Source organism: Mustelus asterias, unplaced genomic scaffold (assembly GCF_964213995.1).
Source record: "Mustelus asterias unplaced genomic scaffold, sMusAst1.hap1.1 HAP1_SCAFFOLD_1675, whole genome shotgun sequence".
Taxonomy (NCBI): domain Eukaryota; kingdom Metazoa; phylum Chordata; class Chondrichthyes; order Carcharhiniformes; family Triakidae; genus Mustelus; species Mustelus asterias.
Genome location: NW_027591620.1, coordinates 18891 through 80450, shown reverse-complemented (window position 1 = coordinate 80450; position 61560 = coordinate 18891). Strand labels below are relative to the sequence as shown.

Sequence of the window (61560 nt, the reverse complement as noted above, 5' to 3'; positions counted from 1 at the left end):
TGAGGAAATCGGAGCATCTGGAGGAAACCCACGGGGAAAACGTGCAGACTCCACACAGTCACCCGAGTCTGGAATTGAACCCGGGGTCCCTGGCACCGTGAGGCAGCCGTGTTAATCATCTGAAAACAAAACTGCACAAACACACTGAAACCAAAACACGTTTCAAGCCTATCTGATTATTGTAAATGTTTTCCACAGTCTGTCTCTGTGTCTGACAAACGCAGGTTTTACAACAGTGCTATCAAAGCTTGTTTTGCTTGCTTGTGTACTTTTCAGGAATGCAGTGAATTTCCAGCTATGGGATCCCTCCGTTCTCCTGGCAAAGCCTCCCACTTTGCGCCCTCAAAACCTGACGCAAAACAAAAAGCCACCTGTGTCCTTGTACTGAGTTCTATTCACCCCCCCCCCCCCCCACCCCACCGTGTCTGCCGATCTACATTCACACCCTTTCTGACTACACAGCGATTTTTAAAATGTTATCCCTGATTTCAGATTCCTTCGTGTCCTCCCCTTCTCCCTATCTCTGTGACCTCCTGCACGACTCTCTCATCCCTACGCTCCACCAATCTGGCCTCTTGCGGAACCCCAATGTTTTCAGATGCTGGAGTACCAAGAATTTTCAATTAACCTCTACGTCACCCCGCCCCCACCACCCCCACCATCCATCCTTTAAGATTTCCCTCCTTAAAAACCACACATTGAAATTCCATCCCCTATGGAATAAAGGCCAAAGTCATTGTTGAGACAGCACCTGGAGTACGGTGTACAATTTTGGCCTTCGTGCTCAGGAGGGCCGGGGGGGGTTGGAATGATAAACTTGCATTGGAAACAGTTCAGAGAAGGTTCACTGGGCCGATTCCTGGGATAAAGGGGTTGTCTTGTGAGGAAAAGGCTGGGTCTTTATCCACTGGAGTTTACAAGAACGAGAGGTGAGATCTGATTGCAACATGTAAGATTGGGTAAACTGGGGTTGTTCTCACTGGAAAGACGGAGGATGAGGGGTGACCTAATAGAGGTGTATAAAATTATGAAAGGCATAGATAGGGTGAACGGTGGGAAGCTTTTTCCCAGGTCGGTGGTGACGTTCACGAGGGGTCATAGGTTCAAGGTGAGGGGGGGGAGGTTTAACACGGATATCAGAAGGACATATTTTACACAGAGGGTGGTGGGGGCCTGGAATGCGCTGCCGGGCAAGGTGGTGAAGGCGGACACACTGGGAACGTTTAGGACTTATCTAGACAGCCATATGAACGGAGTGGGAATGGAGGGATACAAAAGAATGGTCTAGTTTGGACCAGGGAACGGCGTGGGCTTGGAGGGCCGAAGGGCCTGTTCCTGTGCTGTATTGTCCTTTGTTGTTCTTTGATTCTGAGAGGTGGGAGCTTACCTTTAAAGTAAAGTTGAAGTTTATTTATCAGTCACAAGTAAGGCTTACATTCACATTGCAATGACGTTACTGTGAAGTTACCTGGGGGGATACTTCCTGCCGAAGGACCAGGGGCACAGTTTCAAACTGTTTAAAACCGAAATGAGGAGGGTGGTTAGTTAGAGAGGCAGTGCAGACTGTGGCTCATTGAATATATCCAAGGCTGAGTTAGAGAGCTTTTTGATAGATGGGGGGAGGGGGGGTGTGGAGTGTTACCGGGGGGAAGGGGACAGGATAGTAGATCTCAGACCACTTCAGATCAGCCAAGATCTTACTGAATGGAAAAGTCGGCTCGATGGGCTGAATGGCCCATTCCTGTTACTGTTTTGACACAAGTTTCTGGTCACCTGGCAGGTGACTCACTGCTCATTGCTCCTGTGAAGTACCTTGGCATGCTGAGCTACTTTTAAACACACTACATAAATGCAATTGTTGTTGACACTGCCCAGATATACATCAGAAACAAACTATGTTGGAATTTCCTTCTTTATCCTCATGTGGAGTTTGCACGTTCTCCCCGTGTCTGCGTGGGTTTCCTCTGAGTGTTCCATTTTCTTCCCACAGTCCAAAGATGTGGTTAGATGGATTGGCCATTCTAACTTGCTCCTTAGTGCCCAAAGATGTGCAGGTTAGGTGGATTGGCCATGATAAATTGCCCCTTAGTGTCCAAAGATGTGTTGGTTAGGTGGATTAGCCATGCTAAATTGCCCCTTAGTGTCCAAAGATGTGCAGGTTAGATGGATTGGCCATGCTAAATTGCCCCTTAGTGTCCAAAGATGTGCAGGTTAGATGGATTGGCCGTGCTAAATTGCCCCTTAGTGTCCAAAGATGTGCAGGTTAGATGGATTGGCCATGCTAAATTGCTCCTTAGTGTCCAAAGATGTGCAGGTTAGATGGATTGGCCATGATAAATTGCCCCTTAGTGTCCAAAGATATGCAAGTTAGATGGATTGGCCATGATAAATTGCCCCTTAGTGTCCAAAGATGTGTTGGTTAGGTGGATTAGCCATGCTAAATTGCCCCTTAGTGTCCAAAGATGTGCAGGTTAGATGGATTGGCCATGCTAAATTGCCCCTTAGTGTCCAAAGATGTGCAGGTTAGATGGATTGGCCGTGCTAAATTGCCCCTTAGTGTCCAAAGATGTGCAGGTTAGATGGATTGGCCATGCTAAATTGCTCCTTAGTGTCCAAAGATGTGCAGGTTAGATGGATTGGCCATGATAAATTGCCCCTTAGTGTCCAAAGATGTGCAGGTTAGATGGATTGGCCGTGCTAAATTGCCCCTTAGTGTCCAAAGATGTGCAGGTTAGATGGATTGGCCATGGTAAATTGCCCCTTAGTGACCCAAATGTGTAGGTTAGTGGGACTAGCGACGTGAATACGTGGGGTAATGGGGATAGGGTCTGGGTGTTCTGTTGGAGAGAATCAGTGCACTCAATGGGCCAAATGGCCTGCTTCTACACCTTACAGATTATATTCTATAATCCCCTTTGATCTTCCTATGATGTTTGATGCGGTTGTTCGCTGCTGTGGGACATCCCACGACCATTCCTATCGCGAGTTTGGTGATTGAATCCTCAGAGGCTCGAACTTGTTCAACACCAACATTGAGAAGCTGGAAACCTCGTGTTCCCCCCCCTCCCCCCCCAACACAATACCTGCAGCTTCCTTCTCCCTCCCTCGCCCCTCAAATCAAACTGTGCACAACCTTTTAGCCCCGTACTCAGTCGGAGAGAAACAAGGACAATGGAAAGCTGAAAAACAAAGACATTTAGCAATGAACTGAATAAATCCGAAAGAGAACGGATTCGAAAAGGTACGAAGAATAAAGACGGAGGCGTTGGAGGCAATTTCCGGGAATTCGGAGTTTCCAGGCCTGTTCCCAAAGGCCAGTCTCCTTGTTGCTATTCATTCATTTTCACTGGGATTCAATTCCCAAGCACTCCGTATTGGGAAGGTTTAATTCTGAAGACATCTCCAAGCTCGTTCAGTGACGTTTGAACATCTCTGACGCAGTTGAATCTTGTGCTGGCTGTTTGATTTGTGCAATATTTCCTGGTTGATGTAGTTTTTAGTTGGTTTATATCGTTGTAAATTGTTCTGATTAAAGCACCAGAGGAGAAATAAAAATCTTCCAATACCAGCCCTGGTCTAGCTCTAATGTTTTTGTTCTTGGGAATTTTGAGATCCCAAGGACAGGGATTCACCGAATCCTGTACTGATTCTGGGAATTGCAGCCTGAGGTTTAGCCAGTTACTGGTAACTAGATTCTGTTTCCATTTCCGGGAGGTTTGGTTTCACAATCAGATTCCATGATTCTGTCTTTTTATTTATTTTCTAAAGGCTTGAACCTTCTCAAGGCCTTGTTCATTATTCAGAACCACTCGAAGAACATAATGTGCTGTTAGAAACTCCATGCGGTTAAAAGGAACAGGCTTGCAGAGATATAAATCTCACATTTCATTGCGTGTCTACTGTGCTTTTTGTACCTTGTTGTTGAAGTTGTTTTGCTGCTGTACCCACACCAACAACTCAGTGTCTCTCTGCAGACACCATGTCCTGAGTTTGGGAAGTTTGGACACTGGGAATAGTGCCAGGTTTGCATTCTGCTCAGAGGGCACATAGAGCAATACAGCACAGAAACAGGCCCTTCGGCCCAACAGGTCCATGTTGACCATGGTGCCCTCCCAGCTAGTCCCAATTGTCCGCGTTTGGCCCATATCCCTCTAATCCTTTCCCATCCATGTACTTATCCAAATACTGTTTAAATGTTGCTACTGAACCTGCCTCGACCACTTTCTCTCGCAGCTCATTCCACACACGCACCACCCTCTGCACAAAGAAGTTGCCCCTCAGGTCCCTTTTAAATCTTTCCCCTCTCACCTTAAACCTACACCCTCTAGTTTTCAATTCCCCTTCCCTGGGGAAAAGATTGCGTGTTGATCTTATAGAACGAACATCTCATCTAAGAAACAGCACCTGTGACAGTGCTACACTGGGGTGTCAGTGGGGATTGCGTGCTCAGGTTGTAGCTTCAGGGTAGAAGCTGCTGACTGAGGGGTGAGGATCCGTCAGCTGAAACCAAACTCAGTGCGAAAGCTCAAGCCACCTGTTGATGCAAATTTTCTCCAACCGTTCTGCTGAGGCAGACACTTGGGTGCTTTGATCTGTGACAGAGCAGCTGCCGGCCACACACCCAGAGTCACACTCGGAGAAGGTTTGCTTCTTCCACTCTGGATTGCTTCACTCTCATTCCCCACACAATCCCCCTCAGCCCAAATTAATAAAATATAGCTGCTTGTAAGGCAAGAACAGAATAGCGTGCTGGCTGCTTATTCTGAGGCCTGGGATCATTCCTCATCAGCTTCGTGCTATCATCTGCAAAAATGCAGGTCTGTGAGACACGGCCTCTTGTCTTGTCCGTGAGTCTGGGTCTCTTGTCTCGCCTGTGAATGTCAGCCTTTCGTCCCGTCTGTGAGTCTCTGTCTCTCGTCTCTTCTGTGGTCTCCGTCTCTCCTTGTCGCGCCTGTGAGTCTCGGTCTCTCCTTGGGTGGCGCGGTGGCACAGTGGTTAGCACCGCTGCCTCACAGCTCCAGGGACCCAGGTTCAAATCCGACCTTGGGTGACTGCCTGTGTGGAGTTTGCACATTCTCCCCGTGTCAGCGTGGGTTTCCTCCGGGTGCTCTGGTTTCCTCCCACAGTCCAAAGATGTGCGGGTTAGGTTGATTGGCCGTGCTAAATTGCCCCTTAGTATCAGGGGGAATTAGCAGGGTAAATATGTGGGGTTATGGGGATAGGGCCTGGGTGGGATTGTGGTCAGTGCAGACTCGATGGGCTGAATGGCCTCCTTCTGTACTGTCGGGATTCTATGATATTCTATGATATTGTCTCCATCCTGTTTTGCCATCCCACTTTGCAGCATCCTGACACTCAGTACCTTCCCCATGTGGTATGACCACGACTGGGACATTCCTCACAGCTCATTCTAAATCTAGAATTAGAGATCTAGCCAGCACTCCTGCAAAGCAGATAGTATTAACTTGCTGCTGAAAGATGGTGTTAGTTTTTAATGAGGTGATGGTTGAGTGGGTATTCAAATCCCGATTGTGACATTAGTGCAATGCTGAACGTGGAGGCTGGGTCTTGTTGGTCTGGCTCTAATACCCCCTTTGGCCTTGCTCCCTTCCTGAATAATGGGGAACATCCAGCTCAGATGAATTGGCTGATTATTCTCCTGTGAAGCACCTTGAAACATTTCACTACATTGAAGGTGCTATCAAAATGTGAGTTGTTGTTGTAATCATAGCATCCTTGTAGTGCCGAAGAGGCCATTGAGTCTGCACTGACTCTGACAGAGTATCTTATCCAGGCCCTCTCCCCTGCCCTATTCCCATAACCCCACACATTTAGCACAGCCCATTCACCCAACCTATACATATTTGGACACTAAGGGGCAATTTAATATGGCGAATCCACCTACCCTGCACACTCAACAATACCCATCTCAATAGAGTGATAGAGATATACAGCACGGAAACAGGCCCTTTGGCCCAACCTGTCCATGCCGACCAGGTTCTCTAAACTGAACTAGTCCCATTTGCCTGTTTGGCCCCATATCCCTCTAAACCTGTCCCATCCATGTACCTGTCCAAATGTCTTTTTAAATGTAATTATACCCACCTCTACCACCTCCTCTGGCAGCTCATTCCATACCCGCACCACCCTCTGTGTGAAAAAGTTGCCCTTCGGGTCCCTTTTAAACATTTCCCCTCTCACTTTAAATATACATACCTCAGTATGGAAATGTCCCATCACTCTCATGGTGTTATCTAGTTAATCAGTTCAACAGACTCAATGGATAATAAAATCCTTCTTTCTGTATGTGAGTTGTGTCTAACTTTTTCCTTAGTTTGGCATTCTTATCTTAAGTTTTGCACTAAAAACATGAAGTATGTCTGGACATTGTGTGTGTGTGAGGGGCTGCGAAACACAAAACTGCCCACTGCAACTTCTTCTCAACACATTGAACTATTTTTTGTAAGTACCCATTACTGTGGCCAGGCTGGCTGGGTCTGACACCTACTCTAAGCTGGGCTGTCCAGATTTGAGCCCTGCTCTCTGTTGGATCAACTGTTGTAACAGAAGTTGAATTGTAATGCTGTGTTTGAATACAGGCCGGATGCAGAAGATAATGTTGACTTCTCCTGAGATGGTCTAACTTGAGGTAAAAGTTTATTTATTAGCGTCACAAGTAGGCTTACATTAACACCGCCATGAAGTTACTGTGAAAATCCCCTCGTCGCCACACTCCGGCGCCTGTTCGGGTACACTGAGGGAGAATTTAGCATAGCCAACGCACCCTAACCAGCACGTCCTTCGGACTGTGGGAGGAAACTGGACCACCTGGAGGAAACCCACACAGACACGGGGAGAACATGCAGATTCCGCACAGGCAGTGACCCAAGCCAGGAATCGAACCCGGATCCCTGGCGCCATGAGGCAGGGACCCGGGTTCGATTCCTGGGTTAATGCAGGGATGTAAGGTGTATAACATTAGTTTGACACTGGTTAGGGAATCTCAAACCAGCTGTATGTTTGGGAGGAAACTGTTAGACAGTCGAAAATGTTGTTCTTCTGAATGGGAACTAATAGTTAAGGGGGATTCCCCCTGTTCATTGTCACTGGTTTCTATGTATTTTGTTGTTGTCACTGATGGCACTTTGCCACAGAGGGTCTATATTATCTTCTAGCTGGTCATGAGAACGGTGTTGGTCTGATTATAATGGGAGGATTCACTCTTTCTGGCACTACCCAGCCCACACTGAGCTGTGACGTCTGGCATTGTGAGATCTGGTGTAGTCCGTGTTGTCTCCTGGATTTACCTTAGAACATATGAACTAGGAGCAGGAGTAGGCCATTCGGCCCCTTGAGTCTGCTCCGCCATTCATTATCATCATGGCTGATCTGACTATGGTTTCACCTCCACATTCCACCTCCCCCAAAAACATTTAGATCCCTTGTTAGTCAAGAATCTATCTACCTGGGCCATAAAGATATTCACCGACCCGCCTCCCTGGGGAAGAGAGTTCCAAAGATTCACAACCTCTGAGAGAAAAAATTCTCCTCATCTCCATCTTAAATGGGAAATCCCCTATTTTAAACTGTGTCCCTGTCTCTCCCAAAAGGGGAAACATCCTCTCAGCATCCACCCTGGCAAGCTCCCTCGGATCTTATATGTTTCAATAAGATCTGCCAGAAGGCTGTGGAGGCCAGGTCATTGAGTGTCTTTAAGACAGAGATAGATAGGTTCTTGATTAATAAGGGGGTCAGGGGTTATGGGGAAAAGGCAGGAGAATGGGGATGAGAAAAATATCAGCCATGATTGAATGGCGGAGCAGACTCGATGGGCCGAGTGGCCTCATTCTGCTCCTACGTCTTATGGTCGCCTGTCGATCTCCCAAACTCCAACGGAGACAGGTCCAGCCTGACCAACCTTTCCTCTGAAGATAAACCCTCAGCGAGTGAACCTTCTCTGAGCTGTTGCTAACACACTTATATCCTCTCTCAAACAGGGAGAGCAAAACCGCACACAATGTCCCAGATGTGGTCTCACCAATGCCGCTGCAGTAAAACATCCCAACTTTTATGTTCCATTCCCCCGCAATAAACACTCCATTTCCCTTCCTAATCACTCGCTGTACTCATTCTTTATGATTCATCGACTAGGACGCCCAGATCCCTCTGTACTGCACCATTCTGCAGTCTCTCCATTACAATAATATTTTGTTTATTCTTCACAGCGCCCCCTCCCGGGCTGCAGGGGGCGCTGTGGCAGCGCTCACCCTCCTCCCGGGCTGCAGGGGGCGCTGTGGCAGCGCTCACCCTCCTCCCGGGCTGCAAGGGGCGCTGTGGCGCCGCGGGATCCCCCTCCCGGGCTGCAGGGGGCGCTGTGGCGGCGCGGGATCCCCCTCCCGGGCTGCAGGGGGCGTTCTAGGGGCGCGGGCTCTCCGGGGCTGCAGGGGGCTCTCTCGGGGCGCGGGCCCCTCCTCCCGGGCTGCAGGGGGCGCTCTCGGGGCGCGGGCTCCTCCTCCCGGGCTGCAGGGGGCGCTCTCGGGGCGCGGGCCCCTCCTCCCGGGCTGCAGGGGGCGCTCTAGCGGCGCTGGGCCGGAGTTTGGCTGTGTCGCCGCTCTCTCCCTGTGTCGGGGATAATGGGTGTGAGGGGCCGCTCACTCAGTCTGAGGCTGGAGGGAGAAGCGGGGAAAGGATGGGTTAAAGTCACCCGGTAAAGAGCAGCGGCCCGGAGAGGAGCGGTAAGAAAGGCTGTGTGTGACAGGGCTGTGTGCGCGCGCGCAGGGGGGTCTGAGGGGGACAGGCGGCCCCTCTGAGAATCTGTCTGTGTGAAGCCCCCCTCTGTGTTTAACCCTGTGTATGGAGCCCCCCCCCCTCTCTGTGTGTGGAGCCCCCCCTCTCTGTGTGTGAAGCCCCCCTCTGTGTTTAACCCTGTGTATGGAGCCCCCCCCCCTCTCTGTGTGTGGAGCCCCCCCCCCCTCTCTGTGTGTGGAGCCCCCCCCCCTCTCTGTGTGTGGAGCCCCCCCCTCTCTGTGTGAAGCCCCCCCCCTCTCTGTGTGAAGCCCCCCCCCCTCTCTGTGTGAAGCCCCCCCCCCTCTCTGTGTGAAGCCCCCCCCCTCTCTGTGTGAAGCCCCCCCCTCTCTGTGTGAAGCCCCCCCCCTCTCTGTGTGAAGCCCCCCCCCCCCTTTCTGTGTGAAGCCCCCCCCCCCTCTCTGTGTGTGGAGCCCCCCCTCTCTGTGTGAAGCCCCCCCCCTCTCTGTGTGTGGAGCCCCCCCTCTCTGTGTGTGAAGCCCCCCCCCTCTCTGTGTGTGAAGCCCCCCCCCTCTCTGTGTGTGAAGCCCCCCCCCCTCTCTGTGTGTGAAGCCCCCCCCCCTCTCTGTGTGTGAAGCCCCCCCCCCTCTCTGTGTGTGAAGCCCCCCCTCTCTGTGTGTGAAGCCCCCCCTCTCTGTGTGTGAAGCCCCCCCTCTCTGTGTGTGAAGCCCCCCCTCTCTGTGTGTGGAGCCCCCCCTCTCTGTGTGTGGAGCGCCCCCTCTCTGTGTGTGGAGCCCCCCCTCTCTGTGTGTGGAGCCCCCCCTCTCTGTGTGTGGAGCCCCCCCTCTCTGTGTGTGGAGCCCCCCCTCTCTGTGTGTGGAGCCCCCCCTCTCTGTGTGTGGAGCCCCCCCTCTCTGTGTGTGGAGCCCCCCCTCTCTGTGTGTGGAGCCCCCCCTCTCTGTGTGTGGAGCCCCCCTCTCTGTGTGTGGAGCCCCCCCTCTCTGTGTGTGGAGCCCCCCCTCTCTGTGTGTGGAGCCCCCCCTCTCTGTGTGTGGAGCCCCCCCTCTCTGTGTGTGAAGCCCCCCCTCTCTGTGTGTGGAGCCCCCCCTCTCTGTGTGTGGAGCCCCCCCTCTCTGTGTGTGGAGCCCCCCCTCTCTGTGTGTGGAGCCCCCCCTCTCTGTGTGTGAAGCCCCCCCTCTCTGTGTGTGAAGCCCCCCCTCTCTGTGTGTGAAGCCCCCCCTCTCTGTGTGTGAAGCCCCCCCTCTCTGTGTGTGAAGCCCCCCCCCTCTGTGTGTGAAGCCCCCCCCCTCTGTGTGTGAAGCCCCCCCCCTCTGTGTGTGAAGCCCCCCCCTCTGTGTGTGAAGCCCCCCCCCTCTGTGTGTGAAGCCCCCCCTCTCTGTGTGTGAAGCCCCCCCTCTCTGTGTGTGAAGCCCCCCCTCTCTGTGTGTGAAGCCCCCCCTCTCTGTGTGTGAAGCCCCCCCTCTCTGTGTGTGAAGCCCCCCCTCTCTGTGTGTGAAGCCCCCCCTCTCTGTGTGTGAAGCCCCCCCTCTCTGTGTGTGGAGCCCCCCCTCTCTGTGTGTGGAGCCCCCCCTCTCTGTGTGTGGAGCGCCCCCTCTCTGTGTGTGGAGCCCCCCCTCTCTGTGTGTGGAGCCCCCCCTCTCTGTGTGTGGAGCCCCCCCCTCTCTGTGTGTGGAGCCCCCCCTCTCTGTGTGTGGAGCCCCCCCTCTCTGTGTGTGGAGCCCCCCCTCTCTGTGTGTGGAGCCCCCCCTCTCTGTGTGTGGAGCCCCCCCTCTCTGTGTGTGGAGCCCCCCCTCTCTGTGTGTGGAGCCCCCCCTCTCTGTGTGTGGAGCCCCCCCCTCTCTGTGTGTGGAGCCCCCCCTCTCTGTGTGTGGAGCCCCCCCTCTCTGTGTGTGGAGCCCCCCCTCTCTGTGTGTGGAGCCCCCCCTCTCTGTGTGTGGAGCCCCCCCTCTCTGTGTGTGGAGCCCCCCCTCTCTGTGTGTGGAGCCCCCCCTCTCTGTGTGTGGAGCCCCCCCTCTCTGTGTGTGGAGCCCCCCTCTCTGTGTGTGGAGCCCCCCCTCTCTGTGTGAGGATGTCAATCGCAGCTCCGGCCTGGAGTGGGGACAAGTTTGGTGTCAGGCTCAAACCTTCAGAGTGTCCTGACCCTAACCCTGACCCTTTGACCCCTAGCCCCTACCCCTAACTGTATACTAATACATGTGACAATAAGTCAAATCAACCTTGACCCCCTAACCCAGACCCTAACTGACCCCGATTACCCCTAATCCCAATCCTAACTCCAACCCTAAGTGACCCTGGAGCAGCGCAGTGGCACAGTGGTTAGCATTGCTGCCTCTCAGCGCCTGGGACCCGGGTTCAATTCCAGCCTCGGGCGACTGCCGGCTGTGCCTCGGGCGACTGCCGCTGTGGAGTCTGCACGTTCTCCCTCCGTCTACTTGGGTTTCCTCCCACAGTCCGCAGACATGTAGGTTAGGTGAATTGGCCGTGGTAGATTGCCCCTTCAGTATCCCAAGATGTGTAGGTTAGGGGGGTTAACCATGGTAAATGTGTGGGGTTACAGGGATTGGATGAGTCTGGGTAAGATTCTCTTGCGGAGAGTCAGTGCAGGCTCAATGGGCTGAATGGCCTTCGATCCTATGGTTTTAACCCTAATCCTAGCTTCCTGTTGTGAACAGGACGTGGGACCGCTGGAGGGGGATGATAAACCCGTCAGCTGCTACTTCCGTCAGCTGAAGTTCCCGTTGGTTTAGAATATCCACCTTCCAAACCCTGAACCTGGGGCTGGGGGGGGGGGGGGGGGGGGTTATAAACTGCTTCTGATCACAAATCTCACTCCTCACATTGGTCTTGATATCCCATACCACGACCTACATGCAGTTCTCACCCCCCCCAGGGTCTGCCCTCTCAGACTTGTGGCTGCTTTGCAAATCACTTCCTCGTGTCGATCATTGGATTTATTTTCAGTGGTGTTGCTTCAGCTGATCATGGGAAGACACTGATTCTGTAACAACTGCTGTGAGCGTGGTTACTGATACATTAGCAGGGAATAATATCCTGACCTTTAGTTGGTCCATTGGGTGAACTTTTGATTCTGAACTTTTTTGTCTCAATAGATAAAAAAGTCTGCAGGAGAGTCGAGTCACCCAAAGACTGTAGGAGTGAGTGGTGTGGGTGAGGGCGAAGAGGCATTTCAGGGATGATTAAAGGGTGATCACAGCTTTTAAATCACTGGTTAATTGAAGAAGGAAGGAATTGTGAGAGAAATGAGGAGTCCCACAATTCGAAGATCCTGGGATAAATTTGGAATAGGAGGTGGTGCAGCGTGTCTTGCTTTCCACACAGTTATAAGAACATAAGAAATAGGAGCAGGAGGAGGCCATCTAGCCCCTCGAGCCTGCCCCGCCATTCAATAAGATCATGGCTGATCTGACGTGGATCAGTACCACTTACCCGCCTGATCCCCATAACCCTTAATTCCCTTACCGATCAGGAATCCATCCATCCGCGCTTTAAACATATTCAGACGGTGTACGGTCACATTTGGACTTTTGGGAACCTTCGATGGAACAGCTCAGAGGCAGGATATATACATTTCAGGACAATAGTGTAGAGGGTGGTATTATTTTTCTGCAAATAATTAAAGTTGGACTAGTAGGTGGCTACTCTCATATTATGAAACATATCGTTGTTCCAATATTTAACTTGTCTGCAATTCACAGAGGAAAATAACAGTAAGAAATCTTAGCATCGCTTTACTAATGTTCTGTGAAGGGTGCAAAATGAGGTGTGTCCTATTTTAGACAGGGTGTGCTCTTCCTATGATATGATGGAGTTTTTGTGATGTCATGATAAGTTTCATTGAGCTGCATTTGACAAGCTTACTATTTGCCAAATTATTTCTGAAGAACATATGTTGGTTTTAATATAACGGAACAGTTTCCAAGCTGAGAAGGATTCCACTGCTTTCGACGTGCTGTAACTCTGTGAATTGTTGAGCACAGTTTTAGGTCTGTAACCACGACAGCTGCTTGTAGAGCAGATCAGGTATTTATTTATCTTTTTGCTTCTTTGTCTTGGTTAATGTGAGTGCCACTTCAGCGAAAATAAAATAGCTTGGTATGGTCCTTTCCGGTTTGAGCATCAGTGAAGTTGTTAAAGTGCTAACTTATTATCGTGGGGTTATTGAAGAGTCATTGATTGCAGTTGAACACTTAAGTTCTCATTGTTGACACCAACAACTTGTGTTTATGCTTTTAACACAAAATATGCCACGGTATTTTACAGGAGTGTAATCACCCAAATTAAACACTGAGCTAGAGAAGATATTGGGACACGTAGCCAAAAACATGGTCAGAGGAGGATATTAACTACTGTCCAAAAGGAGGAGAGAGATTCAGAGTGACGGATTGCAGCAGCGCACGCACTGTCCCAGCACTGACTGTACCTGTAGCAGCGCGCACTCTACCAGCACTGACTGTACCTGTAGCAGCGCGCACTGTCCCAGCACTGACTGTACCTGTAGCAGCGCGCACTGTCCCAGCACTGACTGTACCTGTAGCAGCGCGCACTGTCCCAGCACTCACTGTACCTGTAGCAGCGCGCACTGTCCCAGCACTGACTGTACCTGTAGCAGCGCGCACTGTCCCAGCACTGACTGTACCTGTAGCAGCGCGCACTGTCCCAGCACTGACTACCTGTAGCAGCGCGCACTCTACCAGCACTGACTGTACCTGTAGCAGCACGCACTGTCCCAGCACTGACTGTACCTGTAGCAGCGCGCACTGTCCCAGCACTGACTGTACCTGTAGCAGCGCGCACTGTCCCAGCACTGACTGTACCTGTAGCAGCGCGCACTGTCCCAGCACTGACTGTACCTGTAGCAGCGCGCACTGTCCCAGCACTGACTGTACCTGTAGCAGCGCGCACTGTCCCAGCACTGACTGTACCTGTAGCAGCACGCACTGTCCCAGCACTGACTGTACCTGTAGCAGCGCGCACTGTCCCAGCACTGACTGTACCTGTAGCAGCACGCACTGTCCCAGCACTGACTGTACCTGTAGCAGCGCGCACGGTCCCAGCACTGACTGTACCTGTAGCAGCGCGCACTGTCCCAGCACTGACTGTACCTGTAGCAGCGCGCACTGTCCCAGCACTGACTGTACCTGTAGCAGCGCGCACTGTCCCGCCACTGACTGTACCTGTAGCAGCGCGCACTGTCCCGCCACTGACTGTACCTGTAGCAGCGCGCACTGTCCCAGCACTGACTGTACCTGTAGCAGCGCGCACTGTCCCAGCACTGACTGTACCTGTAGCAGCGCGCACTGTCCCGCCACTGACTGTACCTGTAGCAGCGCACACTGTCCCAGCACTGACTGTACCTGTAGCAGCGCGCACTGTCCCAGCACTGACTGTACCTGTAGCAGCACACACTGTCCCAGCACTGACTGTACCTGTAGCAGCGCGCACTGTCCCGCCACTGACTGTACCTGTAGCAGCGCGCACTGCCCCGCCACTGACTGTACCTGTAGCAGCGCGCACTGTCCCAGCACTGACTGTACCTGTAGCAGCGCGCACTGTCCCAGCACTGACTGTACCTGTAGCAGCGCGCACTGTCCCAGCACTGACTACCTGTAGCAGCGCGCACTCTACCAGCACTGACTGTACCTGTAGCAGCACGCACTGTCCCAGCACTGACTGTACCTGTAGCAGCGCGCACTGTCCCAGCACTGACTGTACCTGTAGCAGCGCGCACTGTCCCAGCACTGACTGTACCTGTAGCAGCGCGCACTGTCCCAGCACTGACTGTACCTGTAGCAGCGCGCACTGTCCCAGCACTGACTGTACCTGTAGCAGCGCGCACTGTCCCAGCACTGACTGTACCTGTAGCAGCGCGCACTGTCCCAGCACTGACTGTACCTGTACCAGCGCGCACTGTCCCGCCACTGACTGTACCTGTAGCAGCGCGCACTGTCCCAGCACTGACTGTACCTGTAGCAGCGCGCACTGTCCCGCCACTGACTGTACCTGTAGCAGCGCGCACTGTCCCGCCACTGACTGTACCTGTAGCAGCGCGCACTGTCCCGCCACTGACTGTACCTGTAGCAGCGCGCACTGTCCCAGCACTGACTGTACCTGTAGCAGCGCGCACTGTCCCAGCACTGACTGTACCTGTAGCAGCGCGCACTGTCCCAGCACTGACTGTACCTGTAGCAGCGCGCACTGCCCCAGCACTCACTGTACCTGTAGCAGCGCGCACTGTCCCAGCACTCACTGTACCTGTAGCAATGCGCACTGTCCCAGCACTGACTGTACCTGTAGCAGCGCGCACTGTCTCAGCACTGACTGTACCTGTAGCAGCGCGCACTGTCCCAGCACTCACTGTACCTGTAGCAGCGCGCACTGTCCCAGCACTCACTGTACCTGTAGCAATGCGCACTGTCCCAGCACTGACTGTACCTGTAGCAGCGCGCACTGTCCCGCCACTGACTGTACCTGTAGCAGCGCGCACTGCCCCGCCACTGACTGTACCTGTAGCAGCGCGCACTGTCCCAGCACTGACTGTACCTGTAGCAGCGCGCACTGTCCCAGCACTCACTGTACCTGTAGCAGCGCACGCACTGTCCCAGCACTGACTGTACCTGTAGCAGCGCGCACTGTCCCGCCACTGACTGTACCTGTAGCAGCGCGCACTGTCCCAGCACTGACTGTACCTGTAGCAGCGCGCACTGTCCCAGCACTGACTGTACCTGTAGCAGCGCGCACTGTCCCAGCACTGACTGTACCTGTAGCAGCGCGCACTGTCCCGCCACTGACTGTACCTGTAGCAGCGCGCACTGTCCCAGCACTGACTGTACCTGTAGCAGCGCGCACTGTCCCAGCACTGACTGTACCTGTAGCAGCACGCACTGTCCCAGCACTGACTGTACCTGTAGCAGCGCGCACTGTCCCAGCACTGACTGTACCTGTAGCAACGCGCACTGTCCCAGCACTGACTGTACCTGTAGCAGCACGCACTGTCCCGCCACTGACTGTACCTGTAGCAGCGCACACTGTCCCGCCACTGACTGTACCTGTAGCAGCGCACACTGTCCCGCCACTGACTGTACCTGTAGCAGCGCGCACTGTCCCGCCACTGACTGTACCTGTACCAGCGCGCACTGTCCCGCCACTGACTGTACCTGTAGCAGCGCACACTGTCCCGCCACTGACTGTACCTGTAGCAGCGCGCACTGTCCCAGCACTGACTGTACCTGTAGCAGCACGCACTGTCCCAGCACTGACTGTACCTGTAGCAGCGCGCACTGTCCCAGCACTGACTGTACCTGTAGCAGTGCGCACTCTACCAGCACTGACTGTACCTGTAGCAATGCGCACTGTCCCAGCACTGACTGTACCTGTAGCAACGCGCACTGTCCCGCCACTGACTGTACCTGTAGCAGCCGCACTGTCCCGCCACTGACTGTACCTGTAGCAGCGCACACTGTCCCGCCAGTGACTGTACCTGTAGCGGCGCGCACTGTCCCGCCACTGACTGTACCTGTAGCAGCGCACACTGTCCCGCCACTGACTGTACCTGTAGCAGCGCGCACTGTCCCAGCACTGACTGTACCTGTAGCAGCGCGCACTGTCCCAGCACTGACTGTACCTGTAGCAGCACGCACTGTCCCAGCACTGACTGTACCTGTAGCAGCGCGCACTGTCCCGCCACTGACTGTACCTGTAGCAGCGCGCACTGTCCCAGCACTGACTGTACCTGTAGCAGCGCGCACTGTCCCAGCACTGACTGTACCTGTAGCAGCGCGCACTGTCCCAGCACTGACTGTACCTGTAGCAGCGCGCACTGTCCCAGCACTGACTGTACCTGTAGCAGCGCGCACTGTCCCAGCACTGACTGTACCTGTAGCAGCGCGCACTGTCCTAGCACTGACTGTACCTGTAGCAGCGCACACTGTCCCGCCACTGACTGTACCTGTAGCAGCGCGCACTGTCCCGCCACTGACTGTACCTGTAGCAGCGCGCACTGTCCCAGCACTGACTGTACCTGTAGCAGCGCGCACTGTCCCAGCACTGACTGTACCTGTAGCAGCGCGCACTGTCCCAGCACTGACTGTACCTGTAGCAGCGCGCACTGTCCCAGCACTGACTGTACCTGTAGCAGCGCGCACTGTCCCAGCACTGACTGTACCTGTAGCAGCGCGCACTGTCCCAGCACTGACTGTACCTGTAGCAGCGCGCACTGTCCCAGCACTGACTGTACCTGTAGCAGCACGCACTGTCCCAGCACTGACTGTACCTGTAGCAGCGCGCACTGTGTTAATTTGAAGTTATGGGTTTATTGACCTGTATTGTATATACAGGTTTTTAAGATTGAGTTATTTGGCATTTACAAGACTAAAAGGAGCAAGTATACAGAGCAGGAATGTCAGTTTCAGAAAACAGTTTCTCATTTGGAATGGTAAGTCTTTATCAGAACAATCTATTAAAATTATTACTTTAACAACTGCAACCCAGCCAACCTCCCGAATGCAACCAATAAAGCTGGCACAAAAGAAAATTTATGGTCACAAGTCAGTTTCCATTAACACTGCAATGAAGTCACAGTGAAATTCTCCTCGTCGCCACACTCCGGTGCCTGTTCGGGTACACTGAGAGACGTAGGGAATGACATCACAGGAAAGGTGACTGGTTACACTGGATTCAGTATTTCCCAGCTTGTCCTGTTGTGACACTGGGAGGTTAGTATTTGGATCTGGGCTGTGCAGTAATAAGAATTGCTTCGTGTGCTTTCTCTCTGCTTTTGGAACCCAGTATTTGCCCGGAAGTTTTTCCACAGTTGGACAGACTGATCCCATTGTTCCATTTAACACAGAGAGTGCAGCTCCCAGAACTCATGGTCCAGGAACAGTGGAAAAGAGGCAGAGAGGGATGAGGATCCCTTCAAATATCAGTCAGGCCACTGCTATAGTACTGCGTACAGTCCTGCTCACCAAACTACAAGAAGGATACGATCACATTACAGAGGGGATTTACCAGGACGTTTTTTCAGTTTAAAGTTTATTTATTAGTGTCACAAGTAAGGCTTACATTAACACGGCAATGAAGTTACTGTGCAAATCCCCTTGTCGCCACACTCCGGCGCCTGTTTGGTACACTGAGGGAGAATTTAGCACGGCCTATGCACCTAACCAGCACATCTTTGGCGTGTAGGAGGAAACCGGAAGAAACCCATGCTTAGACATGGGGAGAACGTGCAGACTCCGCACAGACAAGCTGGGAATCGAACCCGGGTCCCTGGTAGCAGTGCTAATACTGTGTCACCGTGCGATCTGGCACCAGCCTTGCGTTTTCTAATTCACAACATATCATTGGTCCCTCTGCCTCAGCCATATTGTGGATCTAGTGGCAGCATTATCTCAATACTATACAAACAGATTTTGTACCAAGCAAAATAAATGTGTCTGAAAAGCACTCGCATCAAATTGGCTGCCTCATTCCTCCTGTATTCAGTTCAGCCTTCAGCCTGCCTGGCTTGTAGCTCTTTGCCATGTGGATTTGCTGACCGCCGTACTTTGCTGGGTTTGAATTGCTTCATCTGTGTTTTCTCTCTCTTCCAGGTGATTCTTACTCTAACCCTAGATGGCCAAGAGGCAAATGATTGAATGCACTGTCCACCAATGCTGTGTCTTATCACAATTAACTACATGATCAATGAATTCCGTCTCACCTTCCTCCGTTCAGTACATCCAAAGCCAGGAAGACTTGCGTCCCTCAGACTCAAAGAGGCAATTGCTTCCCGGACCCAGCGATCATGAGAATGGCTGGAACAGCCACTGCAATTCAGCAGAGAAGCTGCAACAGAATGAGCCAGACGAGGTGGACAAGATTAAAGCTAAGCTGATGACAACGTGGAATAATGTCAAATATGGTGAGGCTTTCAGTTTGCAACGATGGGAATGTCTCCACAACTGCTAGATGTTGTTTTCTTTCCTCTTTGTTTGCTGGCCCTGTCCTGAAAGTACTGTGTCACCTTGGCTACGTCGGCTGTGCTTCTCCGTGACCTTGTCTAAACAACTGCTGAGGGACCGTGTGCCCTTGGTTGGATTCCTCATGTACTCCCTTGTAGCGGTTACTGGATCTGAAGCTGAGAGTTCACAAACTCCCGGATCGACTAACTGTGCATAGACCGGGAACTTTAACCCCTGCTTCCCTTGCACTCAAACCTGCCCCTTTCACCCTGATTTAAATTTAAATATTTAGCTGATCGGGGAAATGGCTAGATGTATTCCTGATCCCCACAGCATGTTGTACAATCGTGAGTTTTAATACATAGCAGCAATATACTGTGGATGCTGGGAATATTAAAGATATTCATTCAGGGGATGTGGGAGTTGCTGGCCTGGCCAGCTTTTATTGCCTTTGAGAAATCTGAAATTAAAACAGAAAATACTGGAACAAGATCTGGCAGCATCAGTGCGGAGACGGAGTTAATGATTCAAGCCCATATTTCTATACTCGTGTTAATCCAGCTAACTCTCACTTCTGACTATAATCTCCTCTTCAGCCAGTGCTGTTGTCAGCACTTCTGGGAAGCATTTTCTCAGTAGTCAGCTGTACTAATCTGGTTTCTTTTTTGTGTCTTCATAGGTTGGGTGGTGAAAGGGAGAACGAACTTCAGCAAAACGTCCCCCATTTTTCTCCTGGGACGGTGCTACTGCTTTGAATCAGAAGGTATTGTGTTCACCTCAGGGACTGGGACACAGGGTGCCTTTGTCAGTCACCAACTGTCAGAACTGCCGATAATATCATCTGCTTCCTTTTCCCAGCAGCTGATTCACCATCAAACTCGGACTCGAGTTATGAGTCGGGCAACAACCAGAATTCCCCATCTGCCTCGGTGGAATTGTTCCGGAAGGACTTTGCCTCACGGATCTGGCTGACGTACAGGCGTGAATTTCCCCAGCTGGAGGGTTCTGTGTGGACCACGGACTGTGGCTGGGGTTGCATGTTACGCAGCGGGCAGATGTTACTGGCTCAAGGACTCCTTGTCCATCTTCTCTCTCGAAGTGAGTCTGGCCCCTTTCTCTTTCTCCTCTTGCTGAAAGCGCTGACTGTTGCTGAGGTGCACAGATGTGAGGGATGGTTGTCCAATTGGCCAGTTTTGAACCTGGAGCTGTGGTGCCGTACTATTTACCCCAGTGAGGGAGGCATTACAGCTGCACGCCAACCTTTTTAATGTCATCTACATACCGGCACTTCCTGCAGGCATCAGTGACTAGCAATCTGCAATCAGTAATCCTGCCTGATTCTCTCTCTGTGTCTCTCCCCCTGTACCCAACACACATCCTAGCCTGGGATGCCACAGAAAACTCTTAGCCTTAACTGCAGCCAAAGCGATGCACTGAGCACAACATTATCCACTGAGACAAAAGCGTGTGCAATATAATAGTTTGTCAGTGTACTGCAATACCTGGCAAAGGAATGCTGCAGATTTTACAGTATCTCTGAAACTGGAATCTAATGAAGCTTAAGAACATGCAAGTGTGATGAGCTGGTATGCAATAAACCTCACCATGTCCAATTTTCCTTCCCTACATGTTTTAGAATTGAATATTTAAGTTTAAAATTTATTTATTAGCGTCACAAGTAGGCTTACATTAACACTGCGATTAAGTTACTGTGAAAATCCCCCCAGTCACCACACTCTGGCGCCTGTTGGGTACACTGAGGGAGAATTTAGCATGGACAACGCACCCTAACCAGCATGTTTTTCGGACTGTGGGAGGAAACCGGAGCACCCGGAGGAAACCCACGCAGACATGGGGAGAATGTGGCCAATCCAGTTAACCTGCACATTACGGGGAGAACGTATGTCCACAAAGACAGTGACCCAAGCCAGGATTCGAACCCGTGTCCCTGGTGCTGTGAGGTAGCAGTGCTAACCACTCTGCCACCGTGCTGCCCTGTTTCTCTGTTGCAACGAGAGCTCCATTTTACAGGATAGCGGGTCCAAGGCTCAATCTCTGGGCAATGTTGAGGTTATGGTCTGTGAGCGAAGGAGGGGGAAACTCAGGCTGCTGCTTCTTCTGGCGCTAACTAGCCGCTGCTGCTGAGAAATGTGACTGTATTGAGTGAGGGCAAGGTCAGCCTGGGGTCTGGTATATCTCTGCCACTATTGAATGCCCTACATTTCACCCACTAAGCCTTTTTAGTAAAAACTGATGACTTGCTGTGCTGGGGGGCAGCCTAACCCCAGGGGCATCTTGTTCGCTGGGATGAATTTCTGTTCTTTGGTATCTGGTTTGTAAACGGTCCCTCTTTTCCTTTCAGACTGGACCTGGCCTGACGTGCTGCTGTCTGTTGAAGCTCAAGCTGAGTCCAGATCGCCATCCAAATCTAGCACTTTAAACTGGCCAATTTTCTCTGAGGTCCTTGGCTCGCAATTGGACAGAAGTAGAAGCCTCAGGGATACGCAGAGAAGCACCATGACGCAAACACACACACGGGCATGGAGACGGGCCAACGTTGACCAGTACACCATGGACAAAGAGGAACCGGAGCACCGGAAAATCATCTCCTGGTTTGGAGATCACCCCAAGGCCCCATTTGGAGTGCATCAGTTAGTGGAATATGGGAAGAGATCTGGGAAGAAGGCTGGGGACTGGTATGGCCCATCCATTGTAGCTCACATAATCAAGTGAGTAAAACCTATCTGCGACCCCAGCAAAGAAAGAACTTGCATTAATAGAACACCGAGCATCCAACTGTCATCCATTATTGTGAAGTGATTTGGAAGTATAGTCCCCATTATACAGGGAAATATAGTACGATCCCACAAATAGCAAATGAGATGAATAAGCAGATGTCCAGGTTGCGACAAGAGTGCAGCCATTAACCGTGCTGTCGCTCGGCTGACCAGCTTGAGATATGACAGGTGGATAATTATTGGACTATTATTTCAATGGTAAAAAATTGCAGCATGCTGCTGTGCAGAGGGACCTGGGTGTCCTTGTGCAGGAATCACGAGTCGGTTTGCAGGTGCAGCAGGTAATTAAGGAGGCAAATGGAATTTTGTCCTTCACTGCTCGAGGGATGGAGTTTAAAAACAGCGAGGTTATGTTGCAGCTGTATAAGGTGCTGGTGAGGCCACACCTGGAGTACCGTGTACAGTTTTGGTCTCCTTACTTGAGAAAGGATATACTGGCACTGGAGGGGGTGCAGAGGAGATTCACTAGGTTGATTCCGGAGTTGAGAGGGTTGGCTTATGAGGAGAGACTGAGTAGACTGGGGCTATACTCATTGGAATTCAGAAGAATGAGGGGAGATCTTATAGAAACATATAAGATTATGAAGGGAATAGACAAGATAGAAGCAGGGAAGTTGTTTCCACTGGCGGGTGAAACTAGAACGAGGGGGCATAGCCTCAAAATAAGGGGGAGCAGATTTAGGACTGAGTTGAGGAGGAACTTCTTCACACAAAGGGTTGTGAATCTGTGGAATTCCCTGCCCAGTGCAGCAGTTGAGGCTGCCTCGTTGAATGTTTTTAAGGCAAGGATAGATACATTTTTGAACGGTAAAGGAATTAAGGGTTATGGTGAGCGGGTGGGTAAGTGGAGCTGAGTCCACAAAAAGATCAGCCATGATCTTATTGAATGGCAGAGCAGGCTCGAGGGGTCAGATGGCCTACTCCTGCTCCTAGTTCTTATGTTCTTATCCTAAACTTTGATAAGTTTTGACCCAGGATTGTTGAAGTGAGCCTCGTGTACAAAATGATATCACTCTTTTACTTCTTGCCTTGTGGGTAAGTTCATAGTGCGATGTGCTATAATATAAACCCAAACTCATTTCTCTCCATCACTGCCCTGTGATTACTGCCAGCAGTGACCCCTGTCCGGGCACTGGGACAGGGCAGGATCGGGCTGGGGCTTTCAGCGTTGAATCACTAACCTCTGCACCGACACAGGAATGTCACTCGGTTCAGGTGCTGAGAGGCTGCTGGTGGCCGCACAGTTTCACCACAGGATGGGTGTGACGAAGGAGCTACGTTCGCTTACAGTTATGTTTTTATCACTGTCGTTGCTTTATTTGACTCTGATTACCCTGGTTCTCCATTTCTTCCAGGAGAGCAGTAGAAAAGGCTGAAGACTCTGAATCTCTTAACGTTGCTGTCTATGTAGCACAGGACTGCACAGGTGAGTGTGTTACCTGGCCCTTACAGGACTGCACAGGTGAGTGTGTTACCTGGCCCTTACAGGAGTGCACAGGTGAGTGTGTTACCTGGCCCTTACAGGAGTGCACAGGTGAGTGTGTTACCTGGCCCTTACAGGAGTGCACAGGTGAGTGTGTTACCTGGCCCTTACAGGAGTGCACATTCAGTGCTGCATCACTGAGCGAGGGGAAGGTGCCCGTTCTTCTTTTCTCATGAGTTTTGACGCTGTGTTTAGGCCCTGCGTGACGGTGTGATTTTTTTTTTTTGGCAGAGTTTGGAGGGAAAGCAGGCGTGTTTCTAACACTCTGCCATTTTTAAATAAGATTTCACCCTATGATTCTACTCATCTGGGCAATCGACCTATTCTCGAGCCACTTTTCCAGCTGAATTCTCCATTCAGCTGCTCGTGATGTTAGTCCAGTTGGAAGGGTGTGTTGTCAGGCTTGTTGGAGCCCGCGTTTCTGCATCAGGATTTGCGCTGAAGTTAAAGTCCTTGTGTGTATTTATACAGTACACAGGAAACTCTGAGCCAAACACTGTTGAGTTTGTTTTGAGGTGGAGATGCCGGTGTTGGACTGGGGTAAGCACACTAAGAAGTCTCACAACACCAGGTTAAAGTCCCAACAGGTTTATTTGGAATCAGGAGCTTTCAGAGCGCACAGAGTTTGTTTTGGGTGTTGGTATAGTTGAGTGCTGCAGCAAGAGTTTTGCCAGCGGGAGGGAGGCTGACAGGCGAGTGGCCCAAGGTGATTTGCTCCTTCAGTCTTTCCTCTGGCTGAGTGATGAGGAGCTGTATGTTTTTGGCAGTGTGAAAGGACACTGAAGAAATAGGCAGAACTCTCTGCTATCACATTCCAGCCTCAGCGACTCTAATTAGATTTATTTCCTGCAGAACCAGTCATCTGACTTTCAGTTCCTTGTGCTTTGGAAGAGATTCTGTAAAGTAACGTCCTCGCCCCTCCCATTGCTGCATTCCTGATTGATTTAGTTTTTAAAATATTCATTCATTCATGGGACATGGGTGTCGCTGGCTGGCCAGCATTTATTGCCCATCCCTAATTGCCCTTGAAAAGGTGGTGGTGAGCCGCCGCCTTGAATCGCTGCATTCCCTGAGGTATAGGTACACCCACAGTGTTGTTAGGGAGGGAATTCCTGGATTTTGATCCAGTGACATTGAAGGAATGGTGATATACTTCCAAGTCAGGGTGGTGCGTGGCTTGGAGGGGAATCTCCCGGTGGTGGTGTTCCCATGTGGAAGCTGCCCTTATCCTAGGTGGCAGAGGTGATGGTTTTGGAAGGTGCGGCCTAAGGGGGCTTGGTGAGGCAGTGCACCTTGTAGATGGTACACACTTGGTGATGGAGGGAGTAAATGTTCACTTTAGTGGATGGGGCGCCAATCAAATGGGTTGCTTTGTCCTGGATGGTGTCGAGCTTCCTGGGTGTTGTTGGAGCTACACAGCTACTGATTGCTACAACACTGGCATCTACCCGGCAATGTGTAAAATTGCCCAGGTATTAAGTACTACATTTGCTCTTGAAGAATAGGTGGTTATGCACTGCTTTTGCACCACCATTCCAGTTGATAGGAAAACAAGATCCGCTAACACTCACTCAGCGCGGTCCCGTAAACCGCAATGAAATAAATACCCAGATAGCCTGTATTGGTAATGTTGAGTGAAGGTTAAGTATTGAAGGGAAGAATTCTCTCCCCTTGTCCAGATCGTGTTACGATAATGGTGTGGAATCCACTGAGGGGGCAGAAGAGCCCCCAGTTTAACTCATAAAAGGTGACACCCCCGGCAGTGCAGCACTCCCTCAATACTACACTGAAGGGCCAGTCTAGATTTTGACCTGAGGTGGGGCTTGAACCCGTGACCTCCCAGCTCGGAGACAAGAATGTTACCAGAGTCCAGACTGACACCTGACCCCTCAACTGGAGTTCAGACTGTCAGTGGGGCAAAGTGACCAAGTTGCTTTCTCCGAGGGTTAGATAGCCTCTTTCCAGCGCAGTAATGTGGAATGTTACTGAAACAGAAACTGGCTGATGACGGATGGATCACAAATCTTCAAGAGGTTGTTCGTAACCTTTGATTTTTAACCTGCGTTTTGGAAGTTATGAGTCTGAATCTTGCAAAAACTCTGCCAGGTGATCAAATCTCGATATTGGGGTGGGGAATAATGAGAGTTCTGATGTGTGTGTTTTGTATTTTACATTGTTCTAAGCAGAATGCTGCTTCTAGCAACTTGCAAGTTGGCAACTTTTTTTTTCCTCTTCTGAGACAGTGTACAAAGGAGACGTGCTGACTCTCTGTGAGTCACCGTTAAAGGACGGAAATGTTCCTGGTTTTGACTGGAAGTCCGTTATTATCCTGGTGCCTGTTCGACTGGGAGGAGAAAATCTCAATCCCGTCTACATGCAGTGTGTGAAGGTAGACATTAAAGCTGCGATGATTTGAGTTAGAAATCTTTCAGTGTACCCCTGTACCATCTCCTTCATGTACTAACGGTGGAAGTCGCTCGCTTTGCTACTAAAATGCACGGTGTTTTGATGTTTATAAAACACTGCACTGTATATTTAATGGAGTTTGCAATCATTGCCCATCCCCAAACAGCAGCATCAGTCCCTAGCACTCTGCTCTGGGTGGGATTTTCCCGTCGCGCTCGCCCCAGGACCGGTAAATCCCGCCCGAGGTCAACAGGCATGGCCCGTGTCCCGCCCGCTACGATTCCCCGCGGCGGCAGGATGAGAAAATTCCACCCCGTGTCTTTCTGCTGTCGGTGGCTGGTTCTTACAGTTTCTGGTACGCACCCGCTCCCACCTCCACAATTCCACCTTTTATGTGGCCTTGCTAAACAAAATGGCTTGGCAATGTGCACAGGAACATAGCAGTTAGGAGCGGGAGTGGCATTCCAGCCCCTCGAGCCCGCTCCGCCATTGAGCATGGTCACGGGTGATCTTATCCTGGCCTCAACTCCACTTTCCCGCCTGCTCCCCATCGCCCTCTTATCCTGCTTTTCCTCCGAATGTACCCAGAGTCTAATCCTTGTTTGTTTGTAGGAGATTCTGAAGCTTGAATGTTGCATTGGAATCATTGGTGGGAAACCCAAACACTCGCTTTACTTCATTGGCTTTCAAGGTAGGTGTTGGAAGTAGAGTTCATGTTCATGCTGGAGTGGAGCGGGGGCGTTGGGGGGTGCAAAGGAAAGTGATGAGGAAGAGGGAGTCATCAGTGACGGCGCATCATTAATGAGAATGAGCCAGCAGTGTCGGGCAGCCACAGGGAAAGTGAATAAGATTTGATTGCTCTTGACCAATGAGTGCAAAGTGAAAATCACTGTAGCTGGAAAACAGCAGGCTGCGGCGAATTCAGAGTAAAAACTCCATAGAAAATAGAAGCAAAAGTAGGCCATTCGGCCCTTCAAGCCTACTCGGTCTAGTGCTGGTACCTTGTATTGGTGAAGGAACTGGAGACTTAGAAGAGAATGCAGTAGATAACTCACCTGGAATGGTATTAAATCCAAAAGATTTTAGTTTTTCTACTGGTTCAGAAAGTATCAGATTTATTTTTAAATGAAGGGAATCCGTGTCGTCGCATTCGGTTATTTGGATTCTATGGATCTGCCATTTAAATGTGAAGATGGAGAATGACCGGCACGGTATCACAGTGGTTCGCACTGCTGCCTCACAGCGCCAGGGACCCGGGTTCGATTCCCGGCAGCATGGTATCACAGTGGTTAGCACTGCTGCCTCACAGCGCCAGGGACCCGGGTTCCATTCCCGGCAGCACGGTGGCACAGTGGTTAGCACTGCTGCTTCACAGCGCCAGGGACCCGGGTTCCATTCCCGGCAGCACGGTATCACAGTGGTTCGCACTGCTGCCTCACAGCGCCAGGGACCTGGGTTCGATTCCCGGCAGCATGGTATCACAGTGGTTAGCACTGCTGCCTCACAGCGCCAGGGACCCAGGTTCGATTCCCGGCAGCACGGTGGCACAGTGATTAGCACTGCTGCCTCACAGCGCCAGGGACCCGGGTTCCATTCCCAGCAGCATGGTGGCACAGTGGCTAGCACTGCTGCCTCACAGCGCCAGGGACCCGGGTTCGATTCCCAGCTTGGGTCACTGTCTGTGGGTAGTTTGCACGTTCTCCCCGTGTCTGCGTGGGTTTTCTCCGGGTGCTCCGGTTTCCTCCCACAGTCTGAAAGACGTGCTGGTTAGGGTGCATTGGCCATGCTAAATTCTCCCTCAGTATACCCGAACAGGCACTGGAGTGTGGCGACTCGGGGATTTTCACACTAACTTCATTGCAGTGTTAATGTGAGCCTACTTGTGACGCTAATAAATAAACTTTAAACTGATATTGGATTCTGAGAAGTATATTTTTTTAGTCATCGTCATACAGAAACAGGTTTATGTGTCATGGTGAGTATGGGGTTACCACAGCTCTTTGAAGAGGAACTGAAAAAGTTCCTGAGATAAGAGAACATTGCCTTTACCGGGTTCCTCGTGATGTGCCACAGAGGAATTTCCAGACGTTTCCCGTGAATTGGTCGCAGTTTTCTTTTCCCCCAGGATCCAGCACACAGAGGGGGTGGACTGGGGAAGGCTGGGTTGGGTAAGCTTGTTGGATCCAGCCAGGTGAGGAAGCTCCCAGGTTATATCCTTTGGCCAGGCTTTGGGGCCCAGATTTAAGGAGACAGAAACCAGCTAGGGCTTCCTTTCCAGTGACTTACCAGAAAGATGTTGATGCATTGGAAAGGGTGCAGAAGAGATTTACCAGGATGTTGCCTGGTTTGGGGGATATGGACTATGAAGAAAGGCTGAACAAAGTTGGATTGTTTTCATTGGAGCGTTGGGGGATGAGGGGGGACCTGATAGAGGTTTACAAGATTATGACAGGCTTGGATAGAGTGGATAATCAGAGTCTTTTTCCCAGGGTCGAAGAGTCAATTGCTCAGGGGCATAGGTTAAGTGTGAGAGGGATAAATTTTAAAAGAGATGTAAGAGGCAAGTTTTCCACACAGAGGGTGGTGAATGCCTGGAACGCGCTGCTGGAGGAGGTGGTGGAATCTGATTCTGTAACAATGTTCAAGAGGCATCTGGATAGATACATGAATAGGCAGGAAATAGAGGGATATGGACCACGTAGAGGCAAGAAAATGTTAAAGAGTCTGTGTCGGCACAGACTTGGTGAGTCGAAGGGTCTGTTCCTGTGCTATACTGTTCTTTGTTCTTTGACTCCTGACCAGCGCACTGGGCAGTACTTTGCTGTGACCACCTTACTCCCAAATATCTTATCACTATTCATATATCTGGGCTCTCATAAGAGGAATGATCAATTGGCTTGGCACGACATCAAACAAGTGGTACAGACAAGTGGGGGTTTAAATTTAAACAAGCCTGATTTCTCTTTTCTTTAATTCATTCATGGAATGTCGGCACGAATGTTTCTGGCCACTTGTCAGCTAAAGTGTTTTTGATTTTGATTTCACCCTTTTATATGTGGTGGCATATTTTCCCAACCTCCTCCGTTTTGGTGTGATCCAAATTTTGTTAATAATCCCGCAGCAATTTCGAGATAGAGTGAACTCAAAGGGTTAATTTATTTTACATGCCATCAAAATGTGGCGGGAAGGGGATGCTTCTGTAGCCTTCAGTACGTTCAAGCAATAAAAGAGGGATAAGAGAAACAAAGAGGTACCAGGCAAGGAGAGACGGTAATTACTGTAGTCTCACGTGAGTCCAGAATGCAAAATCAAAGTCTGATGGTGTATTCCTTCACAGTCAGCGAGCTGCAAACTGAGTGGAATGCTGTTTCGGGAGAGTCGGTGCAGACTTGATGGGCCAAGTGGCGTCTCTCTTCACTGCAGAGATTCTAATCTGTAGAACTCTGTTCCATTCTGCACTTGGCCACCTTTGTTTGGGCAAAGGATGTGTAAATTCCTTGTCTGGATTCTTGAGGTGGTTAATATTTCAATCATTAATGAGTTCTACAGAGATTTCAAAGTTCCTTCGTCCTTGCAGATAGATCCTCTCCATTGGCTAAGTGCCTAACTTCAGAAGTGTAGAGGGTTTTTGTATGATTCGTTGGGATTTGATCTCTGTCGTCACAGGGGCATTAGTGCATCTTCAGAATTAACGAGGTTGCTGCTGGTCTGAAGGCCAGAAATTCCTTTTGTGTGAGTCATAGCCAGTTGTGGCTTTAGTCTGTTTAAGCCTTTGTCCAATTTTTAAAAATAAATAATTTTATTGTTTCACCAGGATTATATTATATGAAAAAAATGAAAGGGAGGTTTTAGCCCCAGCATAAGAAAGAAATCATATTTATCTCTTTGTCAATGTGACCGATCTTGTGTTGAATGTCCACACATCAGGGTTATCCTAATCCACATATACATCCATGAGGAGTCACAGGATAATGATCAGGAGCATTCTGTTAATGTTTAATCTCCTTCTGCTCTCCATGATTACAAACATTGAACACTGTTTCACTGTCCCTAAACCATGTCAGCTGAGATTACTTTTGTATTGGGCGGAAGTATGGGTTATAATGAAACAGGGTATAAAGTAATTGGTGGTGTTGTTTTGCAGATGATTTCTTGCTGTATTTGGACCCTCACTACTGCCAGTCTGTCGTGGATGTCACTAAACCTGACTTTCTGTTGGAGGTGAGCAATGCTGCACGGTTGGGCTGGGGCCGGGGGCGGGGCTGGGGCCGGGGGTCTGGGGGCTGGGCTGGGCCGGCCGGGGCTGGGCTGGGCTGGGCTGGGCGGGGCTGGGCCGGGGCCGGGGGCGGGGCCTTAATGATTGTACAACTGGGGACGGGTGTATATTTTGAAGGCTGGAAAGACTAAATTGAATGTCCAGTTTAGAACTGTCTAGTTTGACATTAGAAAGATGATTTTCTCATTGGTAAAATCAGATGTGTCCGTATTATTTCAATGCAGCTGCCAACTCTGTTTCAAAATTACCATTCTAGAAAGAGGAACTTGGTGTACAGTTATTAACCAGTACACTATAATTACCACCAGAGGAAATGGAAACCATTCACCTTTCTTGTGAGAGATCAAACAGGTGCTTGCTCTGAAAATTGTAGCATTAGGGCAGCTCGGTGGCACAGTGGGTTAGCACTGCTGCCTCACAGCGCCAGGATCCCAGGTTCAATTCCCAGCTTGGGTCACTGACTGTGTGGAGTTTACACGTTCTCCCCGTATTTGCGTGGGTTTCCTCCGGGTGCTCCGGTTTCCTCCCACAGTCCGAAAGACGTGCTGGTTAGGGTGGATTGGCCGTGCTAAATTCTCCCTCAGTGTTACCCGAACAGGCGCCGGAGTGTGGCGACTGGGGGATTTTCACAGTAACTTCATCGCAGTGTCAATGTAAGCCTACTCGTGACACTAATCAAAAAAACAGCATTTGGGCTCAGCTGAAGCAATGCCCAAAGCAACTATTTCAGGGGGTGGCAGGGAGAGGGGGGGAGGGAAATGGTGCGGATGGTCATCTTTACTGGACCCAATTGAGAGTTACTGCTCCTTAGGGAGAAGGCTGAGGGGGTGGTTGGGAGGGATGGAAATCTCCTGGTCAGAGCAATTTTGTTTTATTTCATTCATGGAATGTGGGTATTACTGGCAAAGATCACACTTCATTATAGGGGAATTTCACAGTAACTTCATTGCAGTGTTAATGTAAGCCATACTTGTGACTAATACATAAACTTAAAAAAAAAAATCCTAATTGACCCTCAGAAGGTGGCAATGAGTTGCTGGTTTGAACCACTGCAGTCTGTGTGGTGAGGGTCCACCCACAGCGCTGTCAAGGCACTGCTTAGATTTTGACCCAGCAACAGCAAAGGAATAGCGATATATTTCCCAGTCAGTGCGTGACTTGGAGGAGGAATTGAAGGTGATAGTATTCCTTTATTTCCCTCGTCATTCTGGGTGATAGGAAGGTGAGTCGAGAGGAAACTTTGCATCAGATTTTCTGTTTCCCCTTCCTCAGTTCACTGACTGCTAATTCCCTGTACTGATATAAATATTTTATTCCCCCACTTAATACAGTCAGAGTTCCCTCTTAAATCCCTTGGGGGTTGGTAGAACAAGAGGCTGCATACTCATGGTTTGGAGCAGAAAGTGTTGAACAACACATAGACTAATTGTGGAACATTTTGTATATGTAAATTAGTCTGTCTTGAATTTCTGTTTTAAATTTATTTTTTAAAATCTTATCTGTCCTGAATACATTGATTTCTTGCTGGGATGCTGATCCATGGCAGTGGGGTGCCCTCCAGCACCACACCAAACTGCCCACTTGCCTGGATGGCTGCAGCTCCAACAACACTCAAGCTCAACACCATCCAGGACAAAGCAGCCCACAAGCTTGGCACCACATCTACAAACATCCACTCCCTCCACCACCGACGCTCAGTAGCAGCAGTGTGTACTATCTACAAGATACACTGCAGCAACTCACCAAAGATCCTTAGACAGCACCTTCCAAACCCACGACCACTTCCATCTAGAAGGACAAGGGCAGCAGATACATGTGGAACACCACCACCTGCAAGTTCCCCTCCAAGCCACTCACCATCCTGACTTGGAAATACTTCGCCGTTCCTTCGCGGTCCCCGAGTCAGAATCTTGGAGTTCGGGGCTCCTAACGGCATTGTGGGTCAACCCGCAGCACGTGGACTGCAGCGATTCAAGAAGGCAGCTCACCACCACCTTCTCAAGGGGCAACTAGGGATGGGCAATAAATGCTGGCCAGCCAGCGACACCCATGTCCCACAAATGAATTTAAAAAAACATCATTCATGTGATCAAACGTTAACAGGCTGTATGGGCATCACAGCTGAGCCAGTCGTGATCTCGCCTGATACCCACATTCTCCATAATAACTAGGAGTGGAAAGCGAAGCTAATAATTTATATCTTTCACCCCCTTCAGTCAAGCTGAAGGAAGGCTGAACTGATGATCTTGTGAACCTCATCTTCCAGATATGTATTGGGGGGGTCAGAGGAAGGTGGAAGTATTTCACTTAAATAAAAAAACAGGAACTCTCCATTAATGGCTAATTTATTTATTCCACAGTCTTTTCATTGCATCTCTCCGAGAAAGCTGTCCTTCAGTAAGATGGATCCCAGCTGTACCATTGGGTTTTATGCAAAGACAAAGGAGGATTTTGAAGAGTTGTGTCAAAATGTCACAATGGTGAGTGCCACGTCATTCTGAACAGTAAGTCTGTTCCGTAAAAGTTGTCGCTGGGTTGGAATTTGGTGCGAGGAAATGAAACGTTCCAATTTGAAGAAGTAACTAAATGACGTAGTAACATATTGAACTGAAAATAAACTTTAGCAGGCTTCTTTCTGTGTTGCTGCCTATCCTATGCCAGAGATTCCCATGATGTTGGAGCCAGGGTGTCCCAGTCCGTTGCTGCACTCAGATCAGTCAAAGCGGAGAACAACACAAGAACTAGAAGCAGGAGTGGCCACCAGGCCCTTCAAGCCCGCCCCACCGTTCAATACCATCATGGCTGACCTGTGCCGGCCTCAGCTCCCTTTCTGTGCCGTTTCCCCATCACCCTCTCTTCCGCCATCTCTCAAATATTCATCCACCTGCACTTCAAAAAAGTTTATTTATTAGTGTCACAAGTAGGCTTACATCAACACTGCAATGAAGTTACTGTGAAAATCCCTTAGTCGCCACACTCCGGCGTCTGTTCGGGTACACTGAGGGAGAATTTAGCACGGCCAATGCATCCTAACCAGCACGTCTTTCAGACTGTGGGAGGAAACCGGAACACCCGGAAGAAATCCATGCAGACACGGGGAGAACGTGCAGACTCCGCACAGACAGTGACCTGAGGCTGGAATTGAACCCGGGTCCCTGGAACCCGGGTCCCTGGCGCTGTGAGGCAGCAGTGCTAACCCACTGTGCCACCCAAATACTTTGAATGATCCCGAGAAGGACCGACTTTACATGATAACTCCACTCTGCTGTTACGGGAGAGGGTGATGGGCCTGTGGAGTTAGTCTGCAGTGTTTGATAAAGTTTCACACACAAGGCTACTTGCTACGCTCAAAGCTGTGGGGAGGTAGGGCAAAACCTGGAGAATTGCCGGTACAGTAGGAAGTGAGTATTATTCGAGGAAATATGTTGGACTGTGGTGGAGTGGAGTATTGAGTGGGGAACCTCAGTCCTGGCCATCAGTGACACTGCATTATTCAGAAACGCAATGTACATTTATAGACCATACTAAACTTGGAAAAACAGTGGTATCAAAATAGCTGAATGGGCTGAACAAAATGTGTAAAGGTGAAATTTAATATGGCAAAGTGTGAGTGGACTACATTCAGCAATACTCGCACGCAACTGCAGGTATGTGGGGAAATAGTCAAAAGAGATGGAGGAAGCTGAGTAGATGCAACACTCAACCCTACCAACCAAGACACAACAGCAATTAGTCAAGGCATGAGGATGTTAGGCTATACTATCAAAACAATCTAACACATCTCAGAGAAAGTGATGATCAAACGGTTCAGGGACCAGAGGAAATAGGAGCAGGAGTAGGCCATTCGGCCTCTCACATTTGCTTTGTCATTCCACTTGCAAGCCGTTTTCCCGCACTGTCCCTAAATCCCTTGATGCCTTTCATATCTAGAAATCTATACAAGCCTCCACAGCACTCCGGTAGAGATTTCATGTTACTTAAGGCTGGGGGAGACAGATGTTTGGTCTCTCAGGGAATCGGGATTTGGGAAGTGGGCAGGAAGGTGGAGATGAAACCCATGATCATACTGAACGGTGCAGCAGGCGTCACAGGTCACACGGTTTTCTCCTGCCATGGGATCCTTTACACCAGCTCAGAGGGCAGTGGGGGTCCTATGTAACATTCATCCGAAAGATAGCACCTCTGATAGTGCGGCACTCCCTCAGTACTGACCCTCTGACAGTGCGGCACTCCCTCAGCACTGACTCTCTGACAGTGCGGCACTCCCTCAGCACTGACCCTCTGACAGTGCGGCACTCCCTCAGCACTGACCCTCTGACAGTGCGGCACTCCCTCAGCACTGACCCTCTGACAGTGCGGCACTCCCTCAGTACTGACCCTCTGACAGTGCGGCACTCCCTCAGTACTGACCCTCTGACAGTGCGCCACTCCCTCAGTACTGACCCTCTGACAGTGCGCCACTCCCTCAGTACTGACCCTCTGACAGTGCGGCACTCCCTCAGCACTGACCCTCTGACAGTGCGGCACTCCCTCAGCACTGACCCTCTGACAGTGCAGCACTCCCTCAGCACTGACCCTCTGACAGTGCGGCACTCCCTCAGCACTGATGACCCTCTGACGGTGCAGCACTCCCTCAGCACTGACCCTCTGACAGTGCGACACTCTCAATACTGACCCTCTGACAGTGAAGCACTCCCTCAGCACTGACCCTCTGACAGTGCGGCACTCCATCAGTACTGACCCTCTGACAATGCGACATTCTCTCAATACTGACCCTCTGACAGTGCGGCACTCCCTCAGCACTGACCCTCTGACAATGCGACACACTCAATACTGACCCTCTGACAGTGAAGCACTCCCTCAGCACTGACCCTCTGACAGTGCGCCACTCCCTCAGTACTGACCCTCTGACAGTGCAGCACTCCCTCAGTACTGACCCTCTGACAGTGCGGCACTCCCTCAGTACTGACCCTCTGACAGTGCGCCACTCCCTCAGTCCTGACCCTCTGACAGTGCGGCACTCCCTCAGTACTGACCCTCTGACAGTGCGCCACTCCCTCAGTCCTGACCCTCTGACAGTGCGGCACTCCCTCAGTACTGACCCTCTGACAGTGCGCCACTCCCTCAGTCCTGACCCTCTGACAGTGCGGCACTCCCTCAGTACTGACCCTCTGACAGTGCGGCACTCCCTCAGCACTGACCCTCTGACAGTGCGGCACTCCCTCAGCACTGACCCTCTGACAGTGCGGCACTCCCTCAGCACTGACCCTCTGACAGTGCGCCACTCCCTCAGCACTGACCCTCTGACAGTGCGGCACTCCCTCAGCACTGACCCTCTGACAGTGCGGCACTCCCTCAGCACTGACCCTCTGACAGTGCGGCACTCCCTCAGCACTGACCCTCTGACAGTGCGGCACTCCCTCAGCACTGACCCTCTGACAGTGCGGCACTCCCTCAGCACTGACCCTCTGACAGTGCGCCACTCCTGTGGTACATAGAATTTCGCCATGGATTTTTCACTTTAGTCTCTGTTATGGGGCTTGAAGTCACAATTTACTGACTCAAAGGTTTAAGTACTCCCCAATTGCGCCAGGACTCTGGTTAGATGCCATGCTGAGCACCGAGTCCAGTTCTAGTCACTGAGAAGGATGGGAGGTATTCAGACTCTGAAGGAATTGCAAAGAAAAGATCCTCGTGTCAGGGACCTGGCATGTGAGAGAAAATGTGAACCAGAGGCCTGAAAACCAAGTATCTAAAAGTTCTTTATAGAGGGATACAGGATAATATGGGAAAAGTTTAGTCTTAAATACTACAAACTAATCTTGAGATTTCAGCAACTCCAGTTCAAAGTAGTTATAGAGGGATATAGGCCAAACACGGGCAATTGGGACTAGCTTAGTGGTAACAACTGGGCAGCATGGACAAGTTGGGCCAAAGGGCCTGTTTCCATGCTGTAAACCTCTTTGACTGCAGTGAAATGTAATGATAGGTCTGAAACCAAGAGGTGGTTCTTCATACAGAAAGTGATTAATTGTTGAGTAGACTCTGTGGCTGGAATGCTCGAAATGAAAACCCAGGAGGTCTTTACAAAACAATTTGATGTAGCGGTTGAGAGACTGTAAGGTTTTTCTGAATAAATTAAGATGGGCTGAATGGCCATTCTCGTCTGTAAATATCTCGGAATTGCCGCTGTAAGGATTCAGCCCGGTGTAATTCTGCTCTCTTAGAAGTTATCCCATTCCCCACTGCATCCCTAACCTTAATGAACAGTAAGTTCATTAAACAAATCACCAGCGTCGTTCATGTCTTCTGACACGGAATCTCCTTTTCAATAGCTTGAAGCAGCTCCTTTTGAACTGTTGACCCTGACCAGTTACTTTGTGTTATGAGAGCGGGTTGTGATCTGGTGAATTTTATTCTTTTCTTCTAGGTATTGGGCTCCTCGTCTCTGAAAGAGAAGTATCCTATCTTCACCTTTGCGGGGGGCTGTGCTCAGGATTATGGTCTGGATGAACTCTGCACTCTCAAACCGGATAGAACTGTGCTGATCTCCAAGTCTGGACGATCAGGGAAGTCAAAGCAGAACAGCAGTGATGAATTTGTCTTTCTCTGATGAGCAAATGGACTCGATTAGATTTCTGTGCCTGCTATATTTGAGCAGGGAATAAACTAGGACCTCTCCGAGTGTTCCTCTATTTATATTCTGTTAACTCCCCACAGAGGTGGCATCATGAAGATTCACGACCACCTCTGTGGGTGGCTTTTATTTTGACACTGGGTTAGCCCTCTCCCTTCCTGACCAAGGTGGCATGTTCTTTCCTTCGTAGCAGTGCTGGTCTTGCACATGTTGATCGTAGACCTGGTTGGTGCTGGTTTTCTTTGGGGGATGAGGGGGGGGTGGAGGCGACGGCAGTGGATATGCCAAGCTGACCGACACTGGTTTGAATTCAGATATGTTATGGGTAGCGTGAAATGCTCAGCTGTTGTGTGTCATTTAGGATAAGGTGGTGACTTACACTGGATAGGAGCCTGCAGGTGAGAGTGTTCCCTTGTCACCCCCCCGCAGTGCTCCCTCGTCACCCCTCCCCCAGTGCTCCCTCGTCACCCCTCCCGCAGTGCTCCCTCGTCACCCCTCCCCCAGTGCTCCCTCGTCACCCCTCCCCCAGCGCTCCCTCGTCACCCCTCCCCCAGCGCTCCCTCGTCACCCCTCCCCCAGCGCTCCCTCGTCACCCCTCCCCCAGCGCTCCCTCGTCACCCCTCCCCCAGCGCTCCCTCGTCACCCCTCCCCCAGTGCTCCCTCGTCACCCCTCCCCCAGTGCTCCCTCGTCACCCCTCCCCCAGTGCTCCCTCGTCACCCCTCCCCCAGTGCTCCCTCGTCACCCCTCCCCCAGTGCTCCCTCGTCACCCCCACCCTCCCAGTCTTCAGTGTGTGAGCTTGCACAGTGAGTGGCAGGGAATTAGTTCCTTAGAGGTAGTGGGATTTGGAACTTCCCTCACTGATTCCTCCAGTCAGTCTAGGCTGAAAATGTTGACTTACTGCTCCTCTTCCCCAGGGTCAGTGCGGCGAATTGTCTTGTCAAGCTGCCGGGGGAGCAGTGAGACAAATTCAGCACAGAATCAAGGATATCCACCTTTTAATTAGCACATTTCTTTTTCCAATATTTCACCCCTGGGAAGAACAGCAAACTTGCCCAGGGGAAGGCGACTTCTGCCATTTTCTTTCCACACGACCTACAGTACTGTGTGACCTCCATGAACTCAATACAGACTCGTCATTTGTGTGAATGTAAATTTATAACCTGCCTCTCCACAGCGCAGATTGATGGGCCCACAATCTGTCAGCCTCCTCACACCTTCTGTTTCAGGGTAAACTGACAGTGTTGTCACCTGAATATCTGTGCTTCTGAAACAGCACTTTCAGGCTGGAAAGAGGAGCAAAATGTTTAATTCTGAAAATTGGGATAAATATATTTTTACAGACTCTCTTTAAATTCAAACACAAAGTGGTGCTGACACCAGAAGTACGACATTGAACAGGGGAAAGGTCAGTACAGATACTATTCTTTAAAAGCTAGTGTTACCTCAGTGCCAAATCCACAGTCATATAGCTCTTTCACACTGTGATCTTTTTAACTCGGATCCTCATAAAATCTTTTTTTTTTTGACACAATTCTTCATGGTGCAAAGAAGCACTGGGTGAGGCACCTTTTACCCCAGGGTTCAAATTTATCTCAGAGACAAGATGGAATTGTTGCCGCTCTATGGGTAAGGAACATGGGCAGTTTGAGACTATACTCTGGAGAACAGCACAGGGTTTAACACTAATTGGCAATAAGATCCCTCTTTGACCACCGGATGTTGGTGTGGGAAATGGAAAGATCCAGTGTTGGAGGGACTCTCTTCTGACGCTTAGCTTCAGGCACAACATTGGAATAGGGAAAAGCTTTGAACTGCACCTAACCATAGTCCATGTGATGACCATCGGATGAGCCCGAGGGATGTTGTGATCCCAGTGAGTCCAGCACTCTTACCTAACCCAAAGCTCCAACACTTACTGCCAGCTGATCAGTGCTGGTTACAAGGCTGCATACTAATCCAAACGACACCCCAAAGTGTCATCTACTTGATCAAATTGAAAAGAGCTGGCTAATTGCATTATTACTTGGGTTATTTATTTTGTACGGTCCAACCCCTGTTTTGTGAGATGTGGTTTGTGTGTGTGTGTGTGTTCAGAATAACTGGCGTTTCTGAGCCAGAGCTGTGTTTATTTCCCTGTGTCTGACTAACCCTCCCCAGCCCCCGGGAAGGGGATCTGTTGCATGTTAGTGTAGCACTTTCGATTTTTGCACTTGTAACAATCTGCCAGGATGCTGGTAGGATTTCCTGCACCCGTAGACTTAACAAGGAGGTCACTGGTCAGAGATCATTGGAAACTGATGCTCACTGTATGAAATCAGTGCAAAAAGTATCAAACTGACCCCAAAGTTAAACCAGGAAACCTTATTTTTAAATCCTTTTTCATTTTGAGCAGGGAATCTCAATGCAGCAGTTTTAAGTTTGTTGTTCTAGCTGTTGGTTTTGTTTGCTGCCGACTACATCCTTGTAAACAGAAAGCGACGTGACTAGTGAGGTACAGAACTTTATTGGGAGTTTTAGAATAATGTTTGGAAACTTGTGAACATTGCTGGACAGATTGCTAAATCACCTCGATTTTTCCTTCAGACAGTGCCTACCTTGTGTTTGCAGCTGATCCAGGATGACACGCAGCTGTCATTTGTGACTAACAACCTTTAAATGTGTTTTGTGTGTGTGTGTGACAGATTGGCTGAATTTCCTCTAGACTTGGTGATGATTGAATCTATGTCCCTCGTTCCAATCTGGCTGTTGTAGATTTTTGGGTGGGAGGTCGGATAGCTTTGTTTTAATTAGTGATGGTTTTATTTGGAAGTGTTTGTACACCATAGTGCCTAAATGTAATGGGAAACCTGTGAAAGCCAGATATTGCCTTTAGGGATATTGCTTTGCTGAAATAAGTGGGGAGAGACAGGAGCCAATGTAGCAAGTACAGAAGCAACTTGCGAGGACAGAGGGGATGGGCTGGGGTGTTGACAAGGGCAGGGAAAACTCAAGACTCCGCTGGTGATACAGATATTGGAGATGTTCAAGTTTCACAATGAATACTGAATGTGAAGACTGCAGCATATTCTTGCCGTCACCTCCGAGGGTGGGTGTTCCCCCCCAGCCACCCAATGCACTGCTGTTGAGATATCGATACTTACCGTCATGGACTCGGTTTATAAACCAATGAATCTCACACTGACAGAAAAACACTGGGCAAAACATGATGGTCAGTCTAATCTTTGTGCTAACATGTCCTCCAGTTATTTATTTTAGAGGGGTGAGGTGTTTCTAATTGTTTGCAAAGTAATTTGTTACTTTTAGAGAAATCATTTTATGTTGCATCTTTTTTTTAAACTTGGACAGTAACAGAGAGATAAAGGAAGTTTCTGTGATCCACCTTTCTTTTCTGTAGCTGGAAGGTTAGTGGTTGAACTGTAGCCACTCCTGGTGTGATTTACCAGTGGGCATGCATAGTAAATTCAGAATCAGTCAAATTGCACAACTGGCAGGAAGGGTTGGGAGTGCAGTCAGTTCCGAATGTATTTTAAAATGGCCACACCCAATCTTCCTGAGCAAACTCAAGTATATAGTTGTTGACTATCTTGCTAATGACCGTAAATGTACATTATTAATATGCTTTTCTGATTACCTCACAACCACGATAACATCCAGTCCTGGGGGTTTTCTCTCATCGTAGGTGTTGGGGTTAGACTGTCAGGAGATACATAAACACTCCTCACTTACTGCCTTGCTGAGTTAGTTGTGCTGTCTCTATATACAAGGGGCATATGGGGCTTCTGTCACCTGCCCTAATGCAGACTAGTTCTGCTCTTGAATTGCAATCCATCCAAAGTAGATTTTAAAAATTGGATTGCTTCTTCTGTTTTGAACAGGCTGAGAAATTATTGTTTTATTCACCATTTTGTCTGTTCCCCCTCCATCGCAGCCATGCCCCTCCCCCCGCCACCCGTTTCACTCATAGCCGCCTCCTCTTGTGGTCCAGATTAATGTTCCAGGTCCCAGGGCACCATTCAGACAGGGAATTGTCCCCAGTGTGTGTCTTGGCCAACATTCCTCGCTTTAGAATCACCAAAAGTTTTAACATCTCATTGCTGTTTGTGGGATTTTTAATGCAAGATGTTGCCATTTTATCCCCACAGAGTCACACTCATTATATTGTAATTATTGTATGAGAAGCATATTGAGAGAAATGTTAAGCTGCTATACAAATCCAAGTTCTTCTTTGTCCATATATTTGCTAAATTGCTTCTTTAAAATTTTCTCAGCAGAGTTGCACTACTAGAGTCTTTATTTCTCCACCAGTATCTGAGACGTACCATCAGCCAGCACATTCACAGTTTGTGGGTCTGTGCTGGAACTCAGTCTGACTCCAGATCCCCTCTCTAATTCTGCCTGGATGTATCTCGTACAACTTTCAGCTTGGATCATTGAAGGAATTCCGTACAGTATTCCGTACAACAGAGAAGCTCCAGGAAGGTTAGGGCTATCACGATGGGCTGAGAAGGTGGCTGCCTTTCTTCCTGATCTCTGTGTAAGTGGCAACATTTGCACTTGGGTGGCCGGAGGATCAAGCATTGGCTGTAGGGTGTTGGTCTCTGTAGAGTTTTCTCACTGCCCCAAACGTGGACTAATTGTGAGGATAACTATTGCTGCATCTCTTCTCATTCCCCAGTTGAATGTACATCGTATTGTTGAGTGAAGGCAGAAGAACCTCACCCTTGCCTTTACACTTCCAACAGTGGTCACTGAATAGCAATGGAGGATCTGGAACTATAGGTAATTCCTCCCCCCTCCCAACCATCAGCCTAAAATGGGGCAGAGCAGAACGGACCAGATATTGAAATAATTATCTTCCTCCCTCAGCTAGCATCTTTACACGCACGCACACACACTCTCTCACACTCATACACACCCCTTCTCTTCCCCCCCCCCCCCCCCAGTCTGGCTGGCTGGTGTGTCTCATCCTGGTTACAGACTTCCCAATCACATGTAAATCAAACCATGCAAGATTGATGAAAAATTCAGGTGTATAATTTCTCTCTGGAGCTTTTGCTATTTTTGAGTACATTTTAATTTCAATGCCCAACTTTGAAATGAAGAGTTATATTAACTTGGAATGGGGGAATTGGGATCCATCTCCATGTGATTATCATTATTTAGTCTGCGAGAATGTTGAACTGTTTGTGTTTAAATGATGTTTGTATTCTCAGTGTCACTGAAATCTGTTCATTGCTGTTGTGCATGTACTACTGAAGACAGTTGTTGCAACACTGCTGTTTTAGTAGGGCCTGTGTGTGACAGAGTCCAAATTACTCCCATACTAGCATGGTGTTGAATTGTGCTGCTCAGTCACGAATGATCAGGAAAATCCGGAGCTCTATCCCTGGTCTGTGCTGAGTTTTCCCATCTCAATTGGGGATTTGGTGCCTCTGGGACAGAGAAAAGATCAGCCAGGGTTTCACTCCCTGCTTGCTGCACTGTGACTCTGGCAGAGAGGACTGTATCTCAGTCTGGATCTGCACCTTCACAAGAGGAGGGAAGATGAATTTGGAGTAAATCTTGCTTTGGATGTACCCCTCCCTGCTGGTTACTGCTGTAGGGTCAGACAGCAATGCTCCCTGCAGGCCCAGGTTCCTGTCTGGATTCAGTCTGACGCAGAATTCCCATCTTTTCACTAACACAGAATCAACACAGGCCTTCCTAAAATAGACACACTATCCTGCAACCAATCGCGGTACTGCGAAAGCAGGCACTTTCACTGTGGAATATGAGGGCTTCCCAGGTAACACTAGGAGCTTTTAACCCTTTGAGGATGTTTTTTGGTGGGGGAGGGGAGAAGAAGGAAGTGCATTGCTCCTTCCAGCATCCTTGCACATTGTACAGCCGAGGGAGAGTGGAGCAGCTCCATGCACTGCTTTTGGCATGAAGTGAAGAACATGTAGAGAGTAGTCGTTAGTCTTGGTCCCTTCTCGCCCTCCACATAGCAGTGAAGGGATGGGACAGGCTATTTTAAATACAACTTCCTCTAAAGATTTTCTTTCTCTCAATGTATGTGCAGTTTGGATAAAACATTAGGTAATCGGGAATGAAGGAACTTGTGCTCAGTTTGATAGACAGTGAAAATGTCTGAAGCTGCAGTATTTTCAAATCTGTTGTGCACTCCTCAAAGGATTGAAGCCTCAACTTCTTTCTAAATTATTTTTGTTCAGGAATAACTTGAATTAACTTGAAGCTGTTTGGCAGTTTTAAATAAATGGAAATTATTGACAATCCCTATACTTCAGCTTCTGTTGTTTTATTTAACAGAGTTAGTATCTAAAGGGATCTAACCCACCATCTCCAGACACAAGATGTACCAAGAGTCTGAGGATAGATGCTGAAGGTACTTGATGGGTTAAAGAAAGTAAACCTAAAATAACATTCGATACACAAGACCGAGGAATGAGTATATATACATATAAATGTTCAATGTTACTCAAGGTAAATGTCGAGCAAATGGCAGAGAATATTTCTGTACAGTGATTGGAGCAAGAATGGGTAGGGATATGGGGGTAGGGCCTGGGTGGGATTGTGATCGGTGCAGACTCGATGGGCCGAATGGCCTCTCTCTGCACTGTAGGATTCTATGCATGGGTTACCGGGAAGGGTGCTTGAGGACCTTTTGGGTCATTTATCAAGCAGCTGGGGGTTGCAGAGAGGAGGGAGTTCAGATGGTTTGAGAGACTCTGCCTTCAGCCTGTGATAATCATTAGATTCCATTTCAAAGATTTATTTTCAAGCCATTGCTTTTCATCAACCTGATGATTCGTGGACTGTGTTGGAGCGAATCACTGCTTCAATCGATTGCATTCCTAACACTTTCCAGCAAGTATGGTGTCTCACTGGATGGTGATCAGGAGTAATCATAGAAACCCTACAGTACAGAAAGAGGCCATTCGGCCCATCGAGTCTGCACCGACCACAATCCCACCCAGGCCCTACCCCCATATCCCTACACATTTACCCACTAATCCCTCTAACCTACGCATCTCAGGACACTAAGGGGCAATTTTAACACGGCCAATCAACCTAACCCGCACATCTTTGGACTGTGGGAGGAAACCCACGCAGACACGGGGAGAATGTGCAAACTCCACACAGACAGTGACCCAAGCCGGGATTCGAACCCAGGTCCCTGGAGCTGTGAAGCAGCAGTGCTAACCACTGTGCTACCGTGCCGCCCTAATGACCCTGGCTGCTGGCTTTGCTCTGTTGTTGATTGGCTGGGATCATTTGTTCTTAATGATTTACTGCTCATTTCCTGCATTTCAAAAGCACGTTGGGATGTCTCAGGATTCTGACCAAGTGGGGCTTTTTTACTATTTAGCACCACATTAGCCATTTGGTGCATTGAAACACTCAAATGTCTTGCGATTATAAAGCAGCAATGGCAGGGATCTAGATAAAAGCTAAATACTGTGTGTGGATGCTGGAAATGTGAAAAACAGAAAATGCTGGAAAACTCAGCAGGTCTGGCAGCATCTGTGGAGAGAGAAACAGAGTTAACGTTTCGAGTCCGCGTGACTTTTTCAGAGGGGGTTTAGATGACATTGGTTAGGTGAACTCTTTCACTATTGGGATCTGATTGAGACTGTTAGAGTTCCAAATGATGAAAAGTCACAGATCAGAAAGGTGAATTCCTTGTTTCAGATTCCGAGTATCCGGCTTTTACAACTGAGCGTTTTGATTCCACTCCGATCAGAAATCAGTGTTAAAATATTTGCCATTTGCTGCCTGTTTCATTACTCTAGCGCCTGCTTGACCTTCGAATCTAGAAAATTCACTTTTCAGTTACTATTTTGCTTGAGCACCTGGCGAGGGGGTCAGATAATTGATAAGTTAGACCCGCTTTGATGCTCAGTTCATGTTGACCTCAGCAAGGGCTGGAGTTGGTAAATGTCTGTTCGACGTCCCTGAGTTGGGAAGGAGAAAATTAGCCAAAGCTACTGCTTCTATCACCAATTCAGTGCTGGTTAAAAAAAGGGTGTCTGTATAAACAGCACTAAATACAGTAATCTCTGTCATTACTGTTCACTCACCTGCCATTGTAAAGTAATTTCCCACCAAAATGGTAATCGCAACAGCCTTGGCTGGGCTGGGTGGTGGAAAGGGGTAAATGTATTGCCGTCTGGAGCAGACAGCTTTCTTTCCATCCTCCTCGAAGATCGTGGAGCAGCAGAAAGAGTATAACTTTGTCCTCCTGCTGACTGTGCATAGAAGTGAGGAGATAAAGCTGCTCGTATTGCTGTTGTCTCCTGCTGGCAGATGTGCCTGTCTGCGTCTGGCTGCAGTCTTCTCTATGGCTCAGTTGCTGTCGCAACAGTTGTTAAACTCACATCAGAAAGGAGCATTGCTTGGGCAAGGTGACTGATGTCTGCCAAGCAGTACAGCTGGGGTCCAGCAAGGAAATAAAACTTGGCTTCAAAGCTACTTCCTCTTGGTGCTCCAAAGCAAACCGTTTGATGCAAATTACCAGGGGGTGGGTGGGCGTGTGTAGTCCTGCCCTCAGATGGCAAAGTTTTCTCAATAAATAAGAGTGCTGTGGGGTTTGTTAATTCATTTTATTAAGTCTGAGGCTCCTGGCCTTTTGCATCTGTCTGTTCCGGCAGCTGGGTCAGTGTGGATGACGATATTCAGGACAGTAGCTGTCAAAAGCTTAAACTGTTCTACCATGTATCAGTCTAAAGGGAAAGGAAAGGGATAGTTAGTCATGAGGAGGATCAGAGCTCTGCAGGTGTGACAGAGGGGAAAGGCTATATACTCCTTAGCTTTGCTATTTCTAGACTGTTATGAGCTTGAGAGTGTGGCAGGGAGGGTCTATTACAGAGCTTGAGAGTGCAAAAGGGAGGGTCTATTACAGAGCTTGAGAGTGCGGCAGCGAGGGTCTATTACAGAGCTTGGGAGTGCGGCAGGGAGGGTCTATTACAGAGTTTGAGTGTGCAAAAGGGCGGGTCTATTACAGAGCTTGGGAGTGCGGCAGGGAGGGTCTATTACAGAGCTTGGGAGTGCGGCAGAGAGGGTCTATTACAGAGCTTGGGAGTGTGGCAGGGAGGGTCTATTACAGAGCTTGAGTGTGCAAAAGGGAGGGTCTATTACAGAGCTTGAGAGTGCGGCAGCGAGGGTCTATTACAGAGCTTGGGAGTGCGGCAGGGAGGGTCTATTACAGAGCTTGAGTGTGCAAAAGGGCGGGTCTATTACAGAGCTTGGGAGTGCGGCAGGGAGGGTCTATTACAGAGCTTGGGAGTGCGGCAGAGAGGGTCTATTACAGAGCTTGGGAGTGTGGCAGGGAGGGTCTATTACAGAGCTTGAGTGTGCAAAAGGGAGGGTCTATTACAGAGCTTGAGAGTGCGGCAGGGAGGGTCTATTACAGAGCTTGAGTGTGCAAAAGGGAGGGTCTATTACAGAGCTTGAGAGTGCAGCAGCAAGGGTCTATTACAGAGCTTGAGAGTGCGGCAGCGAGGGTCTATTACAGAGCTTGAGTGTGCAAAAGAGAGGGTCTATTACAGAGCTTGAGAGTGCGGCAGCAAGGGTCTATTACAGAGCTTGAGAGTGCGGCAGCGAGGGTCTATTACAGAACTTGGGAGTGCGGCAGCGAGGGTCTATTACAGAGCTTGGGAGTGCGGCAGCGAGGGTCTATTACAGAGCTTGGGAGTGCGGCAGCGAGGGTCTATTACAGAGCTTGGGAGTGCGGCAGGGAGGGTCTATTACAGAGCTTGAGAGTGCGGCAGGGAGGGTCTATTACAGAGCTTGAGTGTGCAAAAGGGAGGGTCTATTACAGAGCTTGAGAGTGCGGCAGCAAGGGTCTATTACAGAGCTTGAGAGTGCGGCAGCGAGGGTCTATTACAGAGCTTGGGAGTGCGGCAGCGAGGGTCTATTACAGAGCTTGGGAGTGCAGGAGGGAGGGTCTATTACAGAGCTTGAGTGTGCAAAAGGGAGGGTCTATTACAGAGCTTGAGAGTGAGGCAGCAAGGGTCTATTACAGAGCTTGGGGGTGCGGCAGGGAGGGTCTATTACAGAGCTTGAGAGTGAGGCAGCAAGGGTCTATTACAGAGCTTGGGGGTGCGGCAGCGAGGGTCTATTACAGAGCTTGGGAGTGCGGCAGGGAGGGTCTATTACAGAGCTTGAGAGTGCGGCAGCGAGGGTCTATTACAGAGCTTGGGGGTGCGGCAGCGAGGGTCTATTACAGAGCTTGAGTGTGAGGCAGCAAGGGTCTATTACAGAGCTTGGGAGTGCGGCAGCGAGGGTCTATTACAGAGCTTGGGAGTGCGGCAGGGAGGGTCTATTACAGAGCTTGAGAGTGCGGCAGCGAGGGTCTATTACAGAGCTTGGGAGTGCGGCAGCGAGGGTCTATTACAGAGCTTGGGAGTGCGGCAGCGAGGGTCTATTACAGAGCTTGGGAGTGCGGCAGCGAGGGTCTATTACAGAGCTTGAGAGTGAGGCAGCAAGGGTCTATTACAGAGCTTGGGAGTGCGGCAGCGAGGGTCTATTACAGAGCTTGGGAGTGCGGCAGGGAGGGTCTATTACAGAGCTTGAGTGTGCAAAAGGGAGGGTCTATTACAGAGCTTGAGAGTGCGGCAGCGAGGGTCTATTACAGAGCTTGGGAGTGCGGCAGCGAGGGTCTATTACAGAGCTTGGGAGTGCGGCAGCGAGGGTCTATTACAGAGCTTGGGAGTGCGAAAGGGAGGGTCTGTTACAGTGCACAAACAAGTCTTTGACTCTGCTAAGGATGTTTAAATATTTCACTGTCCCCCTCCCCCCCCCCCCCAAAGACATTTCAAACCTCCAACTAATCCCAGAAGGATCAAGATTGTCTCGTGTTGCCCATTTCTTAGGTCGGACGAGGTGTGAAATGTTGGGGAGCGGAATTGACCATAAACGCTGTTCAAATTATTGCTCTCTTTGTGACAATGAGCAGGATGAGTTGCAATTGTTATCGCTCAGTGTGGGATGTGGTGTTTTAGTCTAAAATGAATTATTTTGGATTGCAGTGCTGGTGATGGACCAGTGATATTAGGCCAGGCCCCAGTTGCTGTTGTCCCTCAGGCAGGTGGAACTCCAGGAGCTCGTGGGTCCAGCTGAGACTGGCACTGTATCTTTCTAATGGGGAACAATCTGTTACTAGTTGTGAAATGCTAAGGGATGTCCTGAGGTCTTGAAAGATGATGTATAAATACAAGTCAGTTTTTTGTTTCTAACTTTACGATGAGCCTTTCACTCAGTAATCCCATCCCTGCCTCTGAGCCAGAGGGTGCAGAGTTCAAATCCAACATCCAAAATCAATTCTCTCCTCTCCACTTGCTGGACTGCTGCAAGAACAGGACTGTACCGAGTACTCGAGCTGCGGCCTAACGAGTGTTTTATACAGACAGTCCTAGCGTCAGCTAATAAAACAAAGGATTCTGTTTGCCTTCTTGACCACCTGATCTATCTGTCCTGCTGCCTTCAGTGATCTGGGCAGAGCACTCCCAAGGCCCATATTATGAGTTGACACTTTTAGGAGGGGGAGACAGAGGAGCAGGATGGGCAGGGCAAGGGGTGGGTGGGTGGGGCGGGGCAAGGGGTGGGTGGGGCGGGGCAAGGGGTGGGTGGGGCGGGGCAAGGGGTGGGTGGGGCGGGGCAAGGGGTGGGTGGGGCGGGGCAAGGGGTGGGTGGGGCGGGGCAAGGGGTGGGTGGGGCGGGGCAAGGGGTGGGTGGGGCAGGCGGGGCAAGGGGCGGGCGGGGCAAGGGGCGGGCGGGGCAAGGGGCGGGCGGGGCAAGGGGCGGGCGGGGCAAGGGGTGGGCGGGGCAAGGGGTGGGCAAGGGGTGGGTGGGGCAGGCGGGGCAAGGGGTGGGCGGGGCAAGGGGTGGGCGGGGCAAGGGGTGGGCGGGGCGGGGCAAGGGGTGGGCGGGGCGGGGCAAGGGGTGGGCGGGGCGGGGCAAGGGGTGGGCGGGGCGGGGCAAGGGGTGGGCGGGGCGGGGCAAGGGGTGGGCGGGGCGGGGCAAGGGGTGGGCGGGGCGGGGCAAGGGGTGGGCGGGGCGGGGCAAGGGGTGGGCGGGGCGGGGCAAGGGGTGGGCGGGGCGGGGCAAGGGGTGGGTGGGGCGGGGCAAGGGGTGGGTGGGGCGGGGCAAGGGGTGGGTGGGGCGGGGCAAGGGGTGGGTGGGGCGGGGCAAGGGGTGGGTGGGGCAGGCGGGGCAAGGGGCGGGCGGGGCAAGGGGCGGGCGGGGCAAGGGGTGGGCGGGGCAAGGGGTGGGCAAGGGGTGGGTGGGGCAGGCGGGGCAAGGGGTGGGCGGGGCAAGGGGCGGGCGGGGCAAGGGGTGGGCGGGGCAAGGGGTGGGCGGGGCGGGCGGGGCAAGGGGTGGGCGGGGCGGGCGGGGCAAGGGGTGGGCGGGGCGGGCGGGGCAAGGGGTGGGTGGGGCGAGCGGGGCACAGGGTGAGCAGGGCACAGGGTGGGCGGGGTGGGCAGGGCACAGGGTGGGCAGGGCACAGGGTGGGCATGTGAACTTAATTTGATGAATGTTCAACTCACATCAGAATCTGAGGCGTTGGACGTGTGTTTCACCATCAGCTCTTTCCTTGTGCATTCGATACTTCTACCTGTGAAGGAGGAGTTTCCATTAGCAACAGCCCTGGGTACTCATCGTGTGTAGATGTAATGGTCAGAAAGGGGCATATGGTCCAAAGCTGTGCTGGTTAGGTGGATTGGCCATGCTAAATTGCCCCTTAGTGTCAGGGGGACCAGTTAGTGTAAATGTATGGGGTTGTGGGGATAGGGCCTGGGTGGGATTGTGGTCAGTGCAGACTCGATGGGCCGAATGGCCTCCTCCTGCACTGTAGGATTCTGTGATGTGACTAATTGATTTGTGCATTCCACACAACTCATTATTTGGCAGGAAGATTATTTCACATCAACATAAATGTTAAGCTCCCCTGAGGGCTTGATTGGGATTGGCTCGGTCAGCACACCACATTCAGACTGCAGCCTTAGGACAGCCTGGTACGCATGGCGCAGTGCCAACACTGATGGTTCAGTTGGTGAGGGCATTACCCAGAGGAAACCTGGCAATTGCTGGAATGTAAATGAAGGCACTGACAGAGCAGCTTACAGCGAGTACCGAGAGCAAGGGCAGGGCGGTGGTTTCCATTTATTTGCTGCCTGTCTCATGGCTGGCCATAAGCAGATAAGTGATAACACCAGGAGTCACGAGATACCAGTTCCTGATCCGTGTCAACACTGGAAATAGTGTTGGTTTGCAGTAAGTCTCTAACTTCCCACCCAAATAAAAGTATGTTCAAAGGTGTCCAGGGGTTGAATGGCCATGTTAAACTATCCCTTAGTGTCCCAAGATGGACAGATTAGGGGAATTAGTGGGGTAAATATGTGGGGTTGGTTGAGGATAGAGCCTGGGTAAGCTCTATCAGAGTGCCAGTACAGACTCGATGGGCCAAATGGCCTCCTCCTGCACTGTAGGGATTCTATCCAATCTATGATAGGAATCAAATATTGAACCACAGTGAGATTAGATGGTTGTTGGTCCTTATATATCTTGGTAGCAGTTTTTAGAATTTGTGTTGTAAACATTGGCCAAGAATAGTTCATGACATGGGGGATCGAAGAATGGGAATTAGAGTAAGGATTATGGAGCTTACAACCACAGCTTAAAATTTAAATGACGTGGGAGAATAAATATATTTGGATGGGTTTGGGTTTTGTATTAGCTTCCGTTTCCCTTTCTAATGAGATGAATCTCAAATTGGCCGTTATTAAAAAACAGCAGATGGAATCTGTGTTGTTCAGACTGACCTCTCTTAATCCTGGCAATGGTATTGTTTTGTTTGTTGGAATAACAAAGGTTCTGAATCTGCTCCTGCATATCAATCATCGCTAATCTGTGTGGAAACACAAGCAGGGAACACACGAACGGTTACACATCTGAGCGAGGACACTCTCACACTCACTCACTCCACCCTCGAGTTCACTTTCTTGTTGGTTGTTTCAGTTTCCCCACTCAGCGCCATCGCTAACTCCGAGGGTGCTGTCTCCTGCCGCTTCCCCACCCAGAGGCCGTTCTGTGTGACCCCAGGCAGGGAGTGGCAGCAGAACATTTAACCTTGGTCGAACACCACAGACCAGCAGAATGTTTCCCTCCTGTTCCAGTCAGGATGACTGGCTGGCAATCACGAGCAGGAATCCGAAGCCTGGGACACTGCGCTCAATGACTGCACTCGGTCCTGACTGGGCCCTTGCTGTTCTATATCACCCCAGGCAGTGCATTTACCATTGGGCAGCCCATTCTCACAGCATTGCATCCCCATTCACCCTCACAAGTTCTGCTTTCCAGCCAGTTTCTGTGCCACCTACTTAATATCTTTCAGCTCCTGTTCAGGATCCAGTGACTGCACTTGTCTACATCTCTGTATCAGTCGCTCTAGAATCTGCATGGAGGGACAGAGAACACAAGATGTTACTTTGACACACTGATGCCATCCACAAGACCAACAGCCTAAGCTGTCATTGCCATGAATTGGCACAATCAAAGAGTCCATCCCATCCCTGCTGTGTACTCAATCAGCTAATAACAGTGCTGGCTCCACAGTCAGTTTGTCCCTTCACCCAAGGACAGTTCACACCCCTGATCGCTGTTCTGTGGCCCTTTGTGAACGTCAGGGTAAAGATAAGATCAGGGCAGCAATGGAGGTTCTTCTGTTTCTGAAAATGAGGAGGAAGCAGTGAAGAATATTTTAGACTGGTTTCTCTCTCAGTATTTTCATTCTGCCTCACTGAAAGGCAATTTAAGATTAATTGCAGGTAAGGCTGACATGCTGATTAATACGAGTCGTTAATCCAAGGGAAATCTTACTAACAGAGAAACATTGTGTACATGCAATGGTCCAAACACCTTTACGGACGTGTTTTCAGCAGGACATCAGTTCCGAGATCCGAGTACCTCAAGGAGACATGCCTCAGACTTGCCCTCAGAGAGACTGGCAGCTCAGCTGTGCAGCGTTTGATTTCCAGTCAGTTGGGCTAAATTCCTGTCAGTCATGTTAAGTTCTTGACTCAACTGATTCATCATAAACTGCACTGCTTAACTGTTTTACCTAACATGGTACAAACTGCACTGTGCATCGAATCTTCCTTTCATCATCTGTCCTGCGTCTCCAACATTACTGGGGTCACAGAAAAGCAAACAGCTGGAAAACCTCAGCAGTTCTGACAGCATCTGACCAGGGATTGGCCAGAAGGACCAAGAAAGAAAATCAGCTAAAGGCAGAAGAAATGGTTTTGTTGAATTGCAGAAAGCGGCTGTGAGCAGAGGGGAAGTACTGGATCTCCAATCGGTCAGATAATTAGTGCAGGAAAGGCTGGGCAACCAAACTGCAAATAACACTATAAAAACACAATGAAGATCACAGTTAACTTCCTGCTGTACCCGATTATAGTTAACTTGCTGCTGTACCCGATTATAGTTAACTTGCTGCTGTACCCGATTATAGTTAACTTGCTGCTACACTCGATTACAGTTAACTTGCTGCTACACTCGATTATAGTTAACTTGCTGCTGTACCCGATTATAGTTAACTTGCTGCTACACTCGATTATAGTTAACTTGCTGCTACACTCGATTATAGTTAACTTGCTGCTACACTCGATTATAGTTAACTTGCTGCTGTACTCGATTATAGTTAACTTGCTGCTGTACTCGATTATAGTTAACTTGCTGCTACACCCGATTATAGTTAACTTGCTGCTGTACTCGATTATAGTTAACTTGCTGCTACACCCGATTATAGTTAACTTGCTGCTGTACCCGATTATAGTTAACTTGCTGCTACACTCGATTATAGTTAACTTGCTGCTACACTCGATTATAGTTAACTTGCTGCTACACCCGATTATAGTTAACTTGCTGCTACACCCGATTATAGTTAACTTGCTGCTACACTCGATTATAGTTAACTTGCTGCTACACCCGATTATAGTTAACTTGCTGCTGTACCCGATTATAGTTAACTTGCTGCTACACTCGATTATAGTTAACTTGCTGCTACACTCGATTATAGTTAACTTGCTGCTACACCCGATTATAGTTAACTTGCTGCTACACTCGATTATAGTTAACTTGCTGCTACACTCGATTATAGTTAACTTGCTGCTACACTCGATTATAGTTAACTTGCTGCTTCACTCGATTATAGTTAACTTGCTGCTACACCCGATTATAGTTAACTTGCTGCTACACTCGATTATAGTTAACTTGCTGCTGTACCCGATTATAGTTAACTTGCTGCTACACTCGATTATAGTTAACTTGCTGCTGTACCCGATTATAGTTAACTTGCTGCTACACTCGATTATAGTTAACTTGCTGCTGTACTCGATTATAGTTAACTTGCTGCTTCACTCGATTATAGTTAACTTGCTGCTGTACCCGATTATAGTTAACTTGCTGCTGTACCCGATTATAGTTAACTTGCTGCTACACTCGATTATAGTTAACTTGCTGCTGTACCCGATTATAGTTAACTTGCTGCTACACTCGATTATAGTTAACTTGCTGCTGTACCCGATTATAGTTAACTTGCTGCTACACCCGATTATAGTTAACTTGCTGCTACACTCGATTATAGTTAACTTGCTGCTGTACTCGATTATAGTTAACTTGCTGCTACACCCGATTATAGTTAACTTGCTGCTACACCCGATTATAGTTAACTTGCTGCTGTACTCGATTATAGTTAACTTGCTGCTACACCCGATTATAGTTAACTTGCTGCTACACCCGATTATAGTTAACTTGCTGCTACACTCGATTATAGTTAACTTGCTGCTGTACTCGATTATAGTTAACTTGCTGCTTCACTCGATTATAGTTAACTTGCTGCTGTACCCGATTATAGTTAACTTGCTGCTGTACCCGATTATAGTTAACTTGCTGCTACACTCGATTATAGTTAACTTGCTGCTGTACCCGATTATAGTTAACTTGCTGCTACACTCGATTATAGTTAACTTGCTGCTGTACCCGATTATAGTTAACTTGCTGCTACACCCGATTATAGTTAACTTGCTGCTACACTCGATTATAGTTAACTTGCTGCTGTACTCGATTATAGTTAACTTGCTGCTACACCCGATTATAGTTAACTTGCTGCTACACCCGATTATAGTTAACTTGCTGCTGTACTCGATTATAGTTAACTTGCTGCTACACCCGATTATAGTTAACTTGCTGCTACACCCGATTATAGTTAACTTGCTGCTACACACGATTATAGTTAACTTGCTGCTGTACCCGATTATAGTTAACTTGCTGCTACACTCGATTATAGTTAACTTGCTGCTACACTCGATTATAGTTAACTTGCTGCTTCACCCGATTATAGTTAACTTGCTGCTACACTCGATTATAGTTAACTTGCTGCTACACTCGATTATAGTTAACTTGCTGCTACACCCGATTATAGTTAACTTGCTGCTACACCCGATTATCGTTAACTTGCTGCTGTACCCGATTATAGTTAACTTGCTGCTACACTCGATTATAGTTAACTTGCTGCTACACTCGATTATAGTTAACTTGCTGCTACACTCGATTATAGTTAACTTGCTGCTACACCCGATTATAGTTAACTTGCTGCTACACTCGATTATAGTTAACTTGCTGCTACACTCGATTATAGTTAACTTGCTGCTACACTCGATTATAGTTAACTTGCTGCTACACTCGATTATAGTTAACTTGCTGCTACACCCGATTATAGTTAACTTGCTGCTACACCCGATTATAGTTAACTTGCTGCTACACTCGATTATAGTTAACTTGCTGCTACACCCGATTATAGTTAACTTGCTGCTACACCCGATTATAGTTAACTTGCTGCTACACCCGATTATAGTTAACTTGCTGCTACACTCGATTATAGTTAACTTGCTGCTACACCCGATTATAGTTAACTTGCTGCTACACTCGATTATAGTTAACTTGCTGCTGTACCCGATTATAGTTAACTTGCTGCTACACCCGATTATAGTTAACTTGCTGCTACACTCGATTATAGTTAACTTGCTGCTACACCCGATTATAGTTAACTTGCTGCTACACCCGATTATAGTTAACTTGCTGCTACACCCGATTATAGTTAACTTGCTGCTACACTCGATTATAGTTAACTTGCTGCTACACCCGATTATAGTTAACTTGCTGCTACACCCGATTATAGTTAACTTGCTGCTACACTCGATTATAGTTAACTTGCTGCTACACTCGATTATAGTTAACTTGCTGCTACACCCGATTATAGTTAACTTGCTGCTACACCCGATTATAGTTAACTTGCTGCTACACTCGATTATAGTTAACTTGCTGCTACACTCGATTATAGTTAACTTGCTGCTACACTCGATTATAGTTAACTTGCTGCTACACTCGATTATAGTTAACTTGCTGCTACACTCGATTATAGTTAACTTGCTGCTACACCCGATTATAGTTAACTTGCTGCTACACTCGATTATAGTTAACTTGCTGCTACACCCGATTATAGTTAACTTGCTGCTACACTCGATTATAGTTAACTTGCTGCTACACTCGATTATAGTTAACTTGCTGCTACACTCGATTAGAGTTAACTTGCTGCTACACTCGATTATAGTTAACTTGCTGCTACACCCGATTATAGTTAACTTGCTGCTACACCCGATTATAGTTAACTTGCTGCTACACCCGATTATAGTTAACTTGCTGCTACACCCGATTATAGTTAACTTGCTGCTACACTCGATTATAGTTAACTTGCTGCTACACCCGATTATAGTTAACTTGCTGCTACACCCGATTATAGTTAACTTGCTGCTTCACTCGATTATAGTTAACTTGCTGCTACACCCGATTATAGTTAACTTGCTGCTACACTCGATTATAGTTAACTTGCTGCTACACCCGATTATAGTTAACTTGCTGCTACACTCGATTATAGTTAACTTGCTGCTACACTCGATTATAGTTAACTTGCTGCTACACCCGATTATAGTTAACTTGCTGCTACACTCGATTATAGTTAACTTGCTGCTACACTCGATTATAGTTAACTTGCTGCTGTACTCGATTATAGTTAACTTGCTGCTACACCCGATTATAGTTAACTTGCTGCTACACTCGATTATAGTTAACTTGCTGCTGTACCCGATTATAGTTAACTTGCTGCTACACCCGATTATAGTTAACTTGCTGCTACACCCGATTATAGTTAACTTGCTGCTACACCCGATTATAGTTAACTTGCTGCTGTACTCGATTATAGTTAACTTGCTGCTACACTCGATTATAGTTAACTTGCTGCTGTACTCGATTATAGTTAACTTGCTGCTTCACTCGATTATAGTTAACTTGCTGCTGTACCCGATTATAGTTAACTTGCTGCTGTACCCGATTATAGTTAACTTGCTGCTACACTCGATTATAGTTAACTTGCTGCTGTACCCGATTATAGTTAACTTGCTGCTACACTCGATTATAGTTAACTTGCTGCTGTACCCGATTATAGTTAACTTGCTGCTACACCCGATTATAGTTAACTTGCTGCTACACTCGATTATAGTTAACTTGCTGCTGTACTCGATTATAGTTAACTTGCTGCTACACCCGATTATAGTTAACTTGCTGCTACACCCGATTATAGTTAACTTGCTGCTGTACTCGATTATAGTTAACTTGCTGCTACACCCGATTATAGTTAACTTGCTGCTACACTCGATTATAGTTAACTTGCTGCTGTACTCGATTATAGTTAACTTGCTGCTTCACTCGATTATAGTTAACTTGCTGCTGTACCCGATTATAGTTAACTTGCTGCTGTACCCGATTATAGTTAACTTGCTGCTACACTCGATTATAGTTAACTTGCTGCTGTACCCGATTATAGTTAACTTGCTGCTACACCCGATTATAGTTAACTTGCTGCTACACTCGATTATAGTTAACTTGCTGCTGTACTCGATTATAGTTAACTTGCTGCTACACCCGATTATAGTTAACTTGCTGCTACACCCGATTATAGTTAACTTGCTGCTGTACTCGATTATAGTTAACTTGCTGCTACACCCGATTATAGTTAACTTGCTGCTACACCCGATTATAGTTAACTTGCTGCTACACACGATTATAGTTAACTTGCTGCTGTACCCGATTATAGTTAACTTGCTGCTACACTCGATTATAGTTAACTTGCTGCTACACTCGATTATAGTTAACTTGCTGCTTCACCCGATTATAGTTAACTTGCTGCTACACTCGATTATAGTTAACTTGCTGCTACACTCGATTATAGTTAACTTGCTGCTACACCCGATTATAGTTAACTTGCTGCTACACCCGATTATCGTTAACTTGCTGCTGTACCCGATTATAGTTAACTTGCTGCTACACTCGATTATAGTTAACTTGCTGCTACACTCGATTATAGTTAACTTGCTGCTACACTCGATTATAGTTAACTTGCTGCTACACTCGATTATAGTTAACTTGCTGCTACACCCGATTATAGTTAACTTGCTGCTACACCCGATTATAGTTAACTTGCTGCTACACTCGATTATAGTTAACTTGCTGCTACACCCGATTATAGTTAACTTGCTGCTACACCCGATTATAGTTAACTTGCTGCTACACCCGATTATAGTTAACTTGCTGCTACACTCGATTATAGTTAACTTGCTGCTACACCCGATTATAGTTAACTTGCTGCTACACTCGATTATAGTTAACTTGCTGCTGTACCCGATTATAGTTAACTTGCTGCTACACCCGATTATAGTTAACTTGCTGCTACACTCGATTATAGTTAACTTGCTGCTACACCCGATTATAGTTAACTTGCTGCTACACCCGATTATAGTTAACTTGCTGCTACACCCGATTATAGTTAACTTGCTGCTACACCCGATTATAGTTAACTTGCTGCTACACCCGATTATAGTTAACTTGCTGCTACACTCGATTATAGTTAACTTGCTGCTACACTCGATTATAGTTAACTTGCTGCTACACCCGATTATAGTTAACTTGCTGCTACACTCGATTATAGTTAACTTGCTGCTACACTCGATTATAGTTAACTTGCTGCTACACTCGATTATAGTTAACTTGCTGCTACACTCGATTATAGTTAACTTGCTGCTACACCCGATTATAGTTAACTTGCTGCTACACTCGATTATAGTTAACTTGCTGCTACACCCGATTATAGTTAACTTGCTGCTACACTCGATTATAGTTAACTTGCTGCTACACTCGATTATAGTTAACTTGCTGCTACACTCGATTATAGTTAACTTGCTGCTACACTCGATTATAGTTAACTTGCTGCTACACCCGATTATAGTTAACTTGCTGCTACACTCGATTATAGTTAACTTGCTGCTACACTCGATTATAGTTAACTTGCTGCTACACTCGATTATAGTTAACTTGCTGCTACACTCGATTATAGTTAACTTGCTGCTACACCCGATTATAGTTAACTTGCTGCTACACCCGATTATAGTTAACTTGCTGCTACACCCGATTATAGTTAACTTGCTGCTACACCCGATTATAGTTAACTTGCTGCTACACTCGATTATAGTTAACTTGCTGCTACACCCGATTATAGTTAACTTGCTGCTACACCCGATTATAGTTAACTTGCTGCTTCACTCGATTATAGTTAACTTGCTGCTACACCCGATTATAGTTAACTTGCTGCTACACTCGATTATAGTTAACTTGCTGCTACACCCGATTATAGTTAACTTGCTGCTACACTCGATTATAGTAAACTTGCTGCTACACTCGATTATAGTTAACTTGCTGCTACACCCGATTATAGTTAACTTGCTGCTACACTCGATTATAGTTAACTTGCTGCTACACTCGATTATAGTTAACTTGCTGCTGTACTCGATTATAGTTAACTTGCTGCTACACCCGATTATAGTTAACTTGCTGCTACACTCGATTATAGTTAACTTGCTGCTGTACCCGATTATAGTTAACTTGCTGCTACACCCGATTATAGTTAACTTGCTGCTACACCCGATTATAGTTAACTTGCTGCTACACCCGATTATAGTTAACTTGCTGCTGTACTCGATTATAGTTAACTTGCTGCTACACCCGATTATAGTTAACTTGCTGCTACACCCGATTATAGTTAACTTGCTGCTACACCCGATTATAGTTAACTTGCTGCTACACCCGATTATAGTTAACTTGCTGCTACACTCGATTATAGTTAACTTGCTGCTGTACTCGATTATAGTTAACTTGCTGCTACACTCGATTATAGTTAACTTGCTGCTACACCCGATTATAGTTAACTTGCTGCTGTACTCGATTATAGTTAACTTGCTGCTACACCCGATTATAGTTAACTTGCTGCTACACTCGATTATAGTTAACTTGCTGCTACACCCGATTATAGTTAACTTGCTGCTACACCCGATTATAGTTAACTTGCTGCTGTACTCGATTATAGTTAACTTGCTGCTACACCCGATTATAGTTAACTTGCTGCTACACTCGATTATAGTTAACTTGCTGCTACACCCGATTATAGTTAACTTGCTGCTACACCCGATTATAGTTAACTTGCTGCTACACTCGATTATAGTTAACTTGCTGCTGTACTCGATTATAGTTAACTTGCTGCTACACCCGATTATAGTTAACTTGCTGCTACACTCGATTATAGTTAACTTGCTGCTACACTCGATTATAGTTAACTTGCTGCTGTACCCGATTATAGTTAACTTGCTGCTACACTCGATTATAGTTAACTTGCTGCTACACCCGATTATAGTTAACTTGCTGCTACACCCGATTATAGTTAACTTGCTGCTACACTCGATTATAGTTAACTTGCTGCTGTACCCGATTATAGTTAACTTGCTGCTGTACCCGATTATAGTTAACTTGCTGCTACACCCGATTATAGTTAACTTGCTGCTACACTCGATTATAGTTAACTTGCTGCTACATCCGATTATAGTTAACTTGCTGCTACACTCGATTATAGTTAACTTGCTGCTACACTCGATTATAGTTAACTTGCTGCTACACTCGATTATAGTTAACTTGCTGCTGTACCCGATTATAGTTAACTTGCTGCTACACTCGATTATAGTTAACTTGCTGCTGTACTCGATTATAGTTAACTTGCTGCTACACCCGATTATAGTTAACTTGCTGCTGTACCCGATTATAGTTAACTTGCTGCTACACTCGATTATAGTTAACTTGCTGCTGTACCCGATTATAGTTAACTTGCTGCTACACTCGATTATAGTTAACTTGCTGCTACACCCGATTATAGTTAACTTGCTGCTGTACCCGATTATAGTTAACTTGCTGCTACACTCGATTATAGTTAACTTGCTGCTACACCCGATTATAGTTAACTTGCTGCTGTACCCGATTATAGTTAACTTGCTGCTACACTCGATTATAGTTAACTTGCTGCTGTACCCGATTATAGTTAACTTGCTGCTACACCCGATTATAGTTAACTTGCTGCTACACCCGATTATAGTTAACTTGCTGCTACACCCGATTATAGTTAACTTGCTGCTACACTCGATTATAGTTAACTTGCTGCTACACTCGATTATAGTTAACTTGCTGCTGTACTCGATTATAGTTAACTTGCTGCTACACTCGATTATAGTTAACTTGCTGCTACACTCGATTATAGTTAACTTGCTGCTACACCCGATTATAGTTAACTTGCTGCTACACCCGATTATAGTTAACTTGCTGCTGTACTCGATTATAGTTAACTTGCTGCTGTACTCGATTATAGTTAACTTGCTGCTACACTCGATTATAGTTAACTTGCTGCTACACCCGCTTATAGTTAACTTGCTGCTACACCCGATTATAGTTAACTTGCTGCTACACTCGATTATAGTTAACTTGCTGCTACATCCGATTATAGTTAACTTGCTGCTACACTCGATTATAGTTAACTTGCTGCTACACTCGATTATAGTTAACTTGCTGCTACACCCGATTATAGTTAACTTGCTGCTACACTCGATTATAGTTAACTTGCTGCTGTACTCGATTATAGTTAACTTGCTGCTACACTCGATTATAGTTAACTTGCTGCTACACCCGATTATAGTTAACTTGCTGCTACACTCGATTATAGTTAACTTGCTGCTACACCCGATTATAGTTAACTTGCTGCTGTACCCGATTATAGTTAACTTGCTGCTACACTCGATTATAGTTAACTTGCTGCTACACCCGATTATAGTTAACTTGCTGCTGTACCCGATTATAGTTAACTTGCTGCTGTACCCGATTATAGTTAACTTGCTGCTACACTCGATTATAGTTAACTTGCTGCTACACCCGATTATAGTTAACTTGCTGCTACACTCGATTATAGTTAACTTGCTGCTACACCCGATTATAGTTAACTTGCTGCTACACCCGATTATAGTTAACTTGCTGCTACACTCGATTATAGTTAACTTGCTGCTACACTCGATTATAGTTAACTTGCTGCTGTACCCGATTATAGTTAACTTGCTGCTACACTCGATTATAGTTAACTTGCTGCTACACCCGATTATAGTTAACTTGCTGCTACACCCGATTATAGTTAACTTGCTGCTACACTCGATTATAGTTAACTTGCTGCTGTACCCGATTATAGTTAACTTGCTGCTACACTCGATTATAGTTAACTTGCTGCTACACCCGATTATAGTTAACTTGCTGCTACACTCGATTATAGTTAACTTGCTGCTACACCCGATTATAGTTAACTTGCTGCTACACCCGATTATAGTTAACTTGCTGCTGTACCCGATTATAGTTAACTTGCTGCTTCACTCGATTATAGTTAACTTGCTGCTACACCCGATTATAGTTAACTTGCTGCTTCACTCGATTATAGTTAACTTGCTGCTACACCCGATTATAGTTAACTTGCTGCTGTACCCGATTATAGTTAACTTGCTGCTGTACCCGATTATAGTTAACTTGCTGCTACACCCGATTATAGTTAACTTGCTGCTGTACCCGATTATAGTTAACTTGCTGCTTCACTCGATTATAGTTAACTTGCTGCTACACCCGATTATAGTTAACTTGCTGCTTCACTCGATTATAGTTAACTTGCTGCTACACCCGATTATAGTTAACTTGCTGCTTCACTCG

At 48.4% G+C, this 61560-nt stretch overlaps 2 protein-coding genes and 1 long non-coding RNA gene across 4 annotated transcripts; 2 read left to right on the top strand and 1 right to left on the bottom strand.

Moving 5' to 3' along the window:
• The first annotated feature begins 850 nt into the window (after positions 1-850).
• LOC144488575 (uncharacterized) lies at positions 851-3568 on the top strand. Its single transcript, XR_013496624.1, has 2 exons — positions 851-2059; positions 2320-3568. It is a non-coding gene; the product is annotated as an uncharacterized LOC144488575 (long non-coding RNA).
• A 4990-nt stretch (positions 3569-8558) lies between these two features.
• Positions 8559-36376, top strand: atg4da (autophagy related 4D, cysteine peptidase a). Of its 2 annotated transcripts, none has more exons than XM_078206642.1 (11): positions 8559-8735; positions 18378-18688; positions 19408-19491; positions 19590-19826; positions 21091-21457; positions 22882-22952; positions 25253-25398; positions 26028-26106; positions 29560-29636; positions 32052-32171; positions 36122-36376. In XM_078206642.1, the coding sequence occupies exons 2-11, from the start codon at positions 18472-18474 to the stop codon at positions 36302-36304; spliced, it is 1581 nt and encodes a 526-aa protein (XP_078062768.1). In that variant the 5' UTR covers positions 8559-8735; positions 18378-18471; the 3' UTR covers positions 36305-36376. The 2 variants fall into 2 exon arrangements, with proteins under 2 accessions (XP_078062768.1, XP_078062767.1); XM_078206641.1 differs by having other exon boundaries at positions 8605-8735; positions 19587-19826.
• Positions 36377-44918: 8542 nt separating this feature from the next.
• Positions 44919-52676, bottom strand: LOC144488576 (uncharacterized). Its single transcript, XM_078206640.1, has 4 exons — positions 50712-52676; positions 50154-50239; positions 48879-48946; positions 44919-45053 (listed from the first exon to the last, which is right to left on the bottom strand). The coding sequence occupies exons 1-4, from the start codon at positions 50894-50896 to the stop codon at positions 45039-45041; spliced, it is 354 nt and encodes a 117-aa protein (XP_078062766.1). The 5' UTR covers positions 50897-52676; the 3' UTR covers positions 44919-45038.
• Between the last annotated feature and the right edge of the window lie 8884 nt (positions 52677-61560).

Coding starts and splice junctions, on each gene's coding strand:
- atg4da (XM_078206641.1), top strand. CDS start 18,472: ATGAATTCCGTCTCACCTTCCTCCGTTCAGTACATCCAAAGCCAGGAA. Junction 19,827..21,090: donor TGTCCATCTTCTCTCTCGAA/GTGAGTCTGGCC, acceptor TTTTCCTTTCAG/ACTGGACCTGGCCTGACGTG. Junction 29,637..32,051: donor AACCTGACTTTCTGTTGGAG/GTGAGCAATGCT, acceptor TTTATTCCACAG/TCTTTTCATTGCATCTCTCC.
- LOC144488576 (XM_078206640.1), bottom strand. CDS start 50,896: ATGGACTCTTTGATTGTGCCAATTCATGGCAATGACAGCTTAGGCTGT. Junction 50,240..50,711: donor CAGGAGCTGAAAGATATTAA/GTAGGTGGCACA, acceptor GTTTCCACACAG/ATTAGCGATGATTGATATGC. Junction 48,947..50,153: donor CATTGCCAGGATTAAGAGAG/GTCAGTCTGAAC, acceptor CCTCCTTCACAG/GTAGAAGTATCGAATGCACA.